Source organism: Gracilinanus agilis, chromosome 3 (genome assembly GCF_016433145.1).
Source record: "Gracilinanus agilis isolate LMUSP501 chromosome 3, AgileGrace, whole genome shotgun sequence".
In the NCBI taxonomy this organism is placed as follows: Eukaryota; Metazoa; Chordata; class Mammalia; order Didelphimorphia; family Didelphidae; genus Gracilinanus; species Gracilinanus agilis.
The window spans coordinates 135,863,483-135,935,571 of NC_058132.1; the positions used below are offsets into that span (position 1 = coordinate 135,863,483).

Below are 72,089 nucleotides of genomic sequence, written 5' to 3' on the forward strand. Positions count from 1 at the left end.
GTAGAATACTTAAGTAGGAGTCATCAAGAAACCAGGAGACTATGAGAACACTAGATACTTTGAGGGGAGAAGGAAGTTGAAACAAGTGGATTTTTTTTTTTTAATTAAACCCTTACCTTCCATCTTGGAGTCAATACTGTATATTGGTTCCAAGGCAGAAGAGTGGTAAGGGTAGGCAATGGGGGTCAAGTGACTTGTCCAGGGTCACACAGCTGGGAAGTGTCTGAGGCCAGATTTGAACCTAGGACCTCCCGTCTCTAGGCCTGGCTCTCAATCCACTGAGCTACCCAGCTGCCCCCAAAACAAGTGGATTTTGATCATTTCTCTTACGTGTTTGTAAGGATGGGATTTGTGCAAGGGGAATGGCACAAAAGGAACCAAAGAAGGAGTGGATGACAGTTGCTGACAGTTGAGAGACCAGAGGGAATTCTGGGGGATTCTCCTAAGAAGGAAGGAAAGGAGCGGGACTTGTGGTGGAGGACTGAGAGAGGGAGGAGGAGAACATCTCAGCTCAATCCAGTCCTGAGGATCTTTCTTTGGACATTGAAACCCCGATTCCCTGGTCAAAGGCATCCCATCTCTTTTCACCCATCAAGACTTCAACAACGAATTAGCCAAGTTTTGGGATTTTGAGAGTGATCTCCTAGGCTCCTTCTCCCATTACCCAACCTTGCTGAGAGATCCTTTCAGGTCTAACTTGCAATTATAGAAAAGGATAAAAATAGAAACAGAAGGAGAAGTGGGGGGAGAAGAATCTTGGGAGTGGGAACCCCAAAGGTTCCCTCCCGAGTGATGGACCCCATAGGAATAGAGAAGAGGGTACCCCAGAATCCCTCTGCCCTTTACCCCTTTCCCTAATCCCTGAATTGTGATTAATAAAGCCATTCATTAGTTAGATAGCATTCTAGAGTGCCCGAGAGACAACAAGGGAAAGGGAAATCATAGCTTGGTCTGGCTGCCTCCATCTTGGAACCAGACCACCTGCTATAAAGTTGACTGACCTTGGGGGAGGCTTGTGTGAACCCCACCCTCATTCACAATAGGATCGGGGTACCCCATACCTCATCTTATAGGGAAGCCTCTCCCCCAACTCCTGTGGGGCAGCACGATCATCCAGGTCACCCAGTTTTGAGGTGGCGCCTCCTCAAAGTCTCAGAGTGTATATTCAGCTTGAGGGGAGAGCTAGAAGAGAGTTTCACATCATAGACTCTCTCTATCTCCCCTCTATCATAACATTGGTTACTAGGCTCTGTTAATTATTACATGTTGCAGGAACCAGGATAGCTTTAATATACCTAAAATGCCAAATAACACCAAACTGCTATTTTAGTCAGTCAATAAACATCTACAATTAGTGGACATGATCTGAAGGAGGGTCTAGCAAAAGAGACAAAGAAGATAGAACACCAGGAGAGAGTGGTAACCCAAAGACCTAGAGAGAAGAGGGCCTCCAAATGGAGAGAGTGATCAATGTTGTAAAAAACTACAGAGAGGTCAAAAAGAATAAGGACAGAATAAAGGTTGTAGGATTTGGCAACTAAGAAATCATTGGTAACTTTGGGGAGAGTAGTTTCAGTGGAATGGTGAGATGAGAAGCCATATTATTAAGGGTTAAGGAAAGAGTGAGAGAAGAGAACAGTTCTTTCAAAGAATGTAGCTACAAAGGGCAGAAAAAATATGGGAATATAATTATCAGGGATGGAAGGATGAAGTGAAGGTTTTTACAGGTTGGAGGAAACATGGCATGAATGGGCAGTAGGAAATGAACCAGTAGAAAGCTGAAAATAAGCGAAAGAGTGTAGACAACTGAGGAATTCTTGTTCATGAAGATGGTGCATTTGTGGGTGAAGACAAGATCAAGGGTATGTATGGCAGATGGGGTAGAGGAGTAGGTCATGAGAACTGAATATGTTGAGGAACCAAGTGGTTAGGATGTTAAAAGAGAGCCAATATGTATAGTAAAGTCCTCTGGTATATGAGGGGGCTTATGGCTTTACCTTAATCAAGAATGTTTTTTATCAAGATTATGGTCTTAAGGATTAACCATGTATAACCTTCTTTAATTATGTTATTTCCTTCTCCTGAAGGTCCTACCATGGCTTCCATCAATTAATTATACTCCCTAACCATGGGCTTCAAGTATAGGCTATTTGGTTTGCTATAAATAAACAAAAATATATGCATAAATACCAAGTAGAATGTATAAGTATAATGGTCATGTGGAAAGAGCTCTGCATTGTGTATTAGAAGACCTAGGTGCAAATCCTAACACATTCTAGTCATGTAACTATGGGTAAGTCACCCCAGGCTTGGTTTCTTCATCTGTAAAGTAGGAATCATTATTTTATTACTTCAAAGACTGCCAAAAAGAAAGAACTTTGTAAACTATAAGCTGTTAAATAAACACGAGATGGCATTTCTCACTATTATTGACTTATTTCTCCAAATCAATCACAAAAACAGGTTATTCTCCACACACAAGTTGCCTGTTCTCATCCTGAGCCTGGAACTCAGGAGCAAAACAGCATCTCATTTCTACCATTTATATTAGGCTGCAGAGGAATAACTATGGCAGAAAATCCAGACCAAAGAACAATTGAGAATCATTGGACTAGCTGGATAACATGACCAAACTTTTGTTTGTTTGTTTGTTTGTTTTTAAAGAGCATAGATATCCTATTTAAGGCAAAGGATGTGGGCTTATAGGCAAGAATAATTTGCCCCAGGGGAAATTAGGTAGCACAGTGGTTAGAGTGCCAGACCTGGAATTGAGAGGACCTGGATTCAAAGCTGGTCCTAGAGACTTCCTAGCTGTGTGATCCTGGAGAATTCACTTACCCCCATTTGCCTAGCCCTTGCCACTCTTCCATCTTAAAATTGATATCAAGACAGAAGATAAGGGAAATAAAAAAAGAATAACTTAACCAGCAAATCTAAGTTTAATATAGTGGAATAAAAAAAAATGAAACTTTAATGAAAGAAGACTGAAGCATTCCTGATGGAAAGACTAGAGCTGCAGAGAAACTTTGAATTTCAAACATAGGAGTGAAGAGAAACATTAAAAGGTAAACATGAATTAAAACACAATGATAAAGCACTAAACAAGGATAAATTGTTTACATTCAAAGAGAGAGAGATGATACCTGTCCCCTCTAAACACTATCAACATCAGGGTTTATAAGGAGTCTAATTAGATATGGCTTGGCTGGCAATAGTTCTGTTATATCTTGATAATCTTTAGAAAAGAATGGAAGGAGAAGGGGAAAGGAATATACATTGGTGGGGGTGGGAAAATGGGAAAAGGAAGTTTAGGGAAAACTATCTTACATAATCAGAGTGCACAAGTAGACATCTATACATATAAAGAAGAGGAGGAAGTGGGGAGGAATGGCTGGTACCTGAACCTCACTATCATCTATCATCTGAACTGGTCAAAAGAAGGAAGAATACATGTACCTGCGCACATGCACACAGTTTCAAAAATCTACTTCACAATTTAAAAAAAAAATTAGGAAGGAAAAGGAAGAAGGGAAAGGAAGCAATTAGAGGAAGGATAGTTTAAAGGAGGGGGTAGTCCTAAGTAAAACAAACTTAGGGTGTACAAAAATACTTTTTGAGGTGGCAAAAAATGGGAATCTGAGTGATGTAAAAATAAAATAGGTGAGCCCACAAATAAGGACAAAGAACTAGAAGATAAAGTTTCAAAATTGTTTCTAGATACTTTTGATAGATGTTATCAAAGTATCTTCAGTGGTAAGTGAAGTGAAGCTCAAAGATGAACTTCCCTTCAGGGCCAGGCACAAGGAACACTAAAGAGACTCTATGAAAAATAAACTATTTATTTAAATATATATAAAGGAAAAAGGATTTCTAATTCTAAGGGATTCTAACTCCACCCAAATAAACTCCCAGATCCCACAAGGAACCTCTTCTCCTGTGGTTCATAGGCTATGCTAATCCTCCCTGATCTAATTAACCAAATTTATACTATTCTAAATACACCTAACCACTCTAACTCTTAACTTTGCCTTTAAGTTATAAAGATAACCAAGGCTATCTGGTTGAGTCTCCACAAGAATCAGGTTAGGACTCTGAGCCTTAATAGACTCAGAGTCCAAACCAAAGACCAGGTTTTGTTTGGTCTTTTCACAGTTTAACCAATCTATAGAGAGTAACAGATAAATGAATGTTTCCCAAGTTGGAAAAGAAAACACTCCACTCCTTCAAGTCTTTCCCTCAGACCAAGATAGAGAGAGGCACAGATGTTACCTTCTCCAGCCCTGAGAGAGAAAGAAGCTTCATGTGGCTCTGTTGACTGCCAGAAGACCCCTCCCCAGAGAGTGAAACTGTCATAGAATAATGGTTATAATTGCCACCAGTTGAAATTAACACTCTCTCAGCTCTATTTGAGACTCCAATTCTTCCCCAAGTCGGCTTCTCTACTTCTTATCTTTAAACTAATAAAACAATACTTATTTTCTAAAATCATCCTTATAGCAAGTATTCCTAAACTAACAAACGAATAAAAAAATTAGGTTTATCTATGAGATGGAATAATATTGTTCTGATTTCTTATTGTTGATCTGATCACCATCCAGAATTTCAGAGGGCTAATGATGAAACATCCTACCCACTTTCCACAAAATGAGACAAAATGTTTTTTGTTGGATTTTTTTTTACATAGCTAATGTAGAAATTTATTTAGATTGATTATACATGTTTGCAATGACTTTTTTTTTCTCATGTTCTCGGGAATGGTTAAGGCGGGCGGGGGGGTGTGTGTGTGTGTGACAAAAAGTAGGTCTTGACTGATTAAGAATAAATGAGATATATCTTTTTAAAAGACAATCCCTGCTCTTAGGGGCTTTCATTCTAATAGAGGAGGCAATATATGGGGAGCAGGGACCAAGGAGAGATTTTGATTTGGGAAATCACCAGTTCCATAACAGGGGACTTAATACCTTTTCCAGTAGCAAGGGAAGTTACTGATTAGTTAGAAAGCAGAAGGGTAAAATGTTGTCTTAATGGTGAGTAGAACAACAGACAAAGGGCAAGAAAAAAGACATGGGGTAATCAGATATGTCATATGATGCACTCACCAGTCTTGATAGCATAAACTTTTTTTTTTTTTAAACCCTTACCTTCCGTCTTGAAGTCAATACTGTGTATTGGCTCTGAGGCAGTAGAATGGTAAGGGTAGGCAATGGGGGTCAAGTGACTTGCCCAGGGTCACACAGCTAGGAAGTGTCTGAGGCCAGATTTGAACCTAGGACCTCCTGTCTCTAGGCTTGGCTCTCAATCCACTGAGCTACCCAGCTGCCCCCAATAGCATAAACTTTTTAGATGTTCCAGAGCCCACAAGGTCTCTGGTCCTGGTCTGAATATGTAAGAAGATGGCCAGGTATAAAAGAATGAAGCATATAAATCTCCATCATGGAAAATAGAGAAAGAGGTAGAGATGTATATATAACAGAAAAATCTTCAAATTAGTAGTTTTAGAGATGCCTTAAATAGGTAAAGATTAGTAAAAAATTTTAAAGGATCATATTGGGTCTGAGGGGAAGCATTAAAAGCTATATAGGGTAAAAGAGGAATCAAAGAAGGAATACAATGACAACAGAATGAAGGCAGAACTGCTCAGTTTTTATTTTCTTCTATTTTTCCTGTGGAGAAGAATGATTTGAGTCTGGGGGAGGGGGTGGCGGAGAGAGCAAATAGGGAGATAAAACCTAAGATAAGTAGGGAGAGTCTATCAGAACATCAACTGCTCCTGGTGAGTTCAGGTCACAAGGCCCAGTTGAACTACATTTTAAAGTACTGAAAAAACTGGAAGATAATGGTTGCTGTGTGATTGTTCCAAATCTTTGGAGATCCGGAAAGGTACTACAGAACTGAACAGCAACTGCCTGGATTATTTTAAAGGAAATAAAAGTGCTATCTTCAAACTATGTGACTAGTGAGTTTGACCTTAATTTTAGGCTATATCATGAAGACATGGTTAGTAAATACATTGTGCAATCTAGACTTTCTTGTGTTCTCAGTCCACAACCTTTTCTTGATTCTTTCTCTCTGTAAGACTAACTCTTACACTAGAGTCTTCTCTTATCTGCTTTATTTCTCTTTTAAGTCATTCTGAAGGTTCTTGATATTATTCCTTTATTTCTATTTAATAGAATTTTTTCCCTTTTTTTTTTTTGAGGATTTCTAGATTACTTTCTATTAGTATATAGTATTCACTCTGATTTACCCTGAATGTTATATTTTTAGTTTGTTGATTCATTCCCACCCCAATCCTGTGTCTCTATCTCACCCAAGCTGCAAGTTTAGTAATAGGAAAGTCACTAATTGGCCCAATCCCAATGGCATGGAAGCTTTAACCTGCTTTTTTTTGTCCCCCTTCTCAGGTAGCATGTTGGCCTTCCACTCTCTGGGGCTTACCATATTAGTGATGGGCTTAGTGTAGACACCAAATCAGCTTAAAGCCCTACTGCAGCTCTCAGTTCCCAAACTCACATAATCCATGCAACTCAGCCCCTCTAATAGCAAAGATTGCAAGCATGTACCACTCTATGGTACCGACTCCTTTAAAGAAATCTGTTTATTTTTCTATTATTGAGTTAGGCTTATACCCAGTTTTTCTCTGCCTTTTTGCCTTTCACTTTTTATGCTGAGACCAGTTAATTTTATTTTATTTATTTTTATTTAAACCCTCACCTTCCATCTTGGAGTCAATACTGTGTATTGGTTCTAAGGCAGAGGAGTGGCAAGGGCTAGGCAATGGGAGTCAAGTGACTTGCCCAGGGTCACACAGCTGGGAAGTGTCTGAGGCCAGATTTGAACCTAGGACCTCCTGTCTCTAGGCCTGGTTCTCCATCCACCGAGCTACCCAGCTACCCCGACCAGTTACTTTTATATAAATTCCTTGTATTGTTTAGCCCCTCTCCTCTCCACTGCTATGGAGTTTCCTCTTATCTAGTGTACTGGTGGTAAGCAATTTCAAAATCCTCAAGTTGGGGTGTTGGGGGTATCTGGCTATAACCTTGCTTTGCAGGAATTTCCAAGAGAGAATGACAGCTGAGATGGCAGGGTTTGGAAGATATACCAAGAACTGTTTATTCCACCATCTTGTTACATCTAGATTAAAGCAATGATCAGAGTCAGGATGGCTCCATCAAAAACAGGTTATGTCAGACTACTTTCTTTTTTGACAGTTTATTAATGAAGAGAAAGCTATATAGCTTGCCTACATTTTAGCAAAGCTCAACGAAGTTTTTCCTGCAATACTTAAAGACAGCTAAATGACTCTAGTTACCAGTTAACCTATGGAGTAGGTACTGATGGATTGTCAGACCTCAAAGTCCATAGTATTATAATGGCTCTTAATCACCTTTGAAGGAAATCTCTAATGCAAGGTTCTAAGCTCTGTCTGGGCCCTTTTCCTGCTTAACATTTTTTTACCAATGACCAACAGTGGGGTGGTTATTAAACATAAAGACAACACAAAGTTTAAAAGGAGAGTTACCTCAAATAAAACTCAGGATGTAAAAAGATCTTGATGGACAAAAATACTATTTTTATTATATTTGTCATATTCTAATATGACAAAATCAAATAAAAATAATGTAAAGTCTTACACTTAATTAAAAAAAAATCTATTTCATGAAAAGAAAAGAGAACCATAGCTAGATAGTGGTTGGTCTAAAAACAATTGAAGATTTTTATTTAGAGGGGCTGGCCTGGGGAGGTGGTCATCTTGCTGTATTTGTTGTAGCCAGATCACATCAGGAGTACTGATTTCAGTTCTGGATGGCACACTTTAGAAATGACATTTAAATGATAGTTAAATCCATGGGAATCAACAAAGTTACCAAGAAAAGGTGGAGAACCTAAAACAGAACTTTAAAGGAGGGTGAACAAGATGATAAAAGAACATTCTTAAGCAAGAGACCCTTTTAGGTCTATGTACCTGCTCAAAAATCTTCAGTATCTTACTATTATTTCTAGAATAAAATACAGACTTCTCAAGCTAACACTTAAAACCCTCAAAAACTTAGCTCTAAGCTCCTTTTCCAAACTTACTTTACCTCCCTTTATGAACTCTATGTTCCAGCTCAGCTCTTCTATTGCCTGTTACATAAAATTCTACACACAATCACCCATCTTGATGTCTTTGCACAAGCAGCCCTTTATAACTTCCTTACTTCTGCCTTTGATTCAATAGATTATTTTGAGGATCAATTTAGGGACCTTTCCAGGACCCTCAAGAGATATAGCTAGATCTCAATAAAGAAATCCTGTTTAGAGGTAGAACCATCTACATTCACACTATTTGAAGTTATAATCATATGTAAAATGTGGTCATTTGTTTTAGTCCAATGGAAATGTGCAATGTAATTAAAAAAGTTTAATCTGTTTATTAACCTACTATAACAATAAGGAATAAGAAAAATTTATTTCTGATGAGTTTATTCCAAAGTAATAATAGCAAAATTTTAAATGATTGAATCTAAAGAGTCTACAATGATTATATGACAAAAATGTCTTTATTCTTGTTTAATATATTTTAGCAGAGTAGACTGAACTGTGTTTTTCTTTAAATTCTCATACATATGCTGGTAGGTACAGAGAGCCTTATCCACATCTTGGCGAATTTGTATGCTTCGACTGACATTAGGATCAGCATTCATAATTTTTTGCTTCATGACTTCTACAGCTTGAAAGATATCTTCAAACTCTTTGAGAGTGAATTCCTTCATTTGCACATTATCTGCTACTATGGTATCACTGTTGGCTTCTTCAAACACTTGTTGTTGTTCTAAATGAAGATCATCATCAGCCAATTCTTCTGAGTGTGAAATGAGCAATTCCTGGACATCGCCATTTTCTAGTTCATCAAAACCAAGCTTTCTTTCAAAGTTTGTTATTTCTTCTATAACAGTCTGCTTTTGAGGAGGAAAACCCTCAAAATTATTATTTGCAGAGTGTGGCAAAATGTGCTTCCACACTGGGATGTTCTTATCTGCACTGGCTGCCTCTCTGGTAATTTTAGCATTATGCAATTGAAGTCTATTTTTAAAGCGATTGAACCAACCAACGCTCGCAGCAAAAGTTTCTTCACTATCCATTTCATTTCCATTTTCTTTTACTGCCTTAAATAAACTTGAAGCTTTTGTCTGAATGGCTGCTCTGGTAAGAGGAATGCATTTTTGATTGCAATCTTCAATCCATACAGCTAATAGACGCTCCATTTCTATCATTGTAATACTTCTATTTCTTGTAGTTGTTTGCAAACCACAAAAAGTTGATGCAACTTTACCTTTTTTTTTAATTTCACCTGCATGTTTAATAATATTGCGTACTGTAGATTCAGGCATTCCTATATCTCGTCCTATTTTAGAGTTACTATGACCACGTTCATGCCGTTCGATTACATCAAATTTTTGTTCTAATGTAATAACAAGTCTCTTTTTTTTTGTGTTGGCAGTGTTGCCATCTGAAGTGTTCTTCCTTTTGTCCATTTTGTTAAGAGTTTTTTAAAAAAATTAACACAGCTGTTAATAATGTGGTCTACAACTGCACATCACATCCACACTCAATGATAGGCAAGTACAGACTGATGATTTAGTAGATTTTAATAATCTTGGGTAGCTCCCACGCATCACATTAATTGAATTTTTGCTTGCATTAAATGCAACCTGTTAATCATTTTAGAATTCACACTAAAGGAATTCTGCATTACTCAGACTTCGCAATTCATTGTCACCTAGCTATTGGTTCCTCCTCACTCAGGGACTTCAAGCAAAAGTTGGATGAGCACTTCCCTGGGATGTTTTTGAAAGTGTTTTCTTGTTCAGGAATGGCCTGAACCATTGATGCTCTGAAGTTCCTATGAGATAAAAGCAAACAGAAAAAGATTAAATGTAAAAAATCCCCAAACACCAGGTTTCTTTGATCTTTATGGTTTCAATTATTTTCCTATTATTGTGTGCTAGTGATAGAGTAACTTTGGCACATTCAAGGTCACCAGGGGGCTTTAAAACCTAAAATACAAGGGAGGGCAGGGGAAAGTTTGAATGCTAGATGTGTCACACATTCAACCAGCCATATATTTACATGAGTAGCTATGACCTGTCCAGTTGCAAAATTGGTTCCTCTCAAGATTAAAAGCTTAGTATGGTGTCTGGCACAGAGTAGCAGAGTAGGTACATAGGAGATTTTAATAACCTTGGCTAGCTCCCACGTATCACATTAATTGAATTTTTGCTTGCATTAAATGCAACCTGGTAATCATTTTAGAATTTATGCTAAAGGAATTCTGCATTATACAGACTTCAGATTGTCATCTAAGCTGTTGGTTCCTCCTCATTCAAGGACTTAGTAGGTGCTTAATCCATCTAGTAGGTATTTATTGCTATTGACTGATTGAAGATTAAGGTGGTCAATTGTCCAACAGTTATTCTTTGTTCCCTCTATACAACCTATTTCAGGGAACAAGTTGGGGTCATTTGCAGTATTTCCCAAATGCAGAAATAAACATAAGTGGCATAAAAGATATCATCCAATAAAAAAATGTAACAAGCAAGTGCTTGCTAATAAGAGTAAGAAATAAAAATAATAATATGAATGTAGAAGTATCCATAGGAGAAAAGATCCAGATAAATACTATCAAGACTGGGGATTAGATTCCATGAACACTGATTTTTTTTAAGGAAATCACTTATAAGTTTAGGTATGGATGGACTGTGAGCTGAATTAATGGCATATAGACCCACATCAATAATATAATATAGAACCACTTAATTATTAAAGTTTACCACCCTGCATTACTCTCTGAAAATGTAGCCACATGCCAAGCAATGCACTAAATGGATCCATAATGTTATAAAATAACACTTCTGAAAGAGCTATCAGAAAAATTTAATTTATTTTAGCAAGCAAATGTTCCAAGAGGTCAGGATAGACATGAAATTTGTGTTTAAGAATTTTGAGCACTAGCAATTCTAACTATATAGAACATAAAAAAATAGTTCATATTGTACTATACCATATACTACTTCCCTTAACTCTAGTAGGCACTCAGGTTCTGGACTGATTGTAGAAATTTATAGTTTAGGGAAGCATACATGTGTATACTTCAAAAAACTATGGTATATATATATAATCTGTATAATGTCTCTTTTTGCTCTGGCCTTTTCTTCCCATACTATTAAATCTCTTGTGTCTCTGAGGCTGTCTTTGGCCCCACTTCCCTTTCTTTCATTCTAGGCTCCAATGTCTCTAGAACCAGATGAACAGTAATTCGGTGGTACCTGTTGCAGGGGTAGGGGTGGGAAGGAAGTCTTGAATGAAATTATGTGGAGGCTAGACTCCAAAATTTGAAAGGATTTGAGGATGCTTGATCTAGGTACTCTCCTTTGAACAATCTCATGTACAGCACACCTCACCTAATTACACACTGATTGGTTCTGCTGCACCTGACTTTAGCTGAAACAACCAATGCATAGAAACTGAAACCTTGTCTAATCCCTTCATCACCTTCATCCTTTTCCAGGCCATCATCCCTGCTGATGTCACTTTCCTCCCTCTTCAATCTCAAGCCAGTAGTTAGCCATTTCCACTCTACACTGCCTTTCCCCTTCTCCTCCAAACCTTTGCCCTCTTTTCTTATCACCACTTACCTCTTGCCAAATCTTAGCCCTTTAATACCCCCATCATCTGCAGTTTGTGTTTCTACACGAGCTATTAAATGAACACACCAGCTGGAAGTCTTATAATCCTGCTGACTAGGTATAATTTTGCCTCTTGGGCCCTCACTAAAAGGCAGTGCTTTGATTTTTTTCAAACCAATTTTCTATCTCTTTTCCCACAGAAGTTATTCCAAACCTTTTCCTTTCTTAAGCCTACTATGCCCCTTTAAGGTAACCATCTTACCTCTTATTTTTCTGAGAAAACTGAGGCCATTTGCCATGAGCACCTTTTCTCAAAATCCCTTGACATCATCTTTCATTCTCTCTTCCTTCACCCCAACCTCTGACAAAGATGTGGTCCTTCTTCTTGCCAAGATTATGCAAAAGTGCACATGATTCTGCCCTTCTAATCTCCATTAGATTGCACCTTCAATCATCCCTCAAACTTCTCAAATCTTTGACTTCCACCTAATTCCTTCCCTACTATCTTTAAATATGCCAAGTCTCTCCTATCTTAAAAAAAAAAAAAAAAAAAAAACTTTGCTAGACTCTACTATCTCCTTCTCAAGCAAACTCCTTGAAAAAGGTGTCTCTACTTCCTACCTTTCCTTCCTCTCCTCAACTCTTTGCAATCCTGGTACTCAACCCCATCATTGAACTAAAATTGTTCTTTCCAAAATTGCTAAAGATTCTAAATTGTCAAATTTGATGATCTTTTCTCAGCAGTACTCAACCTGTTCATCAGCTGCATTCGAGTTTTCTTACTATTCACTCATGGTTCTCCTATCTTTACTGCTCCTCAGGCACCATCCATATCACATCTCCTAAATGGAGGTAATTCTCAAAATTCTGTCCCAGGCTGTTTCCTCTTTCCCCCATACTCTTTTGGAAACCATATCAGCTTTCATAGGTTTACCAATTATCTTCATACAGATTACTAATGTGTATACATCTGCATATAGAGGAACACACATGCCCACACACACAGGTCCAGTCCCAGATTCCCCTGAGCCACTTTATAGTCCCATCTTACCAACTACTCATTGGACATTTTCAGCTGGATGTCCCCCAAACATTCCAAATTCACTATGTACACATTGAACTCATTACCTTCCTCCCCTTCCCTCTCCCTTTCAAAGTTCTGTATTTCTGTTGAAGGTAGCACTATCTTTTCAATCTCTCAAGCTTGTAACCTTATTATACTTGACTCCCCTTCAGAATCCCTCTCTTCATTCAAGGTCCAATCCATGCATCATTTTCTGCATAAATCTGTTCTCGATCTTTTAAACTTTTAGCTCTATACTTCCAAAACTACCTTTTATTTCAAATTTATTTTAATGGCACTGTGTATGCTTCAACTGACACTAGGTTGACTCCAACTATCTGTTCTTGACCAGATGAAACCAGATTAGCCTGGTTTCCCCAACTTCAGTTAATTCTCTATTAACTGAATGCTATATATATATATTTCATTGCCCCTTCATTATGGTTTTAAAGAATGGATATTACTCCAAGTCAATGTGCAAGTTATAGTTCTTAAAAAGGAACTTCCATAGGTTTAAAGATATTGCAATGGCTGTTGAGGCTATACACAGGATCAATAAAAGTGCAAAGGAAGTGCATTAGAAAAAAAAAACAACTGGCAAACTATAGCAGCAAAACAGTCTAATTAATCATTAGAAACAAAATACCTTCAGAGATACTAGGCAGCTGAAAGGACTATTAATGATCTCTCCAAGATAGGCAAAGTTAGAAGAAATGGGAAACCAACAAAATTTAATAAAAATTAACCCATGCTATAATGAAAAACAAACAAACAACTTGTCATAAGCTCTAAAGTTTGGAGTACTGAAGATTGGAAAAAAAGTGATTTTTACAGATAAAATTCACTTTTTCATTCAAGCCTATCCAAAAACCTTTGTCAAAAGTCAGACAAATCTAGATCATATGGGCATCTTCTTTGGAATGTAAAACATCCACCTACAAATATTCTTTGGATATTTTTTTTTCTTTTGCTTCTAGGGGGCCTAGAAATCGTATCCTGTTTACAGAATGATAAACTTTAAAATCTACGTGCTATTATCAATGCTAGACATCTTCTATGAGAAGCCTTTCCCAAGTTCGCTTAATTTTAGTGCCTTCTCTCTCTTATTTACCTATCCTGAATATAGCATGTTTGTACATATTTTCTTATTGTGTCCCAGTTAGATGGTGAGCTCTACAAGGACATGAAATGTCTTTTGCCTCTCATTGTATTCCCAGAACTTAGTATTGGTGCCTGGCATACTGTAAGCCCTAAATCAATGTGATGGTGAACCTTTTAGAGACAGAGTGCTGGTCATCACCACATATCCCACTCCCACATGCTGGATTTGCCCTGCTCCTTTCCCCGGCCCTCCCACAGGGGAGGGAGAAAGTGCTCCCATTGTGCTGCTGGGCAGAGGGGTGAGTGATGTGAAAAAATTTCCTCAGGCACAGTGGAGGAGGGGAAGGAAGCAACTCCCCAAGTAACCCCCCCCCACTTCTTTCTTTCATTCTTTTTTTTTTTCAAACCCTTACCTTCCGTCTTAGAATCAATACTGGGTACTGGTTCTAAGGCAAAAGAGTGATAAAGGCTAGGCAATAGGTGTTAAATGACTTGCCCAAGGTTACACAGCTAGGAAGTTTCTGAGGCCAGATTTGAATCCAGGACCTCCTGTCTCTGGGCCTGACTCTCAATTCACTGAAAATGGACTCTGTGTGTGTGTGTGTGTGTGTGTGTATGTGTGTGTGTCTTGAGTGCAGAGTACTCTGCATGCCATCTTCGACACCTGTGCCACAGGTTGCCATCACTGCTCTAAATGATAAACTTGGAAAAATGGATTGTTTGTCAAAGGTATTCTTATGTTCCAATGTGATGAAAAATGTGTAACTTCATGAAGAATTAAAAGCTGTGTGCCAAAATTCAGTGACCTTAATACAAAATTGTGAAAAATAAATGATTGTAATATACTACATATAAAAATATTTAAAAGATGTAAATGGTTATAAAGTATAAGTCAATAAATTTAATTATTTTACTTTGTCCCATTTAATTCCCATGGCACTGTAAATGAAAGATTGTGTTCCCAAGCAAATAATTTTAGACTACAAAGGTTAAAAATTGTTCTTTTCAATGAATGTTCAACTGGTACAAGTAGGACTGCTGGAGTATTTCTCTTTCATAAATGGGGATCCAAGAGGCCAACCTGCTAATAGCCACAAAGGAATGAATAGATGTAAATGGTTGGAGGAAAATAAACATTACAAAAAAATAATCCATTAAAAATGCTAGAAGCAGAAGCTAGGGATAGTTGTTCTTTCATGCCCACAGAATTCCAAAACTTGCAGTTAAGTAAAGATAATATAGCTCAATGAGGATGAAGAGGAATGAAGAAGGCTGTCTACAGCTAGGGAAAGTATATTCCATCTACCAATAGAACACTGGAAAAAGTAGTGAGTTCTAATATTTACATTGTAGAAACAGCAAGGGAAACCAGAAGATAGGGGTTCAAAATCCTGGTTCTACCACTTACTACCTATGTAGCCTAGGGAAAGTCATAGTTCAGGCTCAATTTCCTCATCAATAAAATGGGATGATAATACTTATAAGCCCTACTTCACAGGGATTACTAGTATAAAAGGGGAAGGATATCTGATTAGAACTGAAGTCTAGACATTCTAGAATATTATCCTCCCTTATCCAGAGACTACAAGATTGGTAGAACTTGCTTAGTAATTTTGATCCTGTTATAGCTACAGGTTTTATTTTTTCTTTCCATTATGTTCTGGGGAATAACATAATGCCTGTTTGTGAATGATACAGTAATAGCTAACATTTATATGATGCTTTATGGTTGCAAAGCACTTTGCAAATATATCATTTAATGCTCACAACATCCCTAGGAGGTAAGCTCTATTATTATTTCCTAATATTATCAGATGGAGGAACTGAGGCAGACAGAGGTTAAGTGATTTCCCCAGGTTCATACAACCAGTAAGTGTTTGAGGTTGGATTTTCACTCAGGTCTTCCTGACTGTAGTTTCAATGCTCTATCCAGTGTATGAAGACTAAGTAGTGCTTATTCTGGGGATTGATTTAAGGAAATCATTTTTTAAATTACTTTAGTATAGAACTTAAGACCAATTATTTTATATTATAAATTTGCTGTGTAATAATTCCCCCATGAAAATATTAGCTCCTTGAGGGTAGCAATTTTTTATTGTTATCTTAACTTTATTTCACTAGCAACTGCAAGGTCACACTTGATAAACTGAATTAGTTGGACTCTGAATTCTCAGAAAGTGCAAATGGTAAGGGAAAACTTAAAGGTGACATCAAGTGAGGAGTTTAGATTAGCCGATTCCTACAGGTCCTAAATACTCTAAATTCATGAATCTATGAGCTAGGCATTGAAGGAAGAGACTTTTATTCTAGGCATAAAGAAATAGAGATGATGAAGGACAACATGAATGAGGGGCAGTTTGATTAGAAGATAGAGGATATAAGGGTATTTAGAAAGCCAGGGGCAGATGAGAAACAAACATACCAAGCATAGGGGATAGTGAGTTATAAAAGCCCAGAAAAGAGGATCCTGTATAGGTAAGCAAGTAAGCCAGTGTGGCTGGATTGTGCCTGTAGAAAGGTAAGAAAGTTATGGGGAGATTAAGGAAAGAGCATGGGACAATCAGGCAGGGAAGTTGGGAGCAATATTTCAAGGAGAAGGGTTGTTCTCAGCAAAGAGAAATGGAGGTGGGATGAGAGAGAGAAGGAAGGGAGAAAAGAAAAGATGGAAAGGAGGGAAAGAAGGAAACACGCCTTTATGAAGTTCCAGCTATGTCAGACACTGTGCTAAGCAATTAAAAAACATTATCTCGTTCGATCCTCACAACATCTCTAGGAGGAAGAGGTTGGTATCCTCATTTAACAGTTAAAGGAAACTGGGTCAAACATAAGTTAAATGACTTGTCCAGGGTCTAGCAGCTATTAAGTGTCTGAGATTATATGGGAGCTCAGGTCTTCCTGATTCCAGTTCCAGTGTTTCATCCTCTGCTGCTTCCAGAACGGCCATCTCTTCATCACAGACTAAAGGGAAGGTGGACTTATTTCAGAAACAGTAAACACATGCAGAAAGTAGTCAAATCGTCAGTCATTAGGTAGTTGAGAACTCAATTTCGGCTATGATGGTCATTAGTTTTCTTTTATTGAGGGTAAAAAAAAATTTAAAAACTTTTCAGTAGTGCACTTCATTCACGTCTTTCAGAAGAAAAACAAAAAATGGTAACGCATTTTTAAACTCACACATTACCCTTTTAAAAGTAGAAGTCCAAAATTAGATGACATGAATTTAGACTAAAAAAAGAGGGGGAAAACCGTAGAGTTAAATAGCTAAAAATAATTATCGGCAAAAAAAAGGAAAAGCTACGACCTCGCTTTCCCAACCTTCAATTAAAAATTTTAGGCAGAACGTTAGCACCTGGGATGTGCGTCAGGTGTAACCAGTCCTCGTAGATTATGGCAAACTCAATCCGTCCATCCGCCGACTACTACCCTCCCATGCCCAAACTACAGATAAAACAACGCCTAGTTAAGAAGCTCCTGGCATGTCTAGATAGGGATTTAGTTTTTGGAATCTGTAAACCTTACAAATCCCGTAACATTTCCTAGCCCAAACCGCTCAATTTCCATCTTAGTCTGATTACTGGGGTGAGACCGATTCTCCGAAACGCGAACGACTCACCTCGGAGGAGGAGCCGCTAGGAAGCCCTAGCTCTCGGAAGCCATTTCCCTTACTTCCTGTCAGGGAGGAGAACGGAAAGGGGAGGAGTGACAAGGGGCGGGTCAGGCTTTTGTGTCCAAGGCCTATGGCAAACTGGCGACTTCTCCGCAGCCATGGCAACGGCAGTAAGGCCCGAAGAGAGACAGCTACCTATTGGCTAGAATCTTTCGAGAAGGCTCGAGAAGACGGAAGCGGAAGTGGCACGTGTGTGTGTGGGGGGAGCCGGTGGAGGTGGCCGGGAGTAAATGCCGCAGATTCTGGAAAGTTCTCTTCGGGGAGCTACATAAAGCTGGGGAAGGCCGGATTTCCCTTCTCTCAAGGCCAATAGTTCGGTGCGCGCGCTGCTAGTCTGGGAGTGTAGGAAAGAGCAGGTGCTCGAGCCACTAGACGAGACTGTCCTGGCTAGCTAGACCAGCAGGCAGAGCGGCCAAGCGGCAGGGGGTTTGTCTCTCTTTCTCCCACCACCCCCTCCCACTCCGCCCGGTGGCGCGGCTGCGAGTCCGGGCTGTCAGAGGCGATTCGAGCTGAGCAGGCGCAAGACAGCGGCGGCGGCAGCAGGAGCAAGCCGCACTCGGGCGGGACCCTACGAGAAGAGGCGCGCGGGCAGAAGGAAAAAGCAACAGCAGGAGCTACAGCCATGTCAGTGGTGGGCCTGGACGTAGGCTCTCAGAGCTGCTACATCGCTGTGGCTAGGGCCGGGGGCATCGAGACTATCGCCAACGAGTTTAGCGACCGGTGCACCCCGTAAGTGTATCCTTGCCCCAGGGGGCTGCAATTAGAGCAGAGGGAAGAGGTGAGGGGGAAAGCATCTTTGGGGAGAGAGGGGCTGCAGAAAGAGCCGGGAAGGAGGAAACCGGGTGATTGGGGCTCTACTCTTCTCCACGTGAATTCCCCCTCCCCCCATCTCCTTTTATGAGTACTTGGGGTCTTGAAGTTGGGGGCCTGGAGAAGTGGGCGTGACTCCCTTGTAGAATTTTAGGAGGGGGCGTACTGGTACCGCTGGGGGGTGGGGTTGGGGATCATCCCTGGGATTCCCTTCCATCCGAGGAAAGGAATGAGGGTGGCGCTGGGGGTAGAACGGCAGTCATTCATTCTTTTTCTGTCTTTTCAACTTTGGGGGGATCCGACTACGACAAAGCCCGAGCCTTTGCCGCGGTTTCCTTGGCCAGCTTGGAGGGAAGGAACTGCTTCGGTCTCCACCGGCCCCCGCTTTCTCCTCACCCGGCTTTTGCTTTCTGTGCTCGGGGAGCCGCCTCCAGCCTGCCTATCCTCCCCTCCCCCCCCTCCCGGGCAGCCGGAGCGTGGATCTTAGCGCCGCGCGGCGGAGCTATTGCCTCCTTCCCCGCCCCCTCCTCCTTCCCCTTCTCCTCCTCCTGCTAGGCTAGCTTCTCCGCCTTGGAGAGCTCGAAATGCTCTGGAAGCTTCCAGAGCCCGCGGTGCCCCTGGGGTGCGGGCTGGTGGGCGGGCAGCCGCCGGAAGGGCCCTCCCTTCACCGACGCCCCCGCCCCTGCCGGTTGGGCTGCTGCTAGGGGTGACCGCCCGTAAACTGTTCAGGGAAGCCTGCCCAGGTGGTGGTGGTGTGGTAGGGGGCGGGCGGCGGCGGCTTCCGCGGGGGAGGGGGCTGTCAGCTGCGTTTCTAGGTTGTAACACCGCCCTGCACGCCCCCAGGGTTAGGAAAGTTAGGGAATGGGGAGGCATTTTTAAAAGTCGGATCCGCCTTCTTATTATGGATTTTGCCAGGCCGCCTAACAATGCCGAGTGGTTGCCCTTGGCTGAGAGTCTGTCCTAGTCATTGAGCGAATCTTAAACACTTCTAGGTACCAAGCTTTGTGCTTGGTTTTTAGGGGAGGTGCAAGACACTTAGTAGTGATGGAGGAGCAAAAGGCTCCCGCCTTAGGCGAACTAAAGAAACCGTATCTAGCACATTGTCCTGTGGGGACTCCCAAGAGCACAGGGATAAAATGGTCAGGGCCAGAAGTAACCATGGCCGAAAAGCAGCCCTTCTTATTTTCCCTCAGGTATGACCACCATTTTGTGTAGGTAAATACAAAACTAGAAAGCTATGATGGGGCGAGTCTTTCTAACCACAAAGTTTGGAGATACTTGTTTATTATTCCTTGGTAAAGGCACTTTTCTAATTGATGTAGAAAAAAAGGGAAACCCTGGAGCTTTCACCACTAGGGTCAGTCTGGCATCAGAAAAATACTCTTTTCTTTCCAAAACACACATGCACATCTTTTCTCCCTTCAAATATATTTTTTTTTTTACATTGGAGTAGGGACAAAAAATTCCAAGTTGCTACAAATAAAACATTGTTTTAAATGTCCTTAAATTCAAGTAATGGAAAATCTTGGGATGTTTGTCTTAATGAAAGTCAGAAAATGCATGTTTAGCTATTTGCATTAGATGTCCCCTTCCTCCCTCTTTTTTAAAAAAGTAAAATGAACAAATACATGTAATCTTAGTCTTTTGTGAAAGTGCTTTTTTTTTTTAAACTTTAGGCCTAAAATGATAGAATCTTAGAATCGAGATACCATATACATTATCTAGCTCAGGCTTGTACCCAAGACAAGAAACTCTGCCATTCTGCTTAGACTACTCTAAGGTCCTTCACCACCAAGTGTTTTTCTAGTCTCTTTCCTTCCAGCTTTTACTTACTCTTTGCCTTTCTCTACCCTTAAAACACTTAGGACTCAATCCCCTCCCCCCACCCCACCCCCAATTTGACTTGTGTAGACTTAATGGAACATGTTCCTTTTTTGGTCTTTACTGTGTATGGTTTTTTCATTGATGCAGGGTACTGTTGGTATATATGTCACAAATACAGAGCTATGATAAGTTTGACATTTTGCTATTAGTATTTTACCACCTTCCTTAACATTATCTTATTCTTTCCTTGTTCTTTTTTTCTTCCCTTTTTCCTTTCTTCTTCCCTTTTTCTTTTCATCCAGGTATGTTAGTTCAATTGGTGCTCAGATACCACTTTTGCTCCACTGCTGGTATTTGGGGCTAAAAATTTTGCTGGTCCTTTTGAATACATAAATGCCATGAGAAAAAAATGAAAGATATGATAGAGGTGATAAAGAGTGAAACTAATAAGGATTGTTCCTGTAAGCCCTAGATTAAAGACTTAATACTCCAACCTCTGATGGTCATGAATGATGGCACATGAAATGGAGAAGGAAATGACTAGGCATATTGTCCTAGCCTTCACTCCTCATATTTTCTTTTCAGAAGGAGAAAAAGAAAAGAGTTCTGGGTTAGCAAAATTTTAGAGGAAAATATTTTAATGGGGGGGGCTTTTTTTTTTTTATCACCTAGGGATATTTACCATGGTACAAATGATGTTTGATATTGCATCTGAATGATATTCAGTACCCCTCTACCTTTAAGAATTAACTGATTTGTGTTCTCAGAACTCAGAGTTACCCTTATACAGCACATAATTGTGAGAATTCCTCTTTTCTTTTCCCTAACCAAATACTAACTTCTACTCCGATACCTACTGTGTAGAGGCATTATCATAATAGGCTGGCAAGCATGGCCTGATCCTTTTCTCTGTGAAGTTACTAAGTTGTGGAGTGTCAATTGGAGCCTAAATTTACAGTTAGATGATTATCTCCAGTGCCTCACAAATTGCTAACTAATGTATTATATTGTTTTAAATGTGGCTTATATTTCTTCTTTAGATCAGTCATATCGTTTGGATCAAAAAACAGAACAATTGGAGTTGCCGCTAAAAATCAAGTATGTCCTGTGGGGAAGAAAATGTTCATCTGAATTGACTAAGCCAAGATTGTCTTTACATGTCTATGTAATATATTCCACTGAATGCTGAAAACAGTAAGGCCTTTATTGGTCCTTTTTTATCACAAAGCCTAAAATAAGTCAAAGCAGGGAGATCAGGAAGTCAAATGTGACTTTGTGCAGTCTACACACTTATTTTGATACCTGAAACATCTTGGTCAACGCAGACAGAGTTTATGGGTTTTATTAGAAGAATCTGGGCAGGGTCCCAAATAAGTTTGATTGGTTTCCAGTCCTTGACATAACAAGTGAAACTTTTACCACATAGGGCATAGAAGTTTCCAATACCAGTATCCAGGGCAGGGATGCCAAGGAGACTATTGAGCTTTATGTGTCTTAAACTTCCAAGATTAAATACTAATACTCCAGCCCTTGGTGGTCTACAGCACATAAAATGGAGAAGAGAATGACTCAGCAAATTGTCTTAGCACCTCCTCCCATTTTAGTAGTAGAGAAAATAGTGGTGGGTCAGCAAAATTATAGAGAGAGTATTTAAATAGTAATTTTTGTCCATTACTTAGGAATATTTCACATGTAACTGTTAGTTTGAGAACAGATGTTTTGAAGCTTGAAACTTATAATACAGTCACCTCTAAATAGAAAGGGAAAGATAATGACTTCACATCCGAATGTTCACTCCAGTGCTCTGAATGATAAAAATAAATTAGGGGGGAGGGGGAAGACTAAATACAAAAATCACCTACTTAAAACAAATTACTTTGATTTAGAATCCCAAAAGACTTAACTCAAGGAGACAGCAATTTTTTTGAGATAATTATATTAAAAGCTGTCAGGGTTTAAATTAAATTAATGCAGTCTTTGTAACAATTTGCATTTGAGGAGATTTTTCAAGATAATGACTTCTCAATCACTTATATGAGAGTATTTCCATTGACATATCCCATAAAGACATTATTAAAATAACTATTTTGTTTTATATTTTTAAATGAAAAAACTTTATGAACTAAAACAATTATTTTACAATTAACATCTAAGTGCCAGAATTTTTGGTAAGGCTGCAAGCTCTGATAGTACCATACCATAGTCAAAATCTAATTCTGATTCTGAATTGTCAATTCCTCTTTTCCTATTAATGTGGTTAAGTTAGTGATGGGCAAACTTTTTAAAGAGGGGACCAAAGGAAAGGAAATGCTCATCTGTCAGTCTGTTTCTGAGGCAACTTTTTCGAAGTTTTATTGTATTGTATCCTCATTGTATTCAGCAGATTAGGAATAATAGAACATTTCAGGGCCACCACCACCCCTCCAAATCTGGCCTGCGGGCCATAGTTTGCCCATCACTGGGTTAAGTAATTGAGAAGTACATATCTATTACATAAAAAATTAATGTTCTGCGTGAAAGATTTTTGATTATGTACAGGTTGCAGCTCTTCTATAAATAGGTATGTCATAGATTTTGAGCTATTAAGGACCATAGATTTAATCTAATCCAACCACTTTATTTTACAAAGAATACCCAAGTACATTGTGACACAAATTATGACTTCAGCTTCTGGGATTACAACTTAGTCATATCTGGCTCTAAATTCAGTGCACTTTGCACAACACTCTATCCCTACATTACTAAAATGACAAATCACCCTGTAGCTGGCCCGATAATGAGCCTCTGAATTTAGCCAAGTTGGTCTTTGAGCAGCAGATGTGCTGCCCATTTACTGGACCTTTATTTGTAGCCTTTCCAGCTTGGTAGGACTGGCCAAAGCTTGAGCCCTGTTGGCAGTTTTCAAGGACTTCAGTTGGAGGCTCAGATTAGCCTTCATAAATTATTTAACCTGTACAAGTAAATATTAGAGCAGGATTAAAACATCTTAAGTAACCCTATTTCTTGACCTTTGTCTTAACTGTCATAGTTCTAAAATTTTTTAAACCATTGTTCATGCATTTATATTTGGGACACAGATGAAATGGGTCTTTAAATCAAATGAAATGATAAAGGTCATTCCTTGGGGGTTTTATTCAGAACACTTAAGAGTCATGGTCATTCTGAAAAGTTCATTCTAAGCATTGTTAGTACCTTTAGGATTCAATGCCTTAGTAGCTTTAATGCAGCAAGGAGTCAGTTGTTCCTGTGGCTCTTTTTGTCTTTCTTGTCAGAAAGAAAACTGGTGACAAAAAAGAGATTTAGCCATTCTGTGGGGTTTTTTGTTTTGTTTTTTAATTGAAAGAATGACCATTGTCAACACCATGAACAAGTTAACTCTTAGGGGGATCTAGGTGGATGTGCTATCAACAGATTTTCTCTAACTGCTACTGTATGGTATTGTTCTCAGTGGTTAAGGAAAAGAATAAACACCTTAAACTTTTTTCCCCCCTTTAGCAAATCACTCATGCAAACAACACAGTATCTAACTTCAAGAGATTTCATGGCCGAGCATTTAATGACCCTTTTGTTCAAAAAGAAAAAGAAAATTTGAGTTTTGACTTGGTTCCTATGAAAAATGGAGGTGTTGGAATAAAGGTAATGTAACTACATCTTAATTTTTTTAAGCCGGTAAAGAAATTTTTCACAATAAAAACATAATTAAAAACTGATCATAGGAGCTGTTTTTTTTTTTGTTTTTAAAAAACATTCAGATTAATATCCAATTTACTGTAGATTTGTAGCTCTAGCCTCACATATTTTTCATTTATTATTAATCTGAAAATTATCAAATAACAGATTTCATATACAGCTAGTAATGGAAACTTAATTACTTGTGACTACTGTTACATGGAAGAAGCTTTGAAAAGTACCTCAACCTTTTGGAGAAAGGTGGGGTTGAAAAATTAACTATGTTAAGAGAAATTGGAAATATCAAAGTGATACAATTTTATAGAAAGTTATGATTAAATGTTTAAGGAAAGTAGACCTCTGATTCAGATCACAAGCATTTTTCAGTTGAGGCAAGAATTTAGGTATGTTTTGAATTTCTAGAATCTTTAAGAGTTTGAAGATGGAGGAAGCTGGGTGGCTCAGTGGATTGAGAGCCAGGCATAGAGACAAGAGGTTCTAGGTTCAAATGTGGCCTGTGTGACCATGGGTAATTCACTTAACCCCCATTGCCTAGCCCTTACCACTCTTTGCCTTAGAATCAATATTCAGTATTGATTCTAAGACGGAAGGTGAGGTTTTTAAAAAAGAGAGTTTGAAGATACTTAAGACACTATATAGTGGCTTGAAATTCAGTTTTACAAACTTAGTTTTGTATTTCAACTGCGGAAAAGCACTAGAAGGCAACTTAATCAGATTTAATAACTTTGCCTTCCGAATTGTATATAATAAATGTTGTTGGTTGAATTGAACTTCTCTTGATATATGTAGCAGTTGTAATTCTACAAAATAATTTCTAAGGATAATTAATATTGTTTACAACTACAGGAAACAGTCCCACAAATTAACCTTTGATTTGTAATAGAAACATTTTCTGGACAATGGTTTTTAGTTCTTTGAAGGAAAAAATGGATGTAGACTTTTCTTCCATTGGAAATGTGCTTTGTATCTTAATTTATATTTTGTGAATTGTGGCTATAAATAACCTTCAAGGAAAGGAAAACTAGGGTACCAATACTGGAAAGTAAATTAAATGGGCTTTTTTGCTTCCTTCCTAATAGGTAATGTACATGGATGAAGAACATTACTTTAGTGTAGAACAAATAACTGCAATGTTGCTAACCAAATTAAAGGAAACTGCTGAGAACAACCTCAAAAAACCAGTAACAGACTGTGTTATTTCAGTAAGTAGTTGTATTATAGTATTAATAAAGTGCAGGTGATAAATTTAGATTTCTTTACGTCTTCTAACACAATGTATTGGACTACTATTTTTTTTTTCCTCCCCATAAGTTTGCTGGAGACTATTAATCTTATAAAATCAGAAAGTAAAATTTAATGGCTGGGCATAGTTAGAAATCTTTATCTTGTGATAGGCCTGTCGCTGTGGCATTGCCTTTGAAAAATCAATAGAACTTATAGACATTTACAAACCAGGACATTCTTAATATTTAGACAGGTGGAAAGTGTCATTGGCCTTGTGTCAGTATTTTGAATTAATAGGCTGAATTTCGCATATATAAATGAACATTTTGTAACTGCTTTAGTGATACAAAAATAAGGGTCCTTTTTGCAAATTACCTGTTGGTTGATTATTATGTCATCTAATTCTGGCATCACTTTGCAGATAAAATGGTAATCTATTGGGGACAGTTACTTCTTCCTCATTACACCTCTACCCCTCCCCCCCACTTTTTTTTTTTTTTTTTTTTCATTTTTATTTGGGAAAAGGTATAATTGTGGCTAAGTAAATTATGAGGAATAGACCAAGATTTTTTTAACTGCAAGAATGTTAGTCAATAACTTGACTTTTTATAAAATTTGAGACTGGATCTTCCTCTTGCCCAAGATGGAAGTTCACCCAAGGGCCTAATCCCACTGCTGATCAGTCTGGAAGCTTTGCCCTGCTCTTTTTATGTAGTCTTGACCATTTTGTTCCTATTTAGGCGATTGGTGACCCCTTGCTACCAAAGACCCACCAGATTCCTGGCAGAATTAGATATATCTAATCAACTAATCCCTACTGTAGTTCAGAACTCCCAAGCATAATCAGTCCAGCAGTCTCAGCCTCTCTGGTAGCAGGGGACTAGACCCTAACTTCACTATTATTTCTTCAGAGACAAAATAGTTACTTTATTTAATAGGATGGTTGTGAAAACAAACTTAGCTTGAGAATACTTTGTAAGTTTGAAAAAAGGAAATAATTCTTCAATTCATTCTTGTTCTTAGGTCCCATCATTCTTCACAGATGCTGAAAGGAGATCTGTATTGGATGCTGCTCAAATTGTTGGCTTAAATTGCTTAAGACTAATGAATGATATGACAGCAGGTAAGAAAGAAAGTTTTACAGCAAAGTATTAGAAGGAAGTCTAAAGTATGATTGCCAGAGGTGTGGGTAAGAACCCTAAAACTAAAACAAAATTATATGTTAGTATGCTACTCTTTTAGAAGTTATTTATAGCCTTTGGGGGGATGTTAAAAGTCAATTCTGAGTTATAGTGCAGGTGCCTTACCTATACTGGTAGAGGGAGTTTGCTCATTAGGCAATGAAAATCACAGCTTAATGATAAGATCAGAAAAATAGCTTCTTAAAGTGCACATCAGATCAGCATACAAAAAGCTGAAAGTTTCAGGCAATGGTTTATCACCTAGAGTTTATAACATACTCGATATTTTTTTCAGAAAAACTTTTAGGATTTTTCTGCTCTTGGATTAAATTCATCCTCACATCAAGGTCATGTCTATTATATTGTTTATTTTTATAATTAAAGAATACCATATCTTTCACTCTAAACTTGGTAGTTATTTGATAACATGTGGGTGTTAACTTATCCTCTAGATCTTAAGCAGATAGATAATTCTAGAACAGTGATCCTCAAACTGTATGATCTCAAAAACTCCATTTAAAGTCTTAAAAATTAAAGATCCTGTTGACTGGGAAATAAACACAGAACTATTAAATAGTCAGAAAAACTGCTCTTTAATTAAGGAAAGGGGTAACAGAGAATAAGTACAAGCTTTGGGGTCTCCAACTTACAACTAGTCCTAAAACTTGAGATTCATCACATCTTTCTAGGCTACAAGTTTGGAGTCTATGGTGTTGACATGAAATCTAGAAACCCCAAACTTGTGGCCTAGAAAAATATTTTTCCAGAACAAAAAAAAGTTAAAAAGGGTGGCAGTTCTTTTATATTTTTGCAAATTTCTTTAATGTCTGACTTAGAAGACAACTAGATTCTTATTTGCTTATGTATTTAGTCTACTCTAATTTATTATTTGAAGTATCAAGAAAATAGTCTCACCAGAGATACTTAGTTGGAAAAGAAAATAATGTCTTAGTATTTACTTTGAAAATGCTTTTGACCTTATGGACAATTCATAAAGATCTTGAAGAACCCCAAGGCCCACATACTACCTTTTGCAAACTTAACATAAACCTCCCCTTAAGCCTAACCTTGATCCTATTTCCCCCTGTGAACTATAGCTAAATGTCTTCTTTCTACTGTTAAACTTTCTAGAAAAAGTCATCTACTTTCTATCAAAGAGTAATCTATATTCTATTCCTTCATTAGTTATTTTATAATTATTTTTATGTTCTGGTTTTCTTACCAGCTATTCTCCTGAAACTGCTCTTTCAAAGATCACTCATGACCAATTTACCAAATCAAAATGGACTTTTTTTTTAGTCTCTAACTTCTTTTCATTTCTATACAGTTATTTATTATTATAATTTTTATTATTACAGTGCTTTACTTATTATACCCCCTCCTTTTTTATATTTCTTCCCTTGACTTCTGATGCTATTCTCCCTCCCTTATAATTCCAATCAGGACTGTCTTTTGCCTTGTTTTATATCTCTAGGGCATAGCACAGTGCTAGCACATAGTCAGTACTTAAATGTTCAACTGAAAAATTAACTGATTTCTAGTCTTTCCTTCTCAAAAATTCTGGATCCAGGTCTTTATTACTTCTTCCCTAGTGTATTAGGACTCCTCAACAGATTTTCTGCTCCCAGCTCACATGTGCACTTTTCTGCTTGCAGATGTCAAACTAATCTAATATATACATCCCGGTAGCATCTAGTCCCCTATTCAAATACTAATAGCTCCACTTAGTGTAATTAGTCAGTAAACATTGATTAAGCCTTTCCTAAGGACTAGGCACTATTCAAAGCTCCAAGAATACAAATACAAAAAAAAAAAAAAGACATTCTTTGAAAACAACACAGTAAATTTGGAACTGGGTGGTGGTCACTTAGAGAGGTTCCTGATGAACTTTTGGGGAGAATGATAGAGAAGTCTAAGGGTGTGGAATCTTGCCTATGGGAATTTTCTACTGACATTTGAATCTCTTTATCTTTCCAGTTTTTTTCCCATATCCACTCTGAACTTATTATTTCCTCAAAGTTTTCCCATTCTCAATGTGTGGCTCTAATGGAATATTTTCAAAGGAGAATGAAACTAAAGATAACAGCGACCATTATACTATATAAAAGGACATGTTCTCCATTTAGTTATGTCAGCTTATTGTTCTGTAATATTTCTGCATGTCATTCTCTTTAAGAATCCCATTGTTGTACATAACATGTTTCAATTCTTTTGTCCACTTGTTTTTTGTAGTTGCTTTGAATTATGGAATTTATAAGCAAGATCTTCCAGGCCTAGAAGAAAACCCACGGATTGTGGTCTTTGTTGATATGGGACACTCGGCTTTCCAAGTGTCTGCCTGTGCTTTCAATAAGGGTAAACTAAAGGTACTTGCATATTCTCAAACTAAGTCACAGGTTCAAGTGAAAGCAATTTAATCAGTGAAACTAAAGAGTCAGATTTTGTAATGAATATTTGATCTTAAGCATATTAATATTTCACTTACTTCAGTTGGATCCAGAGATTCTGGGTTCAGATTCTGGAGAGTGAAAGAAAAAGATTAATGACATGAGCATATGATGAAAGAAATGGGGCTAGAAAGCTATTCATATGAAAAGAATTTTCCTGTTATCTTTTCACATTATCCCATGACCCTCTGCAAATAAGGTCAGTATGCACCTAAAGTAATGTGTTCAATTCTGAACAACTATATTTCAGGAAAGTTTTGACTGGCTACCATGAATTTAGAGGAAGGCTGCATGGGAAAAGATTGTGAACATTGATTTAAGATAGCCTACTTGGGGTGGGGGGTAAGCCTCAGGTATTTGGGGTGTTATAGAGAATGGTTAAGGCTAGTTTTTGGCCCTGTAGGACAAGAACTGTGGCCACAAAGTAGAAGTTACAGATTGGCTGATTTCAGTTCTGTTTATTCCTAAAAGCTTTTTGGGAACTAATGTGTTTTCTGTCACTAGAGATTGTAGATCAGAAGCTAAGTTGGAAACATAATGGAAAAGATTCATACTTTATCCACCTGAGATTTTATTGGTCTAAGAAATTGAAACTAATGTTCTTCACATGTTTTATCTTTTCAGCAAATCTTTAAAAAGAAACATTTACTCATTCTAAGTAGTTAATTGAAGTAAACTTTATAGAAGTATTTTCTTTCATCATGACTGATTTCAATATTTTATTGCAGTGATGTAAGTTGTCACCTTGACCTATAGATAACTTTAAGTGTTAGAAGGGTATCTTACATTATAGGAAGAGGGGATGTTGGTTGCAAATTTAACTCTAAACTAATTATGGGGGATTTTTTTTTTAATAAGGTCTTAGGAACAGCTTTTGATCCTTTCTTGGGAGGAAGAAATTTTGATGAAAAACTGGTGGAGCACTTCTGTGCAGAAATTAAAGCTAAATACAAATTAGATGCGAAATCTAAAATTCGAGCACTCCTACGCCTCTATCAAGAATGTGAGAAACTGAAAAAGCTGATGAGCTCTAATAGCATGGACCTCCCACTGAACATTGAGTGCTTTATGAATGACATAGATATCTCTGGGAAGATGAACAGGTGAGCTGTTGATAAGAAATTCTTGTCAGAAGAATCAGGACATAGTCCACAAGTTATTTTCATAGAACTGAAGTTAAAAATATGATGAAAAGGTTAAGCAAGTTTGAAAAGTACTATACTTTCTTGTAAATATATTTGGTCCAAGTGAAATTTTTTTACTTTTGTTTTTGGAGTTATATTTATTGGCCACTCAAAAGTTTGAGAGATGGGCTGATTTATTAAGCCCTGAAGAGTGTGTTGTCATTCCTTGCATTCATTCCTTTCTCACTAATTCAAAAATAGCCTACTAATTGGTCTCTCTATCTCAAGTCTTGTTCCCTCCTGAATTCCATCTTCCATTGTACTTTTCTGTTACCTTTAGAAACAAATAGAAGCTCCTTTTGTCTGTTTGCAGCTTTATATTGCTCCCCTCTCTCCCTCCATGATATAGCCCAGGTTGTCAATCTTATTACCTGGCTCTGTGCTTCCGCAGCTTTCTGCACCTATGTCTGGATTTTTAGCTCCTTCCTCATCTCATAGAGATCCTTTCTTCCTTCAGGCTGGACTCAAAAGCACCTCCTTATACATTAAACCTCTGATTTTCCCTGATCCCAACTTCTTGTATTTAACTCCCTTGTTTTTCTATCATTTATACTGAAATTTGTTCATGTAAATTCTGATCTGAGCAAGGACTGTTTGTTTTTTGTCTTGATATCCTCACTCCTAGTACCTAGGTACTTAGTAAATGTTTGTTGATTATTGATTGCTTGAATTCCTTGCATGTCAGGCTACATGCTAAAAAATACCCTAAGTTTAGAAAGCACTTTTCGTGACTGCCTGGTCTGAAACTAGTTCTGAAACTAGTTCTGAAACTAGTTAAAATATGCCTTTTGTTTTTCTTTTTCAAAATTTTCCTTTGTTGGCCAGATCTCAGTTTGAAGAGTTATGTGCTGATCTCCTGCAAAAGATAGACACGCCCCTTAAATCATTAATGGAACAAACCCAACTCCAAGTAGAAGATGTGAGTGCTGTCGAGATTGTTGGAGGCACAACAAGAATTCCTGCAGTGAAAGAAAAGATTGCCAAATTCTTTGGGAAAGACATTAGCACCACACTAAATGCAGATGAAGCCGTAGCCAGAGGTTGTGCCCTGCAGGTAGGTACTATTATAGACAGTTCCATAGCTTAGCACCAGCACCACACCTGGGGTACGGAAAGAAACAACTAGGAGGTAGTAGAGGCCAGGGCTTTGAAATTGTCATTTGACCTAGTCTGACCTAGGGTTTCTTTCAAAAATTCCTTGGTGTAACTTCAGTTCTCCAGAACTGTGAGAGGACCTTGTGTCCTTATCATGTCCTTAGTATTTCCACTAACATGTACCTGGCCTCCCCAGTGTCTCTAAGAGCAGGGTTGTTGTGGTGGTGGTTATTTTTTAAGTCCCGTGGGAAGGAAGGTAAAAATAACAGACTGAGATGCTTAGCTCAGGACCTCAGAGACCATCTAGTATAACCTGTGTCTGAACTACAATCCCTTTTTACATCACAATCAGTAAATGCCCATTCAGCTTTTGCATGAAGGCTTATTTAAGGAGAATCTGCTATGAAGTGACCTGTTCTCAGATGTTGTAGAGCCATTCTTTGCTGTGCCCATGCCACCATACTGCCTCAAGACAACCATTTTTTACCTTTGGCCAACTCTAACCATAGTTTGCTATTTCCAAACTGATAGTTCTTCTTACCCTGACAAGTAATACTTGCTCAAGCTTGAGTAACTGGAAATTATTCTAAGCAAAAAAAGGGTGATTATCAAGGCTCCAGGCTAGTTCTGTCCTGGAGGAGAGGTGGTTCTTTATATGTAAAAGTTTAATGCTTTTTGGTGGGAACTTTTAAGTTAAGGCAAGGCAAGATAAAAAATTAGAAGGCAGAAATACTAAACCAAGTCACTTAACCCCAAATGCCTAGCCCTTACCTCTCTTGGAACTGATATTTATAATGGATTCTAAGGCAGAAGGTAAGCACATTTTTTTTTAAAAGATTACAAATTAATATTAAGACTGTTGAAGTCTAGGACTCTATGAACTCTAAATAGATATTTAGCAGTGGCATATGTGTTCGATAAGCTAGCCACTTCTGACCACTTGGGCTTCATTTTTTTCATTTAATTTTCTTTTTTTCTTCCATTTGACTATTTTCTTTTCATTTCTAATTCTCTCCCTTTTACCTCCCTCTCCATTCATTGAGAAGGCAAGAAAAACAAAATTCATTACCAACATGTACAGTTAAACCAAATAAATTCCTACTTTAGCCATGTTAAAAAAAAATGCTTCAACTTGGTACTCTTGAATCCATCAGCTCTCCCTGGAGGTGGATAGCATGTTTCATTGTGAGTTTCAGTTCTCTGACTGGTCATCTTTCAAAGTTCTTTTCTTTGTCTTAATATTTTTATTGTCTAAATTGTTCTAGATCTCCTCCTTTCACTTTTTGTCCATTTACAGGTTTTTCTGAAGCCATGCCCTTTATCATTTCTTATAGCACAATAGTATTCTATTTTATCCATGTCCCATAACTTAGGGGTAACTCAGTTTCCAAATCATTGCCACTGAAAAAATTGCTGTGAATTTTATTTACATCTGGATCCCTTCCTTCTTTTTTGATATCTTTGGTATATTGACCTAGTATTGCTAAGTATGCACAGTTTAATAGGCTTTTGGGCAAAAGTCCAAATTGCTTTGCAAAATGTCTGGACCAGTTCACAGTTCCACCAAAAGTACATTAATAGCCCTGCTTTTCCACAGCCCCTCCAGCATTTGTCATTTTCTTTTTTTGTCAAGTTAGCTTTTGGGCTTTCTTTCACCCTGCTTAGCGAGGCATGCAGGTAAAAATCTTGCTGATCTTAGAAATTGTTTAAAACTGTTATAGGAGATGCATACATTTTATGCTTGATCTGGGAGGTCAAAGTGTCTCTGACTTTACATCATTTCTTCTTCAATCTTTGCCAAAGAATACTGTGGGAAATTTTTGTAACCAAGTGATCATTAAAAATAAATTAGGCTATTGGTAGATAACTCCATTGTGTAGAAGTTGTTCCTCTAAGTCAGCTCCCTGCTTTGTTTAGGTGCCATAAAGACAATGCTTAATGAAACACAGCTAAGCCATAAAAGTGTTTAGTGTTGCAAGAAAATGTTAAACTAGAGCATAGAATCAACAGATAAATTCATACATGTATATATACAAGTACAAAACATGTAGTAAGGCCAGTGATAATTGGATTAGTCCTATTAAGTTAAGGTTAGATGTAGAAAATGACATTTTAAAAACTTTTGATTTATTTTTTTGTTGTACCTTTTTTAAAGTTTGATTAATTTAGAATATTTTTCCATAGTTACATGAATCATGTTCTTTCCCTCCCCACCTCCCATCCCCCCTCCTGTAGCCAGCAAGCAATTCCACTGGGTTTTCATGTATCATTGATGAAAACCGATTTCCATATTATTAGTATTTGCACTAGGGTGATTGTTTAGAATCTACATCCCCAATCATATCCCCATTGACCCATGTGATCAAGCAGTTGTTTTTATTCTGTGTTTCTACTCCCACAGTTCTTTCTCTGGATGTGGAGAGCGTTCTTTCTCATAAGTTCCTCAGAATTGTCCTGGGTCATTGCATTGCTGTTAATAAAGAAACCTATTACATTTGATTGTGCCACAGTGTATCTGTCTCTGTGTACAATGTTCTCCTGGTTCTACTCCTTTCACTCTGCCTCAGTTCCTGGAGGTTGTTCCAGTTCACATGGAATTCCTCCAGTTTATTATTCTTTTCAGCATAATAATATTCCATCACCAGCAAATACCACAATTTGTTCAGCCATTCCTCAATTGAAGGACATTCCCTCATTTTCAATTTTTTTGCCACCACAAAAAGTGTGGCTACAAATATTTTTGTACAAGTCTAGAAAATGACGTTTTTGAAGGAATGTTATCTCATCTACTTTTTAGTGGGATACCCAATATAAACAATAATAGTAAAAGTAAAAAAGTTTGCCAGGAACTTTATTTGAAGATAAATACAAGCTTGGAACATGCAGTATTTTTAGCTAAACATTTGGAAGAAATTAATCTGCCTCTTGGAATATCTTAAGTTAAAGCTGATACAATTGTTTCACTTGACAAGGCCATTTCTCCTAGTGTTTGCACTGATAAAAAGCCCTTCAAGTTTAACTATGTTCCTTATCCCCCTGCTTCATCTTGGAGAAAAGGCCCCCTAAAGTGAAATGACTTGTCCAGTATGATTAAAAAGTTAGGTCTGGACCTGGCCTATGTCCTAGAAACCTCACTGCAGATCTTTTGACAGTAGATGATCTTCTCAATTAAGTTGTCATTTTATTTAGTGAATTTAGGAGCAGTCAGTGCCTTCCCCAGTAGGCACTTTTTCCTCCAATTTGCAAAATATAATATGACCATCCTTGATAGTATTTTATATATGTGTGTGTGTGTATGTGTGTGTGTATACACACACACACATTAGAGAGAGAGAGAATAGTGTATTATCTTTATCCTAAAAATTTCATTTTATTTTGTTAAACCTGGCCAAATGGTTTAATCTATTTAAATATCTGCATTAGTTTTCAGAAATTAGTGTGCATGTTCTGTTTTGTGAGTGATCCTGGAAAGATCATGGGAATCTGTGGCTCTTCCTATTCAGATTTCATGTATAATCTTTCTATCCCATCATTATATCTCTATTAAAATTCCTATATGCATCTAAGAATTTGTACTCCTTGCAGTTACCTACTTACCATATGCTTTTGTTCAGAATAATTATTTCTTCTGTTGATTATAAAGAAGTTTTGAGAAAACATTCAAATCCGTCAATCTTGTTCTTTCTTTGTGTTATGAAAAAGAAAGTTAAAAGAAAGTATGATTTAACAGCAATCCTGCAAAGAGCCATGACAAACCAGAGTTAACTTGTATTTTTCCCTTTCAGTGTGCCATCTTGTCCCCAGCATTTAAAGTACGAGAGTTTTCAGTCACAGATGCAGTTCCTTTCCCAATTTCTTTAGTCTGGAACAATGACTCGGAAGGTGCTGAAGGGTAGGTAGCTGATGTTTTTTTAAAGGATAGTCTTTGTTTTAACATAAAGGAGAAAAAATAAGTGATATACTTTAAGAACATTTTCTTAGGTGATGTCTGTCAGAATCTTCTCTGAATCAAAGTGGTCACTATTATTTCTTGTTTAAGTGAAACAATGAGTTAGAGGAGCATCATTTTATTATTAGAATTTAGCTAAAGATTATTTTATTGCATAAAATAGAACCACTAATGACTTTGTTTAATGACATTTTCCTCTGTTCTTCTAACTTTAGTGTTCATGAAGTATTCAGCAGGAACCATGCTGCTCCTTTCTCCAAAGTTCTTACTTTTTATAGGAAAGGCCCCTTTGAGTTAGAAGCTTTTTACTCTGATTCTGAAGGCTTTCCATATCCAGAAGCAAAAATTGGTAAGTATGAGTTAGCAGTCTGCTGATTTTGCCCAAAATGATGTGGATAAAGTTGTAATTAACAACTGAATGACACTGGATATTGCACCTCAATGCACTTTATTATCCATAAAGTTGTTTTGAGTTCAGATCTTAACTACTCTAATAAGTGGTGTCTTCATCTTTTGGCTCAAAGGTTAAATGAATTGCAGTCACACAGCTAGTAAGTGTTAGAGGCTGGATTCAGATATCTCTCTCACAGTTATACTGAGATCCATCTCTTCCAGTCATCTAATATTAGCCCCTCGTTTTACAGTTGGGGAAACTGATTGTTCATGTAATAAATTGACTCTTAGAAGAGAGAGTATGGTAGACATAGAATGTTATTTTCTAGGAGATTTTTAACTGTCAAATAATTATAGCTCTTTTAAGTTTTATCCATATGACAATGAAATTTTAAAGTCGCTTTAACATTTTCAATCTCAAAAAAATTTAGAGGGAGAAGGTAGAAGTGAGTAATCATGATAATTTAGAATAACTTTTAAAAACCCAATAAAGGAAATTACAATTTAGATTGAAGTTAGTGTATAGTGTTTGAAATATTCTTTATTAGATGTTGAATGTGATCTAAGTTTTTATATTAGTTTTAAGAAAAATGTGGAGCAGTGAGGTGGCACACTGGATAGAATAACAAGATTCAGGAAGATCTGAGTTCAAATTCTCCTTCAGACAGGATTCTGTGTGATTCTGAGCAAGTCTCTTCATTTCTTTTAGCTTCGGTTTCCTTATCAGTAAAATGGGAATAATAATAACACCTACCAATGTTAAGAGGATCCAATGAAATAATGTTTATAAAACAGTTGGCACAGTGCCAAGTAGTAGTAGGTGCTATATTAATGTTAACTAGTATTATTATGTTTTTATCATCCTCATTATAGCAAGGAAACAAAGAATTTATTGACCTTGAGGTTAGGAGCCAGTTAGGAGGTGGTAAATATAGCCTAACCAATTCAAAAAAGGCTTAGAGAACATACTAATATATGATCCAGACTGCAGTATGATACAGCCTGTAAGTGCTACAAGGAATCTAGATAAAGTGAAGAATTAAGGACCTAGAATAGTCTAAAAAGATTTTTCTGAAAAGAGGGCTTAGAAAGAAATGTAAGTGCTGGATTAACAGAGAGCCAGGGCCAGAAGAGCAGCCTGCTAGAGCTTGTAGGTACTTACTAGTTTTTTCTCTGAGCATTTGTCTTGTTCTTCTCTGAAGTTTCATTTGTGACTTCTCAATATTAGTTTTTTAAGAGCTTTTAAATGTGCTCCTTTGTTTTAGGCCGCTTTGTAGTCCAAAATGTTTCAGCTCAGAAAGATGGCGAGAAGTCTAAAGTAAAAGTTAAAGTACGGGTCAACACTCATGGAATTTTTACAATATCTACTGCATCAATGGTGGAGAAAATCCCAACAGAAGAAAGTGAGGGTTCCTCCATTGAAACAGATATGGAGCATCAGAACCAACCCCCACCTGAAACCACAGACGTGGATGTAAGTTTGGAACATGGGTGTGAACTGTGTAGTAGGTATATTGTGGGGTGTTCCATCTTACGGGGATTACATTGTAATCTGTCAGTGTTCTCTCAGGGAAGTAGCAGTAGTAATAATGCATTGGGAAACGTGTTCTATAGTTTGTCAGATGTGACTTAATCCTTTGTCTTTAAACTTACCCAAAGCAAAGCAGTTTCTAATTTAAATGTTACTACAGATTTTGTTAATTTCAGTATGCTGTATGAGGTGGAAATAATTCAGTGTTCTACACATCCTAGGTATTTATTAAACGTTTTGCTTACATCACTTATACCATACAAAAAGCTACTTGGTTTGTCTAATATATATATATATATAGAGAGAAGCTGATCATCTTACCCTATCACCCTGCATGGAAAAAAAATAGCATTTATATTCCTATATTCCTGAATGGTTTATCTATTTTTATTTTTGTGGTTTTTAAACACTGATTTTAAAAAAATAAGCTTAACATTACTTACTGAACAATAAGAGAATTCTTTCTACAGAACAAAGATCTAAATTCTCTTGATTAGAAGAATAATAGTAGCCTACATAACCAGTAGTGCCAGAATCCTAAAGCATAGCAACTTATTATTGCATAGTATTTCAGTAGGAACTTTCAAGCAGAATTCACGTAGCAAAACTAAAACGCTTTAACTCAAAAGACCACAGCGACGTTGGGCAAATAGCCGTCCTTTCAGTCAAAGGAGATAAGCTTACCAATGTCCTTTTTTGGATGTTAGCTTTAAATATCTTTATTGATATTTATGGTCATAATTTGTTCTCCCCTGCCTTTTGGACTCCTAATAAAATTTACATGAATCCTCATTGCATTAGCCAACCAGAAGCCTGTGTGACTAAAAAGGAGTCACAAGTAAGTGAACAGACAAGTGTTGGGGGCTTTCCTCAGAGAACAAAAGCTGCTATAGCCAACTCTCAATCATCTGGCAAAGTCAGGTGACTATGTAGACAGATAATCCCAAACCCTTTCCCCACTAAACTTTTAGTGAGATTCCTTTGCTCTGTCTACTAAGCAAAATAGCCTCTATCTCTTTTGTTAACCCCTCTGGAGTGTTCACAGCCACATCCAAAAGTAAAGGGCACCTGCCTAATCAACAGACTGCAAGGACGAGGGCATTCCCTCCACGTAATTGAGAGTTGGCTGTATATATAACCTGAATACCAGTAGCCAAGAATGAAAGCTATGCCAGAGGCCAGAACAGAGAATAAGGACCAACATTTTTGAGGGCCTGGCATTATGGATCTTGGAGAATTATCAGCATTTCTGAAGCAAAAGTTATAATATTTGGTGGTTGTCTTCACATTGCCTACTTTTTAAAATAGCTATGTTAATTTCAACCAAATTTTTTTACAGGTTGGAAATTTCTCAGCTTCAGATACTGTATTCAGCTTGGTTTGATCAGACACCTTTTTTTTTCCCTACAGTATATAGCAGAAATTGAGTGCACTGACTTTTGATGCCCGTTAGCTTTAATAAAATCAAGTACACATGCTTTCTACATCCTTTGTGCCTGGGCTTTCATTTCAGAAAAATATCCAGCAAGACAACAGTGAAGCTGGAACACAGCCCCAGGTACAAACTGATGGTCAACAAACTCCACAGTGTCCCCCTTCACCTGACCTTCCCTCTGAAGAAAACAAAATCCCTGATGCTGACAAAGTGAGTGATTCTTCTAGTTCATTCCATTAGATAATATTGCAACGTATAAAGCATTAATTATACCATATAAAATTAACCTATTCTTCTTACATAGGATTTTTGTGTTAACTTTTTTTCAGCTAGCAACATTTAAGTCAATCCAATGTCTTGCTTTAGTTCCAAGAGCTTCTAATTGAAAGAGTCTTTGTTTTGCTGCCATTTAGTAGTAGAAAACTAGTTAATTCATTACCATAGGATATTAACTCTTGATGGCAGCAGAGATAGATAGCATTGTACTGCATGTGTCCCTGAGGTGTATATCTTTTTAAATTGATTGCTTTAAGTTGGTTTTACCTTTTAGACTTATCAGACAATAAATACAAGTAGGTAGATTGATTCTTAATATCCTAAAGTCCTTTGTATTGATAATTTGGGTTGAGAAAATTATGAAGAACTAGTAGTTAGTAGAATATTTTAAAAATAGTCTCCACTTCTCCCAGTCAAAGGATTTTACATGAATGTGCATAATAATAAGCAGCAGTACAATGCAGTTGTTACCTGCATTTATACAGCCACCTCTCAATATTTTCTCATAGAGCATTTGATATAATTCAGTTGGTGATGAAGGTCTGCATGTGCAAGTATAACTAAGAACTAATTTGCTACTTGGACATTTTTGCACTGAATGCATGTGAAATTTGTCCTCTAATAACTATCCATCTAAAAGCCATTTCTCCTTTATTTGTCCAAAGTTTTTACTCATAAAAAAAGGTAACTTCCATTTTAAAAATAATTGAATATTCTGACAAATTCTGCCGTGATTTCCCAGATGCATGTTTTACATTTGTTACCATATTGCTTTAGATTTTGTTTTGATTAGTCTCTTAAAATTATTCCAGTATCACTTTATTAGTCACTAACCATGCTTCATCTTATGACATCACAATACCTTGGTTATCTTGCTCTGTTGTCCATTTATTTATAGATTTCTTCCCTTTTCCATCACATCCCTAGTTAAAATATAAGGTTGAAAAATTAAAGCTATTCAAGTCATTTGTTCAGGTTTTACTGCCATGATAGAAACTTAATATTCCTTTGTATAGAGACCTAATAATGGTCTTGATTTTGTTTCTACAGTTTGCTTTCTGATAAGACTGTGCTTACCCAAGTAATAGAAACCATTTATGGTTTTCAGTTTTGTAGGATTAAGACTGTCTTTTTATTCTTAGAATTTAATGCAGTGTGTTAAACACAGTAGGCATTCCTGCCAATTAAATAGGTATAACCTTAGTCATCTTTCAACTTCTTACTAATATAGAACAGTCAAGCATTTACTTGTGTGCTTCAGGGTCATAATTTGTTAGCTTGGTATCTGTTATAAATGATAATCTTTATGATCTTTTGGAGAAAACAGTAAAGTTGATGGCATTTCTCAATTCCCCAAGTATATTGATAGCTGCTAGATCTATTGATAATGCATCAAACATGGCTGCAGGAAAACACTGAACTTTAAAAAAAATTATTATTACATAGTTCTTCTCTCTGTTCTGATAGGGAAAGGATAAAATGAGGCACCATCTACTCTGATATCCAACTTTTGATGATTGTTACATGTCACACTGAAATTGTCTGATGGCAAATTTTCAAAGATCCTAAATAATAGTAAAATATTGACCATTCTTGTCAAGCTTTCCTTCTGGAAGTACAAAAAGAATTCTTTGAAACCTTATAACCCTGTTTGTTATTCTTTAAATACTGAGGAACAGTTTTTGCAGGTGTTCCTTTGCCCTTCCGCTTAATGACTTTCAGTAATGTACCATCAGGTTCAAACCCTTTAAAGTAAAAATTAGCTTGTCACATTCTGGTGCTTGACAGAATTTCATCCCAAACAGCAGAAATTAAAACTAGTGTTTGTTGTACTCTAAAAAAGGAGGATCTTGAGATGACCCTCTATACTACTCAAAGATATCAGAAAATATGGATTATTCCTCATGCCTTCTTTAGATCTGTGGGTAGAAATCTTCATTCTTTTATTAGTCTATGTGCCACTCTGGTTTCATCTTTTACTTATCGATCACATTTTTTAGTTTTCTGTAAACCTTCATATTGTGTTTTGTTGTTTTGTTGTATAATGTTAATAGAATATTTCTTCCCTCTAACAGTCCCTTTTGCTTTCCTTCAATCAGTACTGGTAGCATTAGTTAATAGTGCCTGTAGTAATGGTGGCTCTCTGGGTGGTCAAATTATAGATTACAGCCCATTTGGGAAATGTTGATAGTTGTAGTGGTGGTGCCTGGTCAGGTGCTTTTGCCAAAATGTATTATTGCTCTTTTAAATAAATATTGTAGTGTATACTAGTCACATCGTTAGTCAACGTAGTTTCTGAGGTGTCTCCTTTATTCACTGTTGTATATCTTTTTAACAACTCAGCTATCAGCAAGAGAAGACTGTTCTAACTAGCTATATTCACTTCTCCACTAGGTGGAAGAGGCTATTGCAGTTATAGGCTACTTACTCTCTAAGTAGGTTTGTGTATTGCTGCTAGTTGTATTTCCTAGTGCTTAAGAGACAGTAAAGATTTTAGTAGGAACAATTCTGATCAAAGTTTAGGGATCAACTTGGCTAACAGGCTGTTTGTGAACTTGGTCAAATCACCAACTTTCTGGGCCTCAGTCCCCTTCTGACTTAGCTTAATCAGGCTTACCTTAAACAGGATGATCCTTAAATTACTTTAGATAATCCATAAATTTCCATCTTACTCATACATTTCTTTATGATCTTTTGCATAATATTCTATTACACCTTATGGACCAACTACTCTTTGTTCCTACTTTGAGCATCACACCTGTGCATTGACATATTAATTACCTGATTATCTTTATCTAATATGGGCAAGTATAATATGCCTGAATTTTTGTAGTCACTCTTTCCTTATGATCAGGATATGGAAATAATATATCTTTTGGATAGTAGAGTGGGAAAGCCTAGATAACCAACAAATACAAGAGGAATTTCTGAGCCTCATATTTAGAAAATAATCTTTTGGTAGCTGCTGTGTTGGTCCATTTTATAACCCTTCTGTCTCCTGTGAAACTGGCTATAAGTAATGAAAAGACCAAAGGCACAAGTAGGTGAAATAGGAGATATTTATTCCCTTAGGCCAAAATTCCAAAAAGTCACATAACCACAGTGATGGTCCAGGTTGTTGGACCATCTTCTAGTTTTGTAAAAGTATATGATAATACTGGAATGTACAAGTAATAACTGTTAGTAGGAGTGATGGATTTTCATTTGATTTGGGTGGCATCACTTATCACATTCTTAAAGTAAGGATGTTGAGAATTTGAAGAGGTCACAGAAGAGCCATAAAGATGGAGAAATCAGGTGCCTAAGGCATAATTCTGTAAGGATAGCATCAGCATCATAGGAGAGATTTAGTAGATACAAGAAAAATTCTGATGATGAGATATGAGTTATTAGAACATGATTATTGGTAGTCAAACAAAAGTTAAACCATGTGGCACTATTCTGAGACTACAGTTATGACCCTCACTAAAATGGAGGAGATGGTTTCTCAGTCTTAATGATGAGTTTCATTTCATTTGTGTAAATGTGTCTGTGTATTTTTAAAGGAATACTTAAAAAATTTTTTCTCTCTTAAAGGCAAATGAAAAGAAAGGAGATCAACCTCCAGAAGCTAAAAAACCCAAAATAAAGGTTTTTAATGTTGAACTTCCCATTGAAGCAAACTTGGTCTGGCAATTGGGAAAAGACCTTCTCAACATGTATATTGAGACAGAAGTAAGTTTCCAATCAAGTATTTTCTTATATAGACTTGCCTATGACTGATATATTTGATTTTGTGTGTGTGTGTGTATTCAAATAAGATTTTTTTTTTTAATTTTAAACCCATAACTTCTGTGTATTGACTTATAGGTGGAAGATTGGTGAGGGTAGGCAATGGGGGTCAAGTGACTTGCCCAGGGTCACACAGCTGGGAAGTGTCTGAGGCCGAATTTGAACCTAGGACCTCCTGTCTCTAGGCCTGGCTCTCAATCCACTGAGCTACCCAGCTGCCCCCTAAGATTTATTTTAACTTGAAAAAACAAAAAAAACAAAAAATAGTTGTAAATGAGTTGTTTTCTAAACTATAAATAATACTGTGCCAATGAAAAGGTCTCATTTGTTTCCTTAACTAAACTTGCATATTCGACATGACCTGCTTATTCACTAAGTGTTAACAGATATGTTGGCTATATTTGAGGAAGTGTTTAAAAAACATTTTTTTTTTTAAGATAACCTTTTGCAGATAGCAAGGCTGTTCTGGGTCACTTGACTTAATTGAGTCTCAGTCTTCTCATCCATAAAATTGGGATAATAATCTGTAATACTTATCTATCTCATAGAGTTGTTGTAAGACTCAAAAATGTATGTGGCGTTAACTCCTTTGACAGAAGACAAAGTTGACTTGCTCAGAGTTAAATATGTAGGTAGTAAAATGGAACAATCAGTATCCATGCTTGTTCTAGTGCTTTTTCCCATTATATCATTCCCTTTCTGTTGTAGATGGGATTTTTGCAAATATGATGTGGTGTTATTTATTAAGTTTTATGCTAAGAGATTTCTGTTTTTGAAATCTTATCCTAGTTCAGATGTCAGGATGATCTGAAATAAGATCATTTGAGGATCCAGTTTTTTCCTCTCACTGAAACAGTGTTTAGTGCAAATTATGGGACAGGCCATGGCCTATGGATAGAATAATAAGTCTTACAAACAAAATAGTCATACTTATTTTCTTCATGTTGGTGAATTAAGTTTATTTATAAATGTCATGGCCTCTGTTCTGTTTTTTAAGTATAATGAAGATATTTGTCTATGTAGTTTTTTCTCTTAAAAGCAAAATATGTTGGCTGGTATAAAACCAGAAGTATAATTAATATACACAGTCGTGTAGTCAATTAAAAAAAATGCTTATTTATTTTGGGCTCTTTAGCAAGGTTTGATGGCTTAAGTATAAAGTCTGAAATTCTTATTTCTTCTCACAGGGCAAAATGATCATGCAAGACAAGCTAGAGAAAGAAAGAAATGATGCCAAAAATGCAGTTGAAGAATATGTCTATGAATTCAGGGATAAGCTATCTGGGCCTTATGAAAAGTTCATATGTGAACAGGTAAGGGAGTTATCTAAACCTGAAGCTAAAAACCAAGGTGTTTATTCGCTGTTGACCATCCTGATGTTAGCTGTTTTTAATTAAAGATAAGTGATATTGATGTATATTTTAGACTACTGAACTTGACTTTTATAGCACAACTACTACTTCTTAACTTCCTTAGATTTATTTATTGTGAGATTTAATGAAAAAATTGCTTTGAGACCTCCATGCAAATAAGTAGTGGGAAGGAAAAATTAGTGGTAGAATCTCAAGTAACTGCTTGAACCAAGTATAGTAACTTTGGACAGCTTATAAAATAATTAGGCTTCTCAAATTACATCTTAAGCACAATAATAATGTATTTTCCAGATGAACTAACTAAAGCCCCAGGGTTGCAATTTTAAAAGTTACTGACTAGAAGTACCATTATAATTCTTCCAAATCCTCATACGGAATTCTATATGTACAAATAAACACTATATTCTTCACCATTATTTGATGCAGATCCACATAATATTGTTAAATTGGCATATTTCATTTTAAGAAAGTAAATTCCACATATCTTAACTAGGGTGTGATATCAGTCATCCTATTCCCACTCTTCCTTTCTGAAGATTTTATGTGGGTTTAAGTATACATTATGACTTTAAGACATACAGCTTAAGGACCTTAGTACTTCTAGTAAAATAAAAATTCCTAAACTTAGTTGTGCTAAAGCCAAATGTGAATCCTCAATTTTCATTTTCTAGGATCATCAAAATTTCCTGAAGCTCTTAACAGAGACTGAAGAATGGCTATATGAGGAGGGAGAGGACCAAGCCAAACAAGCATATGTTGACAAGTTGGACCAGTTAATGGTAGGACACCTGAGTGAAGGGGGATATTCCTTTGTTTTATAAAACTTACATAATTCTTGTAGAATAATGAAATGGTTGTTATGTTGTCTTGTTTTGGTTTAGAAATTAGGCACTCCCATTAAGATTAGGTTTCAAGAAGCTGAGGAACGACCAAGAATGTTTGAAGAGTTGGGACGAAGGCTGCAACACTATGCGAAGATAGCTGGCGACTACAGGAATAAAGTAAGTCCTTCTGCATGTAGCAGAATGTGCAGAAATTATCATTAACAAATGAGCCAACTTGGCAACTTCCATAACTAGCAAAATTCCTCTTAGAAGAAAAGAAATTGGTGTTTTGGGTTGGGTTGTCCTCTTCCTACTCCATCCTCTGCTTCCCTGTTTCATCAACTACATTTGAGAATTTTCCCAGAAACCAATTTTTAACAGTAGAACTATGTTGATTTCCCTTCAGAAATTTTAATTTACTGCATGTTCTTCATTAACTGTCACTCTTTACTTAGGTGAAACTTCAGTTTTTTAATTACAAAGAGTAACCAGTTTTATTTATTATTCCATTCAGGATGAGAAATACATCCATATCGATGAATCTGAAATGAAAAAAGTTGAAAAGTCTGTCAATGAAACAATGGAGTGGATGAATAATGTCATGAATGCCCAAGCTAAAAGAAGCCTTGATCAGGATCCAGTTGTACGTGGCAGTGAAATTAAAATGAAGGTGGAGGTAGGTGTTGCCATATAGCCATGTTTTCTTCCTTTGAGCCTTAAATTCTGTACCTGTCCTTGCGTGTTCCCAAAGGAACTCCCTGGCTCCTTCTAGAAATCATAGGTAGCTTCATTCCCTAGAAAGAATGCTACTCTTAAGCCTCAATGATCTACTATTTTAACACCACCTCCCTGGCCCAAGTGCTCAGTGCATAGTGCCTGGCACCTAGTAAATGTTATTGATGGATTAAATCACATCCCCTAGAAAAAGATAAAGAAAGCAATTAAATCTAATAAACAATTGAGTTATTAAATTATGAGAGGCAGCATGGTGTAGCCAGCCTTGGAGTCGGGGAGATCTATTTGGGTTTAAGTTCTGCTTCCTCCATGTCCTGGCTCTGTGACCCTGGGCAAGTGGCAGAACTCTATGTTCCCAGCCACCCTCCAGAACTTGAGTTCCTCAAAGCATTCTTATCAGTGACTCCACAGTCCAGTTTTTTCCCTAAAAGGAATAATGAAGCGCCTGCTTCCCTTTTCTAGTTTGATACCCAGAGAATAGGTGTGGTGAAATTGTTTGGATTTATAGAAGAGTTTTAATTAATGCATAAGGTTCAGTTTAGTGGGAGACATAGGCATTGGTAAAGAAATAAAAAATGGAGAAGAAAGATCTCTCCTGAAAAGCCTGAAACAATTAGACCTGAGCTAACTTCATTTGTCTTTTTGCCTCAGGAATTAATCCATGTTTGTGAACCAGTTGTGACACAACCAAAACCAAAAGTAGAATCTCCCAAGCAGGAAAAAATACTCAATGGCCCCAACATGGATAAGCATGAAGGTTTTGAAGTGAAAAATAACCCGAATGCTGAAGGCCTGCATCAGAATGGAGACTGTCACCCCAGTGAGAACAGCAGCATTCATATGGATTTGGACTAAATTACAAGGAATTACAGGGTCACTACCAACAAATGATGAAGAAAATATTTTTGCCATAGTATGTAATTCTAAGAAACATACTGAGACTTATTTATAATTTCTTTTTTAAGAACATTTAGAAACTTTTTGTGTATTATATGGAAAAATGAAAAGCTTAAGTGTGTAGTCATTATGATCCTAAAAGGGAAAATTGCCTTGGTAACTTTCAGATTCCTGTGGAATTGTGAATTCATACTAAGCTTCTCTTCAGTATTAACCATTTGCATCAGTAAGGATGAAATTGATTTTGTTTTCTGGAAAAATGTGTACTGCTCATTCAAGAGGGTTGTGACTAAAAATCTTTAAGCATTTGTTTCTGCCAAGGTAGTTTTCTTGCATCTTACCCTCCATTTCCGCATGTGTGTGAGTGTGTATGTGTGTAAATATGGTTAAATCTGATTTCATGAGGGCTTTCCAAAATGAATTGTCTGATAGAGTAGGACTTTTTTCTTTATTATTATTTAAATTTCATTGGGTAAAAACAAAAGATAGTGAAATGTATTAGTAGCATGCAGAACAAAAACTTAAATTTTATCTCTTGCTAAAAAGTACATTGTCCTGTGGAGATTTACCAATGGAAGAAATGTTGATCCTGTTGTAACTGGTATTGTGGAGCATTTAATGAGCTTTAATAATAAAGTTCATATAAAAGTGTCATTTCTAAATCATTGGCTTTGTTGATTATTTTAAAACTGATAGAAGCTTACAGTATAGATGAAAGCCACCTTCTGTGAAACCTCAATTCCCTTTTCACTTTCCCAATTTATAAAATTGCAACATTTGTCTCTAGTTGAAAGATGGCCTCTGCAAGATATAGAGATAGGAGTATAAAAATTAGAGTGTGTTTAAGTGAAGTTGCCAGAAAGGGGATATGCAAAAAGGGGCATATGCATTATGAAGGTGTGAACAGAATGGCATAGTTGTAGAAAACAAAGATAAAGATTGTGGGAAAGAATATATAGATAATGAACGATATCAAGTGAGAGCAATGGAATAGGAAATAAAGGAAGGTGTATTCCTGGCAGAATAATAGTGTTAAACCCTGGCAAAGCAGTGGTGCAGAAGAAAATGGGGAGGTGGAATGTGATAAGACAGGAATTAGAGATGCAATTCCCAAATCCATTTTGGCACCAGTCATACAGATACATTGACCACCAAATAGCCCAGACCCTCATCATGTATCATTGAGAGTAAGGGATACAGGGGCTAGTAAATGTTTTGCACTTCTCAGGGGATGTTTGCAAGTCTGTAGGAACTATGGAAATACTGGGGGTAACTGGGAGACCACAAAGGGTAAAGAAGTTGCAACCCAAAATAGTATCATTGGGTCCTTTTGTCTATAGAGCACTCATTCCTTTTGATGCTGAATTCCCCAACAAACTTACTTGGCAGGGATCTTCTGTGCAAATTAAGAGCTACCATACAGTGTACCCCCTCTGGAGACACCTTTAGAACTTCCAGAGGAATCTTTAAGCCTGTTTCCTGTGTTATTCTTAGACACAGTTGAAGCAGAGGGAGAAAGAGGATCAGTTTACCCTATACCAGATGATATACCAAGCACTCTATGGGCATCTTATACTTAAGTCAGCAACTCCTGTTAGGGTGATTACAAAGGGAGGCCCTCCACCATGTATGCCTCAGTATCTTAAGTAAAGAAGCAACAGAAAGGATAAGCCCAATCATAGAATCGTTATAGCAAGGCATTATAGTACCCTGCATACCAGAATTCAATATACCTATACTCCTAGTGAAAAAACCAAAACTTGATGAAAATGGGTGCAGCACCTATAGATTTGTACAGGATTTAAGAGCAATCAATGATTACATTGTAAAATCCCACCCAATTGTCCCGTACCCAGCCATGCCAGATTTTTCATGGTGGTAGACTTATGTTCCGCTTTCTTTTCCATTCCTATACATTAAGGTTCCCAAAAGATTTTTGCATTTACCTGGGTGGGAAATTCCTAGTGTTGAAGTCATCTTCCACAGCGATACTGCGAAAGCCCTTCCCCATTCTCCTGAATCCCAAATGAAGATTTAGAGACTATTGGTTTAAGGAAAGCAGGCTAATGCATTTTGTTGATGACATTCTTCTAGCATCAACTAATGCAAAAGTTTGTTTAAGGGACAGCAAATTTCTTTTGTGAGTTGTATAAGCGAGCACAGAAGACTTCCAAAGCAAAGCTTCAGTTATGCTTGCCAAGAGTTGAGTATTTAGGGTTCATACTATCCGGGTGGGGATGTGGGGGAGGTTCTAGAAGTATTTCCCAAAAACATATAGCTGACATCCAAAAGCTGAGTGCACCAAAAACAAAGAGGCAACTCAGGGCAATACTTGGCACAGGGATTCTGTTGCCATTGGATCCCAGGATACAGTGAATTGACCTGATCTAACCAAAAATTCAGAACCTGAACCACTGAAACTCAAACCTGAACATCTGCAAACAATAACAAAGCTTAAAGAGGTGATTCTTTTTCCTCCATCCCAGATTATTCTAAGCCTTCCCAGCTATTTGTTCATGAGTGTAAAGGGGTAGCTTCGGGAGTTCTAGCAGAGACCCTAGCACCAAATCACTGTCCCATAGCTTATTAAATTGCAGAGTTTTGGACCCAATCGCAGTGGGGATAGCACCATGCCTCACAGGGGTTACAGCCACTGCATTGTTAGTGCAGAAGTCTGCAGATTTAGTTCTTGGGTGTCCACTCACTATATTGCTCACATCAAATAGAAGCCTTTATGCTTAGATTTCAGATTCAAGCATTTTCTGATCAACGGATAGAAAAGTATGAAATAGTTCTGGGAAATGAAAACATACAACTCAAACAGTATAGTGTTTTAAATCCAGCCACACTATTACCTGACCTACCAACTAATGGGGAACCACTACATGAATGCACAACAGTTAAATGAATGCACAACACCTGTAGAGCTAGCAGAACAGCCAAGACAAGATTTGAAAGACACCAAATCAAAATCCTGATCTTGTGCTTTTTACTGATGGCTCTTCCTTTGTGCAAAATGGTATTCATTACACATTTGCAGCAATAATAACTGAGTTTGAGACCTATGGTATGCTTCATTACCCCACGAGTATGAGTGCTTAAGGGGCAGAATTAATCACTTTAAAACAAGCTTGCATATTGGCTGAGGGCAAAATAGCTAATAGTTACACAGATTCTTGGTATGCATTTTCAATCTGCCATGCAACTGGATTGATCTGGAAACGGAGAGGGTTTATGACATCTGGAGGGAAGCAGATAGTTCATACTGGGATTATAAAAGACTTTCTGACACCTATCCAAAAAAAACAAAACAATTGGCCATGATACATTGCAGAGGTCATTCTTTTGGCAGAGATCCAGTGTCTAAGGATAATTACCATGCTGATGTCACAGCTAAATAAATTTGCAGCCCAGAATGCTTCAGCCCACATTATGAATCTCTATCAAGTCAATAAATCTTCAAAAAGCATATCTGGACTCTGAGATTCAAAAATGGAAGCAAGAGTTTGGAGCTAGGGAAGAAAATGGGATTTGGGTAACATCCACTTGGAAAAAGATTTCTACAACCATATAGGTCAGGCTATACATAACAAAGGACATTTTGGGACACAAGCCGTTATCAAAACAATAAAAAGGGTGTGGATAGCCCCAGGAATAACCACTGTGGCTAATAAAGTCTGTACAAGCTGTTCTATCTGTCAAGGTGTATTTAAGAAAAAAAGTTTTTGGTGGGAGGCCATTAGCATGCAGCCCTTTTAAAAATCTGCAGATAGATTATATCAGCATGCCAAAAGCAGGGAAATACAAGTTTTGTTTAGTATTGGTGGATAAATTGACTAGATGGCCAGAAGCATTTCTATCTGCTAAAAATAAATCAGCATTTGTAGTTAAGATCTTGTTGAGGGAAATTATTCCAAGATTTGGAGTCTCTATTAAAATTGACTCGACAAAGGTTTCCATTCTACTGATGGAATTTTAAATATATGAGAATTTAGGAATTACAGCCAAATATGTGCCATACCATCCATAGAGTTCAGGACAAGTAGAATGTCTGAACAGAGAAATCAAAACGATGGTAGGGAAAAACTTTGTACCAAGACACACCTCAAATGGCCAGATAGTCTCCCACTAGCACCATTCTATATAAGAAGTAGACCGTGTGCTGACTTACATATCACCATATGAGTTACTCTATGGGCACTTACCATTACAAGCAAAATCCTGCAAAACTGCTTTTGTGTCAGTGTTAGGAGGGGATACACAGATTGTTTCCCACATAATTGCATTGCAAGACAGACTTAAAGAGTTACATGACATGGAGGTTCTGGTCCAGACTGGTCCTCTGGACTATTCACTGCACAACATAAAGTCAGTCAGGTGATTCAGTGTACATCAAAAACTTTAGCAAAACATCTGCCACACAACAAACTTGGAATGGTCCTTATCCAGTAGTGTTAGTTTCACCTTCAGCTATAAAAATTCTAGAAAAAAATTCTTGGTTCCATCACTCCCACATTGAATTAGCAAGAAGAAGAAAGAGTTCCAGAAGAAGAAGGAGAAGGAGAAGGAGGAGAAAGAGAAAGAGAAGAAAGAGGAGGAAAAAGAGGAGGAGAAAGAGGAGAAAGAGTAGGAGAAAGAGAAGGAGAAAGAGGAGGAGAAAGAGAAGGAGAAAGAGGAGGAGGAGGAGAAAGAGGAGGAGGAAGAGAAAGAGGAGGAGAAGGAGAAGGAAGAAGAAGGAGAGGAAGAGGAAGAGGGAAGAAGAAGGAAGAAGAAGAGATAGCAGATTTATAACAGAGAGCTGAGAGATTTCCATCAATCAAAAAGTCTGTAGTCAGAAAGTTCAGTGATGAGGAGATCATTCCAGAGGAAGAGGAGATTCTAAAAGAAGAGGATGAAGACAGAAGACAGCATAGCAGAGTCAGACAGAACAGCAGGACCTGATGGTAACAGTTGCACAAGAGTCCAACACAGAAGAGGAACAGATGGATAATGGACATGAAACTGTGAGGTTTTTGCATCATTGCACATTTCCACTTTAGTGTCATCCAACACTACATAAATACAACCAAGAAGTATGAAGATAGAAGAGAGACATCAGACAACAAGAGAAGAGAAGCTGAAGATCTGGTAAGTATTGTTACATGCAACATGCACATTTTAGGACACATCAATCACAAGATCTTTACCAAGTAAAAGTATCCATGTAAATAAATGGATACATTGTGAATTGCATAGAAAAACAGAAAATATCTATATACTTTAGTTCCATAAGATCTTACCTAAATGGAAGGTTTATTTTTATGGCATTCTGTTCAGGTAATAGCAGAACATATATAGGTCTGTATAGAAATTTTATTACTCTCAGAAGGCAGAGATTTTCATGACACATACATGTATATCTACTTGTACATGCATGTACATAATTTGTAACTATTTGTAGATAATATACATAGAAAAGGCAAGTGTAAATAAGTGTACATAAGTGTGTAAATAAGTATATATATTATATATTACTGTATATATGATTGTGAATAGTTGCAGTAGTGCAAGAGTTTGTTTTAAAATCTGTACATATTTGTATATTTGTGAAAAAAGAAATTCTTGCATATATATGTACATATGTATATATTTTTGTAAATTAGATGTGTGAATAGTTAAAATGTTGCAAAAATTGGATTTCTTAGAATAGGAGACTCCATTTTCAAGTTCTATGTGCTTTTTGTTTTCTGTAATAGAATGAGGTTTTAGCAGAAGGATAAGTTTTGCTTTGAATTGTTCAACTAAGATTTTTTAAAATGCACTTTCATAAGTTTTTTCCATGTTTAGTCAGATAGATTTTGTTTTATGTAAAAGCATAAGCTGCATTGGGTTTTTGGTAATTTTTTCTTTTTAATTTTTGTTAGATTGTAGTGAGATTATTTTTTGATAAGTTTGTTTTTCTGTATTAGCCTTAGTATGACAGTTTATTCTTTGTAACAATGGTTTGTGGAAAAGTTTTGCATTTTGCACTACATTTTTGAATTTTATTATTGTATTCTTTTACATCTTGCATTTTGTATTTGTTACAAACAAAAAGGGGTCCTATGTAGATATGGATTTACAATGATGTGAATGTATCTATCTGTATTCTCCTCAGCTGCAGATGATGGAGGAACACCAACTCCTATCACCCTTGACAGTTGTTATAATTTTCCCTTTCTCTCTAACAGTTGCCCAGGAAGGATCCTCAAGAGGTTAGGTAGATGGATAACCTTTCCAGGTCCAACCTGGGGTTGGATAGATTAATATAGGGCTTTTGATTTGCCTTGGATTACATTTGGTATCTGACTGTGTTTGACTCCCTCCCCAAGGGTCGTGATATAGAGACCACTCAGGAAGGTACTTGTTGAACTCTCTTTATCTAAAATCAGGGAAAGGATAAACAGGACATGGATTAGGGATTTGAGACCCTATCAATCTATTATCTATAAATTAGTTGACAATCAGGACTTGAGGCTATTGATCAAGTGGAAGCTGGATATTTACTCTCTCCACTACCTCTGGCCCAGCTTGGCCACAGCCAAGCCAGAGAATAGGAAATGCTATTGATGCAGCTGTGTTGGTGATCTTATTCTCTCAGCTCTCTCACTACCAGTGTTTGGTGATGCATTAGCTCTCAAAGTCTTTCAGGAAATATTCAGATCTATTCCTACCCTCTTCTTCATAAACCTCCCTGCCTCCCTTCACCACCCACTCAGAGATTTCCCAGTCCAGAGACTCCTGCCCAGAGACCTCCAGAGCTCAGAGAGACCTCCTCAAAAGTGGCTGTCAGGGGTATTTATACTGTGGGGCCAACCGACGTTTGCCCCTGGCTCACGGGCACTTGGAAACATTCCATATCTTCCAACTGCCTTCCCTGTCATTCAAGGTGACATCCATCACTTCCCAGATTATGAATATAACATATTTTGAATTTTCCATTATTGTTTTGTTTTTGCATGTTTGCATTTTGATTTTGCTCTATGTAACTATTTATTGTAATTCCATTTTCCCCTGGTTAATGTCCCTAACATAAGGTAGTGGATAGAAGTAGGGTAGACAGATAAGTGTAGGATAAGGATTGTTTGTTTGTTATTTTGGGTAAGTATAATAGAATAGGTTTGCAATAAGGGGGATTTATATATTTACTGGTGAGCATATGACAAATCTGTTTTTAACAGATTTGCTCAGATGCTCAGAGGGTGAAATGTAGAGATAGGATTATAAAAATAAGAGTGAATTTAAGTGAAGTTGAAGGTTGTCTTGCAGAGGCTAGAGAACTCGGAAGAGAGGATTCTGGAATGCAGGGGAGAGAGAAGGGAGAATTTCAAAGGTGCAACAGTCATCTTCGATCTCTTCCAGTCCTGAAGCCTGAGAGGAAGGAGCTGCTGCTCACTGCTGAGTTTTTCTAAACAAGCCTTTTGGTGAGAGAAGGGAAACCTTTTGGTTTCCTTTGGAAGTACCTTTTCCCCAGAAGAAACCTACTTAAAGACAATCTCTATACTATCAACCCTGACTGAGAAGAGGCATTATCCAGAGTCTGTTGGTGTGTGGGCTGAGGTGTTCACCTCAGGCCCTGTCCAGCCCAGGGTGAACTCAGTCACTTTGAGTTCATCCTTATTCTACTTGGAGAAACTATTAACAACCAGATAAACCAACAAAGGAGGATTTTAGAGTCAGATAGCATAGAGAGGGTTTGGGATACTTAGCCAGAAGCAGGGAGAGATAGGGAGCATCAAGATCTCGAAGACTCCATCTTGTGATGGACATAGAGGGAAGAGGGAAGTATTAGGACTTAGAGATTAGGGCATCCTCATTTCTAAATCCTCCTTTCCTTACTTTTTTTTTTTTTAACTAATAAATCTGTTACTATTACACCAAGAAGTTTTGGAAAACTTGTTTGTGCTCTGGCCCTAGTGTGGTAAGGCCCAATCTGCTTTACTTCACTAAAGGGGACTGTGGTATTTATAACCAGTTCTCTTGGTGGATAACAACATCTGCCTGCCTCAGTTTACCCCAGTATTTCAAAGACAAGTTAATGTCCATTTGTAATCAAGGATTGAACACTGTAGCATAGAAGGCATAATGATATAATATAAAGTATAATAGCGGAGGATGCCTCAGTTTTAAATTTGTTACTGTTACTTATAGATATAAAAAAAGATACTTGCTCATTTGGGAGAGGTGGACTCTAGCCTATTTGTTCTACTATTGCCTCCGCCATGATATCCCTCCACACACAAAAGCAAAAAAACTTAAACAAACTTTGGCAGAAGAGTCTCAGTAATTTTGTATTTATATTGTTCAAAGTACTCACTCATTCTTTAGGCCCACATACTGTTATTCGACACTTACCCTGGAAGATGTAAAAGAATGAATTCCCAAAACGATCACAGGAAGACAAGTTTAATAGGCATCAAGTGATAACAATTGTTAATGGATCAAAAAAAATTAAATATTCTATTGTTGGATCAGTTATCCTAAATCAGAGACTAGACCATTTTGAATGAAGTGTTTTTAGTAGCCGAGGTTTTACCTTTTTATTCCAGATTTTTAAAAATGTACTGTGTGCTTCACACTTCTACCTTAATTCAGTTCCAACAGACATTAGCCTTAAGATACACTATTTTGGGTACTGGGAATTACAAGGATGAAAATTAGATTCTTTTTTGCTTCAGGAACTTGATCTAACAAGAGAAAGTATTAAAGTATAAGTAAATAAATATACTACAAAGGAAGGTGTGATAGAAGCAAAAGGGTCAGGTCAGATGTTGGGAGAAATTTTTAAGAGGGAGCGATTACTTTCCCAAGATAGGAAGGCTTGGTGTAAGATCATCTTCAAGGAATTGCTGCTGAGTTCAGATTTGAAAGAGGAGCAAATGTCAAAGTGTGGCATAGAGACTAGTAGAAAACCAACAAAACTATTTACTGCATGTGCTAGCACTTACTATGGTAGATGCTGGGAATATCCGGATAGTTATCTCTGGTCTCAAGAATTTATCAGTGACAATAGTACACTACATGAGGAATACTCCTAACTAAAGCAGTCGGTGATAAAAAGTATTGGGATAAAGGGATATGAAGGAAAATAGAGCTGAAACTTTTTTTTCTCTATTTTAATATATTTTTATTTTATTAAATATTTTCAATTACATGTAAGAAAAACTTTCTATAAAATGTTGAGTTTCAAATTTCCTCCTTTCTACTTCCCCTATTTCTTGAAGGCAAATAATTTGATATTCATTATACATATGAAGGCATGCATAACCTTTCCATATCAGCCATATTGTAAAAGAAAACAGAACAAAAACAAAACAAACAAAAAAAGCAAACCAAAGAGGAACTCAATTTATCAGTTCTTCTTGGATGTGGACAGCAATTTTCACCACAAGTCCTTTCGAATGATCTTAAATCATTATCTTGACCAGAATAGCCAAGTCTTTCACAATTGATCATCTGAATATTGCTGTTACTGTATACAGTATTCTCCTGGTTCATGTCACTTCACTTTATATCAATTCATATCAGTCCTTCCTAGCTTTTTCTGAAATCATCCTGTTCATCATTTCTTCTTATAACACAAGAGCCATTCCATCAGAACCATATTTTATGATCTATTCAGTCATTCTCCACTTGATGGATATCTCCTCAATTTCTGATTGCTAACCATGAAAAGAACTGCTGTAAAAATGTTTATACATATAGGTCTTTTTCCTTTTTCTCTGATCTCTTTGGGATACAAACTTAGTAGTGATATTACTGGATCAAAGGGCATGCATAGTTTTGTAGTTCTTTAAGAGTAGTTTCACATTGTTATCCAGAATTATTGGACTAGTTCACAACTCCAACAAGCAGTGCCATTAATGCCTTAATTTTTCCATATTCCCTCCAATATTTGTCATTTTCTTTTACTGTCATGTTAACCAATCTTATAGGTGTGAGTTGGTATCTCAGAGTTGTTTTAATTTACATTAATCTGTAGTGATTTAGAGCATTTTCTTATGTGAATATTAATAGCTTTAATTTCTTCTGAAAACTTCCTGTTCCTATCTTGACCACTTAGCAATTGGGAAATGACTCTTATTTTTATAAATTTAGCTTATGAAACGTGCTTTCTTAGTAAAAGTATTTGATGTTGATGTAATTAGAACTCTTAGAAAAAAGTTCTAGGGGAGTGTTGTGAAAAACTTTCAGTAACTTTCCTTCCTTTATTGAACATCAGTTTTCTTACTGGATTTGCAGCAATAATAGTATTTTAATATTGGAATATTAGATGCTCCTTTTCCTTAAAACCCATCACTTCTCCAGACTCCCCTACTGCCATCTTAGTCTAGCAGGTCCACGACCTTGATGTCAGGATTACTCTTCCTTTCTTCACTCTTATTTATACCATCAGTTGCCAAATCTTGGTGACTCTTCCCAACCATCCCAACCCAATCCAATCCAAGAAACATTTATTAAGTACCTCCTATGTGCCAGGCATTGTGCTAAGTGCTGGGAATACAATTAATCATTACATAAGTATTGTATAATAAACTAATAAATCAACAAAATTAATAATAAAAATAAACAATTGAAAATTAATCACAATTAACAATAAATACAAAATAAAACCCTGTAGGAGCTTGCAATCTAATAGAGTGAGACAACACACAAAAGGAGACAGGAAAGAAATGGGGAGTTTGGAGAGCATTGAATGTGGAGCTGAAACCAGGTGGAGCAACAGATATGGAGTGGAATGAGCCAACAAGTCCAATCTTCTCTCAATAAAGTAAGCACTGAAAGGAGTTTGGTATTCTACCCTCCAACCTTCTAGTCAAAGGAGAGAGGAGGCTGAGGGAGGTGGATGCCACCTCTGGCTGGCATCTCTGAGTATCACTGATAGCCCCTGATCCCAGTGGTGGGACTATGATTTACTCTGGTCATTCTGGAATGTACTGTGGGACAATTTCCAGAAAGTGCCCAGCCTGCATCCCCATTGGCCCAGCTTGGTACCCCTATTCCTATTATTCCACAAAGAAATAAGAAAAGGATGTAAATGTGATAGGACCAGGGTTCCCCCTTTCTCAGTAAAAAAGATTTTCCCCTAAAAGGCAACAAAGCTGTCCCTGAGACTCATTTGGCCCCTGCCTCCTTTGATGAAGCTTCCTGATGTCATGATTGAAAGTGACCAAAGGACGTTAAAAAACCTCCTAACATTTTGTGGGTTTTTGTGTCTGACTCTCCATGACCCCATTTGAGGTTTCCTTGGCAAAGATACTGCAAGGATTTGCCGTTTTCTTTTCTAACTCGTTTGACAGATGAGGAAGTTGAGGGAAACAGTTTAAGTAACTTGGCCAGAGTCACACAATTGGTTAATGTCAGAAGCTGGATTGCCAAAAAATATTTTTGGCAGCTGATTCTGTAGTAACTGAAAATGGGAAACAAAAGGGAAATGGCTAAATAAATTATGCTATATGAAGGTAATGAAATATCATGCCATAAAAAGGATGAAATGGACAGTTTTTTGTTTGTTTTTTTAACCCCTACCTTCCATCTTAGAATCAATACTGGGTATTGGTTCCAAGGCAGAAGAGCACGAAGGGCTAGGCAATGAGGATTTTAAGGGACTTTCCCAGGATCACACAGCTAGGAAACGTCTGAGATCATATTTGAACCCAGGACCTGGACTCTCTAGATCTGGCTCTCAATCCACATATCCACCTACCTGTCCCCTGAAATGAACAATTTCAGAGGAAACTTGGGAGGATTGTATGAAATGATGTAGAACAAAGTGATCAGAGCTAGAAGCAACATTTATATTATATATATTATACAGGAAAACAACTTGGAAAGACCAGAATGATGAAAATACATTCAAAAGATTGTCGAACTATTCCATTACTTTCCTGACCAGAGGGGTGATGACACTAAAATGCAGAAAGCCATCAATTTTCACACATTTAATATGAGAATGTATTTTGCTGGCCTATGTACATATACACTGAGACACAATTTTTTAAATGTTTGTTTTAATTTGCTTGATGGGAGAGGGTAGAAGAGATGGGGGCATGGCTGGAGGGATAGATTAATTTTAAAAATATTTGTTACCTTTTATAATATTTTATTTTTTCCTCAATTACATGTAAAAACAATTAACCTTTAAAATTTTTTTGACCAAATTCTCCTTCCTTCCCTCCTCACTCTCTAAGATGGCAAACAAGCTAATCAATTTTACATATGCCGTAATGTAAAACATTTTCAAAATAAATTATTTTTATTATTTTTAAAAATTTTATTTATTTTAAAAATATTTTTCCATGTTTCTATGATTCATTTTCTTTCCCTCTCCTCTTCCCTTCTCCTTCCCAGAGTCGACAAGCAATTCCACTGGGTTATACAAATGTTATCACTTGACACCGATTTCCATATTATTCATAAAATATTAAAAAAAATCCAATACCTTAATTCAGGCCTGTATTGCCTCTTGCCCTCACAATGGTAATACTTTTTTTTTAACCCTTACCTTCCATCTTGGAGTTAATACAATATATTGGCTCCAAGGCAGAAGAGTGGTAAGGGCTAGGCAATGGGGGTTAAGTGACTTGCCCAGGGTCACACAGCTGGGAAGTGTCTGAGGCCAGATTTGAACCTAGGACCTCCTATCTCTAGGCCTGGCTCTCAATCCACTGAGCTACCCAGCTGCCCCTGGTAATACCTTCTAATGGGTCTTCCTGCTGCCACTTTCTCTTTCAATCCATCTTCTACACAGCCGTAAAATTAATGTTCCTAAAATATAGTTGGGGCTGTGTCACCCTTCTTTGGAAAATTTTTGGGTAATCCTCAGTAGCCTCAAGTTCTCCTATAAAGCTTTCCATAGTATAATTCTCACCTACTTTCCCAGTCCTATTTCACCTTCATGTCTTCATTGTCTCAAATGAATATATGGTTGGCCGGCTGTTCTCCACACAAGAAATAATCTCTTCTCCTATGCCATTTTACAGGGGGCTAAAGGACACTCTCCTCAGCTCTGAAGTCTGCCTAGCTTCCTTGCTTTCATCAAGAATAAGGTGTTAAGGAGACAGCTGGGTGGCTCAGTGGATTGAGAGCCTAATCTAGAGAGAGGAGATCCTGGGTTCAAATCTGGATTCAGACACTTCCTAAGCAAGTCACTTAACTTCTATTGCCCAGCCCTTACCCCTCTTCTGCCTTGGAACCAATACACAGTATTTATTATTGATTCTATAATGGAAGGTAAGAATTAAAAATAAAAAAGAAAATGCAGATGCCTTTTATGATTACCTCCCTTTCCATAGGTGTGTTAGTTTGCTCACCTTTTGCAATTACTTTGTACTCCTTGATAGTATTAGTGAAAACTAGTAAATGCACAATGGACAGAGGGCTAATCTTCCAGTAGAGACCCAGACTCTAGGCTTGTCCTGGATACATGCTGGCTGTTTAATTAGAGGCAAGTTACTTAACCATACAGTGCATCCAAACCATCCTAAATAATAAATCATCATAATGAGATCATGGGTCTATTTGGACCTTTTATAACCCCCAAATAAAATTCTACTTGCCCGTAAGGAGCAGAACCTTCAGGTTATTGTTTGTGTTTGAGGGTCCCCTGTTCCTTGCCCTGGATCTGGACCAGTGTGGTTTCACCGATGTCAGAAACTCCCTTATTTGAATCCGGTTGGCAGCTGTTGTTTTTATTGAGAGTCCTGAGATGTTGGAAGACTTCCCCTTGGAAATACACCTGGTAGGTTTCAGGCAGGGCTTGAACCCAAGTCTTCTGACCATTACTCTATGATGGCTTTCACTTTACAAATAGGAAATGATGAATAAATGTTTGTTGAATCGAGTTGCCCAGAGTCACCCAGATAAAAAATGAGAAGGCTTAGGAATGAGCCCTTGGCTGCCTGACTCTCAAATCCAGAAGTCTTTTCACTTGACATCTGTAGCCAGTCAGGAGCACAGCAAATTTACTTCATGGTATCTTTTAAGGGGCCTTCAAGTTTCTGACCTCCACCCTGGTTCAAGCCTTTATCATAACCTCTTAGTTAGTCTGTTGTCATAATCTCCTAATTAGTCTCTATCTCTTTTATCTACCTCTTCCACTCCATCTTCCCCGTAGCTGCCAAAATAATCTTCCCAAGACATAGCTCTGAGCACAATTATACCATGTTCCAAAAACCTTCACTGACCTCCTGCTGCCTCTAAGATAAACTATAAACCTCTTAGTTTGATTATAGGAGACTTTCAGAAGCCTGGTTTCAACTTACCTTTCCAGGCTTATTTCATTCCACGTTCTAGCCAAACTATCTCCTCTAAATTATTTTTTATTTTTAAATTGTTACATTAAAATTCCCAGGTATCTCCTTCCTTTTTTCTCCTTTCCACACCAGAGAAGGCATCATTTGACAAAAATATTATATATATGTATATATATATATTTAGTTTGTTTTTAGTTACCAGTTTTTTCTTTGGAGGTGGACATATATAAGATATTCTTCAAACAATATTTCTGTTGCCGTACATAAAGGTCTCTTGGTTCTTCTTGTTTCACTCTTCCTAATTTCATGTAGGTCTTTCCATGTTTTTACAGTCTATTTCCCACTACCTTGCACTCATATGGGCTGTTATGCCCAGAATGTATTACTTCCTCCTACTAATCTTTTTGTTGTTCGGTCATTCAGTCCAACGCACAGTGACCCCATTTGGGGTTTTCTTGACCAAGATCCTGGGGTGGTTTACCATTTCCTTCTTTGGCTCATTTGACAGATGAGGAAACTGAGGCAAACAGGGTCAAGTGATTTGCCCAGGGTCACTCAGCTAATAAATGTCTGAGGTCAGNATATATATGTATATATATATATATATTTAGTTTGTTTTTAGTTACCAGTTTTTTCTTTGGAGGTGGACATATATAAGATATTCTTCAAACAATATTTCTGTTGCCGTACATAAAGGTCTCTTGGTTCTTCTTGTTTCACTCTTCCTAATTTCATGTAGGTCTTTCCATGTTTTTACAGTCTATTTCCCACTACCTTGCACTCATATGGGCTGTTATGCCCAGAATGTATTACTTCCTCCTACTAATCTTTTTGTTGTTCGGTCATTCAGTCCAACGCACAGTGACCCCATTTGGGGTTTTCTTGACCAAGATCCTGGGGTGGTTTACCATTTCCTTCTTTGGCTCATTTGACAGATGAGGAAACTGAGGCAAACAGGGTCAAGTGATTTGCCCAGGGTCACTCAGCTAATAAATGTCTGAGGTCAGATTTGAAATTAGAAAATTGAATATTCCTGTTCCTGATTTCAGACCTGGTATTTTCTCCATTTGTGCCGCTTAGCTTTTGAGGAGAGAGTATTGACCATTAGGGACATCATTAAAGGCATCCTATGGGAAGGCCTTGGAACTGAGCCATCTAACTTTCCACCAAGGCTCAGTTCCAAGGCCTTCCCATAGGATGCCTTTAATGATGTCCCTAATGGTCAATACTCCTCAAAATATTCTGAATTTATTTTTCTCTGTAATGCATCCTATTCACCCTTGCTACCAGGAGAAGGTAAGCTCCTTAAGGGCAGGAGCTATCTCACTTTTGCTTTTGTAGCCTGCATATAACAGATAAAAATATGCCAGACCTGCCATTGGTTTGGGGAACTCCCAAAGAGGAAACTTCTACAGATTTGTGCCTGGTTTTAGAGGGGTATTTAAAAATTGTTTGAATTAAGCTGTTTGCCTATCTTCACCCAAAACAGCAAATTCAGGACCCAAATTGTCTCCTTCCATTTGTTTTCTCATCCTCCAGAAAATATTACCTGTTTTACTGGTGTCATTGTCATTGAGCAGAACTTAGGAGATATTTTAAATGACTTCTAGTAGATCACAAGAACTTCTTTGTCAGATTGCACCCACCCATTCTTTGATCTCTTCTGTGCTGTTCATTGGATGGAGGCATTCTGGGGGAGGATTTCTTGCCTTTTCAAAAAAGTGAGGGGGTTTGACTAGATGATCTCAAATATTCCTGTCAACTGTAACATTACATGAATTCCATGAAATTGCTAGAATAGTTTTGTGGAGAGCTTTCCCAAATCCCACGCATCAGAAGATGATGATCCTTCCTCCGAGGTGACATCAGGCTACAACTTTTCCCTGAGCTCTTATTCCAATAGAATTCCAGGCATAGCAACATTAGCAATTGCATCTTTAATATTATATGATTGAAAGCTCTGTATAACTGTATAGTAAATTGCTACAATCATAGGGTCCTTTTAGTTTAAAAAGTGCTTTGCATTCACCCTTTTCCTTAGGCCATAGCCAAACATCAGGCTAGTAATGTTAGAGGAGAAAAAGCATAGGTTTTAGAAATCAGACCTGTGACTTCATTGGCAAAGATAAGAAAAATCCCTCTTACAATTCGGGTCATCAGCTTCTTTGAAGTTTACAGTCTTATAGATTTGTTTTAAACATTTGCCCAAAGGAAGAAAAGGGCAGAAAAATGGTTTAAAAAATACTAATATTAAGATTTCTTTTCAGTGATTTTTATACAATCTATAGGAATAAAAGGCTTTGCTCTCCTGAGACATTCCTGTGGTTCTGAAATGTTTTTTTTTTTTAATTGAAGGCTCAAAAACAGAAAATGTACTGAGCAGGAAAAAAAAATTGCCCCTTTCATACATTAGCTTTCACTCTGTAAACATGAAATTAATGTGTGATACTTTTGAAAGCTTTCAGGTGTTGAATGTTTCAATCACCAAAGATTTATTTAATGAATGCCTATTAACTAACACGTATAAGAATAGTCAAGTTACCTTCATTCTGCTTGAACTCAGGACCTTATTTCTCTGTCAAGTGCTAAGATGGAAGTTGGCAAATCAAAAAAAAAAACAACCCCCCCAAAAAACAAAAAAACAGAACAGAATAATTGCTTTCAAAAATTTTAAGATTTGGTTCACAGGAACCAGAATTTTAAAAAGTGGGACTTTTTCATTATTTAAAAAGTAATATTTTCTACAGTAGCATTTTTAAAATAATTTTTTTACATCAGCTACATTTATTGAAAAAACAATTTTTCTATAGTAGAATTTTTAAAATATAAAATTTTATGTTTTGTTTTTATATTACCTACATTTTTTATTTTATCACCCCCTCCCCCAAGCTCTTCTAGAAAGCCATTCCCTATGATTTAAAAAAATAAGCAAACAAGATCAACAAAGTTCACTAATATGTCAAAAAGGCCTGATATCCTATGTGATACTCCATACTCATAGCACCCCACTATCTACAAAGAAGAGGAGGCAGATTCCTTCTCATATCTCTTCTTTGGGACCTCGGTCTTTATAATTTAACAGCATTCAAGTCCCATCTCTGAAATATATTGGTTGCATGACCTTCGTCAACCTCACTTAACCTCTCGTTGTTCCAGGGCCAACTCTTTGACTATATAAATTGCAAAGGTCCTGGCCTACATTGATAGAGGGAGTTTCCTCATTCTGTAGTTCCCTGTATCAGTGACATGACGGGTTTAGTCCCTGTTCTTATCAAGAAGGAGCAGAGAGCTTATTAATGTACTCTCAATCCTGCATGTGTTGCTCAGATTGCCAAAGCATTCCAGATGCTGACTCCATCAAGACACATTTTACCAAAGCCTATGGCTTTGGCAAGTTCAGTAGCTGCGAATTATCATTGTTATTTTTGTGTGTGCTTACAATTCTTTGTCACTGAAGGGATTCAAGCAAAAGCCAAGGGGCTGTTTATCAGGAACATCAGAGAGGAGATTTCTACATTGGTGAAGAATCTGGATAACAAGTTTCTAAAGTTCCTAACCAGGTCTAGAATGCTCTGGTTTCCAAAGAGTTTTTTTTTTGTTTGTTTGTTCATTTATTTTTCAAGCTGAATTAGATTTTCTGTGTCACTTGCCTGGAACACCAAAGCCAGGCTTTTGAAAATGCAGATGGCTATTCCAAAAGAATTTTGTCTTTATAAGGAGCACTGGACCAAGGAGTGTGGCACTACTTGCTCTTTTCTCTTGGAGGTGCTCATATAGAATATTATCCGGTACCCTTATTGGGGGTGGGTACATTGGATGGTGATTAAGATGGTCACAGGTTAGGGGCATGTTTCAGGGTAAGAAGGCTGTTGGGACATGGTAGAGAAATCCAGAGTCAGGAACAGAACTAAGGAGAGGTGTGTGTCCATATTACCATTTGGACTACAGTCCTCTGCTACACTTTGGCTTAGTGTCTGCCCCACTCCCATCTCCTACTTTCCCCAGGTTGTTGAATCGTATCATTTGTCTTAAATGGGCTTTCAAGGATCACTGGAGTCTAGGTGGTTATGTGTTGCCCCGTCGTCCATTCCCAACCCTTCTACCTCCAAAAAAAAAAGCTCTTAGTAGAGATAGCCTAGTCTTTAGAGAATTTGGATAGCAGGTGCTTTGCCTAATCCCCTTTTCCAGTCTCCTTTTCCCAGATAAGATGGGGGAGCTGTTCTTTCTTTTGTCATTGGCCCTCTCACCATCTGGGGAAAAGCCTTTTCTAATCTGCTTCTTTTTCCTATTTCTAATCTTATGTTTTTCTTTTTGCTCCTGACTCCTGTGGTTTTCCCCTTCTATTTCTTGACTTTTGCTCAACATTTCTGGTCCATTAAAAATATCACCAGCCAATTACAGAACTCTTTTCCTTCTAGCTAGGTAAGTGAACTTACTAATAGGGTGTCAGGATATAATTCTCACGTCTGGATTTGCTTTGTTTTCTTTGTTACTGAGTGCTCCCAAGAATAGTAGAGGTGAATTTTCCTTTCATTTATGTCAACTCATGTGCTTCTGTGAACCCAATTCTTTGAATAATGGACCAGAATAAACCCTAATATACTATAAAATAATTTGATTAGGTGTGACCTTGGACAAATCACTTCATGTCTCCAGACCTGTTGCCTAATTCCTTTCTCTCTATATACTAATTCATTTGGTGATTTCATTGGTTCCCATGGATTCAATTATCATCTCTTTGCTGATGATTTTCAGATCTATATATACTGTCCTAATCTCTCTGGTGACCTCTATCCTAGCATTTCTGCCTATGGACATCTCAAATTTCATCCCATCTTCTGCAAGAAGTGTTTCTTGATCCCTTTTGAGGCAAGTGACCTTCCTGTGAGATTATCTTAATTTATCTTATATGTATCTTATTTGTACATAGTTGTTTTTATGTTGTCACCCTCTGTCATTAGATTGTGAGCTCAAGAGTAGAGACCATTTTGTGTGTGAGTTTTTTTGCTTTCTTTGTAGTGCTTGGAACAACATAGATGTTTAATAAATGTTAGGTGACTAACTGATTATTACCCATACATAACATTCCACCTACCATGTAAGGCTGTTCTGACATTTCTAGATCTCCTTCCTCTTCACTTAGGCTTTAAAGACTCCTTAGCACCCATCAAAGTTCAGCTCAGATGCCAGCTCTTGCAGGAAGTCCATACTAATTCCTCATTGGCAGTGCCCTCTCCTCAGGGATAACTTTCTGTTTATGCTGTATATATTTTGTGTTCACTTTTCTATGTTCGCCTGTTTCTCCTCTAAAAAGTATAAGTTGATTGTAGGTAACAACAATGTTTTAATTTTTTGTTGAGAGCCATTGGATGTAGAGAGCCATTGGAGAAATAGGGTCAAATTTAGGGCCTGTTATCCGGATTCCCTACGTGACCAATCCAGGCTGAGGCAGTCTTTGTGTTTGGTCCTGGTCACCTGAGCCCTGAAAAGCTCTGGTACCAGCAGGTAGATTAATCCAAAAACAACTTGACCCCTCCAAGAGGCTATTAGGAGTCATTTAGGGAAACAGAGTCTATAATAGATATTTTATCTGGATCCCATTACAAAATCATCGGCAAGTAAAACTGTGTGTATGATTTTTCTGCAGTGCATGTCAGGATGCAGATAGAATGGGCCATCTAAGGTAAAAATCTGAGACTCCTCTTTTGACTCATTTTTAGATCCCCACCTTTTCTCAATATTCTTATTGGAAAGCTTTGAGTCCTTAATCAGACCAGCAGCTACTGAGTTAACTATTTCTCTCCTTGACAATTTCTCTCCTTGATAAGTAAGAAGCCTGAACCCTAAAAAATATATTACTTACAGTGGATTGAGAGTCAGGCCTAGAGACAGGAGGTCCTAGGTTCAAATCTGGCCTCAGACACTTCCCAGCTGTGTGACCCTGGGCAAGTCACTTGACCCCCATTGCCCACCCTTACCAATCTTCCACCTATGAGACAATACACAGAAGTTAAGGGTTTAAATAAAAAAAAATATTACTTAGATAAAGACTGGAGCCAGACAATTTAGTCCAGACTATCTGACCAGGTGCAGATCTGTAAATCAAGGCAGAACGCAAGTAGTAAACATCTCCATGAAATATATTTCTGCTCCCAGAATTAACCCCTACTAATTGGTGGGGAATTTGGCCCTTGTCCTTGCACCTATATCTCTACTTTTTAGACTTTAATGGATTGTGTATGATTTGAAACCCCTTCACAGCTGTGACTCTTTCTTTGTGTTCTTTGTTTGAAACCAGTATAAAATAAAGTCCAAATCTCATAGCGTTGGATCAGCATGGGCTAACCACTAGTTTGGCTGTTCTCAGTTTCTTTTTCCTGTCTTAACAATCCGACGCTGTAAAACGTCACTCAGAACCCCTACCATATAGAGCTGGCTCTCTATAATTTTTCATTTTTGCATCCACCACATTCAGAGAGAGTAGGAACTTAAATGCTTGTGAATGAATAAATTAATGAATGAATGAAATTATCCCTTTCATCTCTAATTGTTGGGCAGTCTTATACTAGGATTCTTCTAAGGAATTTGGTATGAGGGCTTGCCTAACCTTTTTCAAGGTCACTGGTCTGTCTTTGGTGTCTTTCACTCTACTCACATTTGGGGCTCCAAAAAGCTGTAGCATGTACAGCCAGTGCATTCTAATAAAACCACCCTGTCAGATGGCCTAAACCAAACTGAAGGTAACCAACAGGCTTCAAATCCATCAGTGAGGTAGGGGAGTGTCTGCTTCAAGTGACTCCAGACCATGTGAAGACTCCCTCCAGAATGGGTAGATGAGAAAAGTGTTTTCCAATGACAATAAAGGCAGCTGAAGCAGGTGCTATGGAGCACTTAGAGTTTGGTTAGACACTGAAGATGCCAAAGTCATCCAATGAAGCCTGGGCCATCTCCAGTTGGCCTGACTTTAGTTTTGCCACTGGAGTTGTGATAATGAAATTAAATCTGCCCTGCCCATCTTTAGATTTAATCACCAAAGGTGAGAGAACATCCTCATTTAATTCACAATTTGGGAAGTCTGTGACCCACGTGTGCTAGAGTGAGTGACGAGTCAGAATTTACTGACTGCCTCCTGGACAGTCCTAAGAAAAGCGTCTGTTGTGATTGGACATGTAAACTAAGAGGAAGGCACAGGAAGTGATGCAAAAGAAGCCCCTTTAAAAGAGAGTGACAACTTCCTGTAGCTTTCTTCTTCTTCATGACTTAGACCTGGAGGAGTGCTGGACCTGGGACCCTGAGACTTTGGTGAGACTGTTCTTAAATCTTTCCCTTAGAACTACACATGGTGAGTGTAAAGACTAAATCTTCCTGGACTTCTCTAAAGAAACTGTTCTTTCAAGACAGATTCTGTGGCTGAAGCTTCTGCTTCATTCATCTCTGGCCCTCTGGCCCTCTGGCCCTCTGGCCCTCCAGCCCTCCAGGGCCCTCCAGCCCTCCGGCCTTGGGCTCAAGGCTGAGCCTCCTTTGACTGAGGATTAATTAGATCTGCCTGGGTTGAACAAGGAGGCCGGGGCAAATTATTTAGTGTGTTAGATTACTTATCCTATACTCTCTCTCTTATTTTCTTTATTTTCTCTTCCTCTTTTCATTTGTAAATAAACTTCCATAAAAGTCATTTTGACTTGAGGTTATTCTTTAACTGGGAATTGATAATTATTAAATTCCCTGGTAACCAACCTTTTAATATTCACCCAACTAAAACCCCTTTCTACCCCTGACAGAGTTCAATGACTCTGGAAGAGAAAGTGAGGTTGATGACTTTGGACAAGTCTATCTCCCTTTAATCCATTTCAAGAACAAGTCAAGATGTCACCCCTTGATGTCATTGGTCCTCTTTGAAATGAAGGAGAATGAACAACAGCAGAACAAAAAGCTATAATAAGAGTGATTAATTTTATTGTGTGTATTTACAGTTTCTTCTCAAATAACTTATATATTACTATTTTGCTCTCCCACCATCTCTGTGAGGATCTGTATCAGTAGTTATTCTTTCTAGAGGTGGAAATGGACACAGTAGTGAATACAATGGGAGATACAGGGGGAAAGTGGAAGAATTGATAGGACAGTTCCCAACCTAATGTTTTCTTCATTAAGGCTAAGCTGAGTAAATAACTATTTCCTGGGGGCAGACGGGAGATGAAGGGGAGAAGGAAGCTTGAATCCTAATTTGTAAGCTTAGACATGAACTCTAATTATGCTGGGAAGCATGCCCACATCTGCTGAAATAATTTTTTGTCTTGTTATTCTCTGTTAGCAGAAAGAGCTCACTCAGAGCAGGAGTTTTTTACCTTTTATCTATTATAGACTCCTTTGGCAGTCAGGTGCCTATAGACCTTTTCCCAGAATCATGTTTTTAAATGAATACCACACATAGTGTTACAAAACATACTTTATTCATGTGATCGTGGTTCTTACTCCTCCTATATTGAAATAAATGTGATTTTTTTTCCAAGAAAAGTTCACAGACCTTCTCCCCTAAAATATATGCACAGAAATATTGGAGAGGGTGTAATCTGTGTGTGAACCCCAGGCTTAGAGCCCCTGGGTTACACTCTGTTAGGTGTGTTGAATCTACAGGGAAGGAAAGTTGTGAATAAAAGAAAACAATATAATATTCTATAGTATTAAAAAAGGAAAATTAAGAAGAAAAGAAACATTTTAAAGTTTTCTAGCATTCAAACTGTGAGGGAGAAGCTTAATGATCAGGCTTTTGAAGTAACTTTAGTTATTCTTTTCTTTAATATCACTAAAAAAAAAGTCTGTACCAATAATAGATAAATCTGGTTTTCCTCCTATAGGTGGAATATTGGCAACCTCATGACATTTGAGGGTGTGATAAGCACTAGGCCACCCAGTGTTAAATGACCTGTTGGAATTCTTGTTCTGTTCTTGTGGCAATCTAAGAAAATAGAACCATATAAAAATGTAGATTAGTATTATATAGACCAGGAATATGGAAAGCCTATTTCTTTAGCACCTCCATCCCAAATAAGCTCCTTTCACTTTTTTTCCTGTTGTATCAATAGTTAAAATGAGTTTTTCATTAGCAGATGTAGAAAAATAGCCTTGGTTCAATATCACTTCCCACCCCAGTGATCTCACATTTCTCTCTTCCCAATCTTTCTGTATACTTTGAAGAAAAATTTATTCCCATTACTTCAGATCCTTATTTAGCACCATTGCACCCTTCTAAATTCCAAGTTTTACTATTCCACTAAATTCCTATTTGATGGTTTTCAATGACGTCTTAAGATTCTTCATTTTATAATTGAATGAGATGCCTTTGATTATCCTCATCTTGATATATTCTTGGTTTTGTCCTTTACTAGTTCACCTTTATTTCCTTTATTTCTTCTTATAGAGCCTTCCTTATCTACACCTTTCCTTTTTTTTCTCTCCATTTCCTAATGGAGGTATCTTTTGAGGACATATCTTTGATCTTTGATTGATTCATTCAATCAGTCAATCAACAAATATTTATTAAATATTTTCTATGTGACAGGCTAAGTGCTGGGGAAACAAAGAGAGAAAGTGAAACAGTACCTGCCATTAAGAATTTTTTGGTGTTTTACTATGTGGTTATCTGAACCTTATAACAATCTGGTGAGATAGGAACAGAACCCTGGATACCCTGCCACAGGAAAATCAATTGAAGAATTTGAGAAAGGCTAGACTGGAAAAGCCGTCAATTTTTTGAAGGGTTGTCACATAGAAGAGAAATTAGATTTATTCTAAATGGCTTCAGATAGCAAATGCAGGAGAAGGGGGGGGAAGTTGTAGAGGGGCTCATTTTATTGGAGAGTTAAATCCATTCACATTTAAAATTCAGTTGTTGAGTTGGTGTTTTTTATTTATTTTGCATTGATTTTTTTCTTCCCTACATTTTTGTTTTGCTTACATTAATTTGATCCCATTCTGCTCCCATAGCCTTTCCTTCCATCTTTATTACTTTATTCTAGCCCAACTTCCTTAAGTTTATTATTGTTGTTGCCATTATTCCCCTTTTTAAATCTTTTTTCTTTTGTTGTTTAGTTGGTCAAACAGGTCGACTCTTTATGTTCCCATGGACCATACTATCCATGGAGTTTTCTTGGCAAAATACTAGAATGGATTAAGGCAAGTAGGGTTTAAGGGACAAGTAGGGTTTAAGTACTTAGCACATTGCTAAACATATAGTACTAATAATATCAATAATAGCTAACAATTATATAGTGCTTTAGGATTTGTAAAATGCCTTACAAATATTGTCTCATTTGATCCTTGCAACAACCCTGGGAGGTAGGTGCTATTATAATCCCCTTTTTCCACATGAGAAAAGGGAGGCAAAAGTTAAGTGACTTGGCTAGGGTCACATAGAGGCAGGGTTTGAACTTGTCTTCCTGTCTCCTAGCCTTGAGTTCTAGCCATTATGTCACCTAACTATCTTACTGCAGGCACTTAATAAATTCATTCTGATAGACTGGAAAAAATGGATATGTATGATGAGAAAGAAATGACATGATAAAAAGTAAAAGGCTTTTTACATTCACATACCTTGTCTTTAGATTTCTACAACCACCTGTAAAGTACACTAAACAAGTGCTAATGGCTCCTTTTTTACAAATGAGGCAATAGAAGGAATGTCAAACAGCCCCAAATCACAGAATTATTAGTGATATAAAATAGAACCCTAACCTGAGTTTCAGAGACCTTTGAATGCTTTTAGAACCCCAAGATGTTTATTTTCCACATTTTGTATTTACCTAGTCTGCTGATGAGCTTGAATATTAATTTCTTTTTTTATTTCAACATCAGTGGGAGGATCTTCAAGGCTATTAAGATTCAAAGTCTGTTCAGCCTAGCAGAAAGAATACCAGAGTTTCACCTTTCCAATAGGATTAGAGATCACAAATAAACCTTGAGGTATATGGATGAGAGTCAAAGCACTGTACAATGTCATTTTATTGCCATTTCAATCTATTGGCTTCTGCATGATATAGTTTACCAGCCAAATAGTATAGTAGAGAGCTAAATGCATTGGGAATATAGTTGGATTTGAATTCTAGCTTAGCTCCCAATTCATTGTATGGTCTGAGGCAAGTGACTGAATCTTTCTGGCTTCAGTTTCCCCTGAAAATGAGTGGATTGGAAATAGAATAGAGAATCTCTTACATCTGTTCTAGATTTTTAAACAAGTTATGATTCTTTGATTCCAACATCCATTTCCATCTATACAACATCCATTTCCAAGGTAATAATAATAGAATATTAGTCTTTCTGCCTCAATTCTTACTCTCACACTAGGGGACTTCCACATATATACTGATACTCCCTCAAGGACTCTAACTTCCAAGTTCTTTAATCTCCTTAGTTTCCAGGACCTTCCTCCTCCACTCCACCTCAGCTACATGGAGAAATGGTCAATACCTTGACCTTGCTGTATCACATGTATTCTACTTTCATATTCATGAACTTTGAAATTAATTTCTGTGATCATAATCTTTTAGTATTTCATCTTTTCCTCTCCCTTTACAACTCTTAACCCTGTTCTTCATCCTCATCATGATTCTCAATCCTTTTATCCCTTGGTTCTTTTCCATGTCATCATCCTTTCCCTTGGCTGCTCCCTGCCCACTTTCTT

General features: G+C 37.3%; 3 protein-coding genes across 4 annotated transcripts in view; 1 reads left to right on the top strand and 2 right to left on the bottom strand.

The window, feature by feature from the left end:
• Positions 1-8,502: 8,502 nt before the first annotated feature.
• On the bottom strand, positions 8,503-17,523 carry LOC123238854. The gene is made up of 2 exons (XM_044666100.1): positions 17,447-17,523; positions 8,503-9,886 (listed from the first exon to the last, which is right to left on the bottom strand). The coding sequence occupies exon 2, from the start codon at positions 9,516-9,518 to the stop codon at positions 8,544-8,546; it is 975 nt and encodes a 324-aa protein (XP_044522035.1). The 5' UTR covers positions 9,519-9,886; positions 17,447-17,523; the 3' UTR covers positions 8,503-8,543.
• A 235-nt stretch (positions 17,524-17,758) lies between these two features.
• Positions 17,759-46,801, top strand: HSPH1 (heat shock protein family H (Hsp110) member 1). Of its 2 annotated transcripts, XM_044668278.1 has the most exons (18): positions 17,760-18,229; positions 21,175-21,232; positions 23,630-23,770; positions 24,904-25,026; positions 26,072-26,171; positions 28,462-28,595; positions 29,535-29,779; positions 30,686-30,914; positions 34,741-34,847; positions 35,120-35,253; positions 36,563-36,771; positions 38,342-38,473; positions 42,116-42,253; positions 43,498-43,623; positions 44,355-44,462; positions 44,565-44,684; positions 45,022-45,183; positions 45,894-46,801. In XM_044668278.1, exons 1-18 carry the CDS (start codon positions 18,123-18,125, stop codon positions 46,095-46,097), a joined length of 2,577 nt encoding a protein of 858 aa, XP_044524213.1. In that variant the 5' UTR covers positions 17,760-18,122; the 3' UTR covers positions 46,098-46,801. The 2 variants fall into 2 exon arrangements, with proteins under 2 accessions (XP_044524214.1, XP_044524213.1); XM_044668279.1 differs by lacking the exon at positions 38,342-38,473 and having other exon boundaries at positions 17,759-18,229.
• Positions 46,802-69,190: 22,389 nt separating this feature from the next.
• LOC123241267 (WD repeat-containing protein on Y chromosome-like) overlaps positions 69,191-72,089 on the bottom strand; it is a 140,647-nt gene continuing 137,748 nt past the window's right edge. Inside the window, exons 20-21 of the mRNA XM_044668961.1 lie at positions 71,212-71,306; positions 69,191-69,368 (exon numbers count right to left, since the gene is read on the bottom strand). Of these exons, the coding sequence (XP_044524896.1) occupies positions 69,191-69,368; positions 71,212-71,306 (273 nt within the window). The remainder of the gene's footprint in view (positions 69,369-71,211; positions 71,307-72,089) is intronic.

What these genes read in the sequence shown, in the direction of transcription:
- LOC123238854 (XM_044666100.1), bottom strand. Translation starts at nt 9,518, where the DNA reads ATGGACAAAAGGAAGAACACTTCAGATGGCAACACTGCCAACACAAAA.
- HSPH1 (XM_044668278.1), top strand. Translation starts at nt 18,123, where the DNA reads ATGTCAGTGGTGGGCCTGGACGTAGGCTCTCAGAGCTGCTACATCGCT. An exon ending in GACTCGGAAGGTGCTGAAGG is followed by an intron (nt 34,848 to 35,119) that starts GTAGGTAGCTGA and finishes TTCTAACTTTAG; the next exon opens with TGTTCATGAAGTATTCAGCA. An exon ending in AAAAGTTCATATGTGAACAG is followed by an intron (nt 43,624 to 44,354) that starts GTAAGGGAGTTA and finishes TTCATTTTCTAG; the next exon opens with GATCATCAAAATTTCCTGAA.